The sequence below is a fragment of the Pecten maximus genome, chromosome 10 (genome assembly GCF_902652985.1).
Source record: "Pecten maximus chromosome 10, xPecMax1.1, whole genome shotgun sequence".
In the NCBI taxonomy this organism is placed as follows: Eukaryota; Metazoa; Mollusca; class Bivalvia; order Pectinida; family Pectinidae; genus Pecten; species Pecten maximus.
In genome coordinates this window covers 16,134,778-16,206,866 of record NC_047024.1, presented here as the reverse complement: position 1 = coordinate 16,206,866, position 72,089 = coordinate 16,134,778, and the positions used below count along the sequence as shown (strand labels likewise).

The window sequence follows — 72,089 nt, the reverse complement described above, 5'->3', positions numbered from 1 at the left end:
TTACAAAATATTATACAAATACTAATACACAACAAGTAATCTAGTTATAAAAATCAAAAAGTCGTACTACCGATGATAAAATCAATAAAACAAAAACAAAAACAAAAATCGCATAATGACGCAAATCATGCAACCAAAAAAAAAATTATATACCAACAACACATAGTAGGATGATAAAAACCTGATACCATGATAGTTTTGGTTTTGTTTTTTAATTAGAACACAAATAACAAACAACAAGCGAACAAAAAAAGCAAAAAACATAATACAAATCAAAACCAATAAAAAACAAAAACAGAAAAAAAATCCATCAAAAGAAAAAAAAGAAATACTACCAAATGTAGAATAATCTGAATAGGAAATTGCACTTCCAATAACAGAATTCTAAATAAACCATAGCATAATTTGTTTTAAAAAATCGGATTTCGTATCACCATCAAAAGGAGCTATGAATTTTTTTAGAAAAGATCATCACTTTTAACAGAGTTATAAATCCAATCTGGGACTTTAATCTATGGGGAGTAATGTTACTTGGTATGTTAAAGTCAATTTCTTTGCTACAGATTTACTCTTTATGAAACACGTAATTTTTACATAAATTGTAGTTATTCCAAACTTCAGTCATTAACGAATAATCTCAGATAGTTATTGATACTTACTCACTTTAACAAAATTAATTTGAAGTGGAGTCATTACAAAATTTTACAGATTTACAGTGATACAAATTACACTGTTAATATGATATCCTTAAAATACATCGAGACACATTAACACTGACTTGTGACTTTAATATCGCTTGTACCTTTGTAGTTTTTATTTATATTTCTGTGGGTTTTTTTTTTAATCATGTTAAATTTTGGTTTAGTTCATCAGTTTCCTGCACTTTATTATTTTGCGTTTTTTATTCTAATATTTGTTAGACAGACTGGGGTGTTTTTCTGTATGTCTACGGAGATCGTGAATAAGATATAAGAAAATTTATTTAGCCTAAACCAGATTTATTCTGATAACTTGATACGGTGTGGTATTTGTAATTTCAATATCAGATAAAGTACACGCACATTTAATCCTGCAGTATAATGGAATTCCGTCCTGAAATCATACTTTATTCTATAGAATGAGATAGTTGAACTCAAAGTTGTCTATATCACACTTGCTGTATTTGTGTTTAACATTCATTTAAATGTATTATATAAGTCACCTCCCGGAATGAAGTCTTTGATAAGGAATACTTAATGAACAACATGGGTTTAATGCAGAACCCAATCTTTCGTTTGCTAGATCAGAGACGTTGTTCCATGTAATGTTTAATTGACAATAACAAATAGGATTATTTGTTCATAATATACGTGTTCATTGCAAATGTGTACTAATTTTCTTCCGTCTCGACTCTTTGTAGTATTACATCACATCATAAGTTTCTCCAGCGTCCAAATTACATTAGTACATGTTATTGCTTTGCTTTGTAGCCAGTGCCTTACTTCTTACCAGTTTTCGTTAAACAGATTAAATAGTTCTTTCTATTTTAATGTGCGGGCATAATAACAGACTCGATTCAGGTATTGTTCCTGCGTGTGTTGTTATAGGCAGCACATGTATCTATTTATTGTAATTACGGTAACTTTAGCTTTAGTTGGCTTTGTGCACTAGTATCAAAGACCCGTTATGTTCTGTTTTCCTTTTAACTTTTCATTTGTAGTGATTGTACACAACTTGAGACGTATTTTATGTTCTTCTAAGAATCTGATCGTGCTACTTGGAGTTAGAGGAAATTACATGTTAAATTTTTGTTTATCATAGGATTAGTTAAATTTTCAGACAACTGCAATTTGTTCTATTTACGTTGAATATATTCATAATTATTCGCCGAATTTCACTTACATACAATTAGTATGGGACAACGGAGGAACATCCAACACACTCATAATAATAGAAAAGTACAAATTGTGCTTTTATCGGTAAAATCAAATTATAACTCCATAAAGCTTTAATTTGTTTCTTTTTTTAGTTTATTTTTTACAGAAATATTCTATTATTGATCATATACTGATTTTGGTGTTTTGAGATTCTGCAATCAATAAAGAAATATTCATAAATAAACACTCTTATAAGCTATCAATTACTAATTTATATATTAACTATATTTTTTAATTTCGCTACTCGATAGTAAAGGGTAACAATGTATTTACAGTTTTATCAATAATTACATGTAATAACTTCAATCTTGGTTTGATTGAACGTCTTTTGTAAGGCCATTCTTACATGCTTCATTTCAGAACATCCAAAGTTTTATCTTTGAAAATTTTGATATTGCAAACAAAACATTCAGATGATTGTCATATTTCTTTATTTAGAAATTTTACTGTCCATCCCATATCTAAAATAAATTTGACACAGCACTAAAAATCATGTCAGCAAAATTGTCCCAAGTTATCAAAAAAGCAACCAAAAAACGATGAGAAAAAGGGTTGTGGGATAGACAAAAGTGACAAAAAAGGAAAGTGGCGGGGAGGCTGACAAGGATATCTTTGTTACAATTAATTTAGCAGGGACATTAACCACGACATTGATTAGAAGAAACATGCCTTAACGATGTATCGTAAGAAATCATTGTTAAAACTGATAAGAAATACGGATGGTATTTACACTACGATTCACGATATGAGATCGATGAATTAATGACGATGGAATGACAGGAAAGTCACTTACAATCTGATAGTGAATTCGACTAACATTCGAAATAGAAAAAGAGAATATTCCTTTCAAATTTATGGCTATAAATAGTGCAACAATAGATTCAAAAAATAACAGACGATTAAAACAAAGAGCCTCATTGAGAAAAAATATCAACATGATGATTAAACAAACACCTCAGTAACAATAACAATGAGTGAGTCAGTGAAAACAAACCTTCTTAGATTGATAGGATAACTGGTTTAAAATGTATGACACATAAAAGCAGAAAACATTAAAAATAAAACAAGAGAATATTGCCATGGGAACAACACCGAAATTGTAGCTCAAAAGTGAAAGAAACGAGGTTAAAAAATACTCGTAAACCCTTAAAAGGAAAGTAAGGCAAGATACTCCAGAAAACTAAGCGTCTTCTGCCTCATCGATAATACCTGTTCCTCAGATATATGCCCGAATAATTTGTGTTCTCAAAAGGATAGACAGGGTGATTACAATGAATCCATTAGGCATAACGAGACAACACCAATACTTCTGAATGAAATAATGTCAGCTATCAAACAATATAAACATAGTGTTTAAACAAATACATTAATCATTACATTTTGTCAAGTTAAACATGTCTTTAATGAAATATTATTATTGGCATATTATCAACGTGATCTTGTTTTCATCTCTGTATAAAAAAAATCGTCTTTTGTTCCTGTATCGATTTTTTTCGTTTATTGTTCATATATCGTTTTGTTCGTCTTTTTTTCAATAAGAACTTTTTCCATCTTTTGTTCTTATACATTTCTTTCGTCTTTTGTTCCTACAGTATATCGATTTTCCATCTTTTGTTCCTACATCGTTTTTCTCGTATTTTGTTCTTAATAATTCAATAATTTTTGCCTTTTTTTCGTTTTGATATGTTTTTCCCTATCTTTTGTTCCTATTCCTTTTTTTTCCATCTTTTGTTCCTATTTCTTTTTTTCCGTCTTTTGTTCCTTTTTCTGTTTTTTCCGTCTTTTGTTCCTATTTCGTTTTTTTCTTCCTATTTCTTTTTTTTTCCGTCTTTTGTTCCTATTTCTTTTTTTTCAATCTTTTGTTCCTATTTCTTTTTTTCCATCTTTTGTTCCTATTTCGTTTTATTCCGTCTTTTGTTCCTATTTCTTTTTTTTCCATCTTTTGTTCCTATTTCTATTTTTCCGTCTTCTGTTCTTATTTCTTTTTTTCCGTCTTTTGTTCCTATTTCTTTTTTTCCCGTCTTTTGTTCCTATTTCGTTTTTTTCTTCCTATTTCTTTTTTTCCGTCTTTTGTTCCTATTTCTTTTTTTCCATCTTTTGTTCCTATTTCTTTTTTTCCGTCTTTTGTTCCTATTTCGTTTTTTTCGTCTTTTGTTCCTATTTCTTTCTTTCTGTCTTTTGTTCCTATTTCTTTTTTTTCCATCTTTAGTTCCTATTTCTATTTTTCTGTCTTTTGTTCCTATTTCATTTTTTCCGTCTTTTGTTCCTATTTCTTTTTTTTCCGTCTTTTGTTCCTATTTCGTTTTTTTCTTCCTATTTCTTTTTTCCGTCTTTTGTTCCTATTTCATTTTTCCATCTTTTGTTCCTATTTCTTTTTTTCTGTCTTTTGTTCCTATTTCGTTTTTTTCATCTTTTGTTCCTATTTCTTTTTTCCTTCTTTTGTTCCTATTTCTTTTTTCCCATCTTTTGTTCCTATTTCTTTTTTTCCGTCTTTTGTTCCTATTTCGCTTTTTTCCATCTTTTGTTCCTATTTCTATTTTTCCGTCTTTTGTTCCTATTTCTTTTTTTCCGTCTTTTATTCCAATTTCTTTTTTTCCATCTTTTGTTCCTTTTTCTTTTTTTCCGTCTTTTGTTCCTATTTCGTTTTTTTCCGTCTTTTGTTCCTATTTCTTTTTTTCCGTCTTTTATTCCCATTTTTTTCCCGTCTTTTGTTCCTATTTCGTTTTTTTCGTCTTTTGTTCCTATTTCTTTTTTTCTGTCTTTTGTTCCTATTTCGTTTTTTCTGTCTTTTGTTCCTAAATGTTTTTTTCCGTTTTTGCCTTGTTATGGATGTATTGTTTTGTTAAGATCCAATGATAAATACAACCATCTGAATGGCTGTCATCTTTTCTATAATTTGTCTATTTACTCGTCATTGCGTTCGACCCGGATCCGATCACGTTGTACAATCTTCATTTTACTACATAAAACACAAACTGAAATCTTATTTGTTTTTTAACTCTTTTTTTCCATCTTTAGTTCCTATTTCTGTTTTTCTGTCTTTTGTTCCTATTTCATTTTTTCCGTCTTTTGTTCCTATTTCGTTTTTTTCCGTCTTTTGTTCCTATTTCGTTTTTTTCCGTCTTTTGTTCCTATTTCGTTTTTTTGTTCCTATTTCTTTTTTCCGTCTTTTGTTCCTATTTCTTTTTTCCATCTTTTGTTCCTATTTCTTTTTTTCTGTCTTTTGTTCCTATTTCGTTTTTTTCATCTTTTGTTCCTATTTCTTTTTTCCGTCTTTTGTTCCTATTTCTTTTTTTCCGTCTTTTGTTCCTATTTCGTTTTTTCCATCTTTTGTTCCTATTTCTTTTTTTCCGTCCTTTGTTCCTATTTCTTTTTTTCCATCTTTTGTTCCTACATCGTTTTTCTCGTATTTTGTTCTTAATAATTCAATAATTTTTGCCTTTTTTTCGTTTTGATATGTTTTTCCCTATCTTTTGTTCCTATTCCTTTTTTTTCCATCTTTTGTTCCTATTTCTTTTTTTCCGTCTTTTGTTCCTTTTTCTGTTTTTTCCGTCTTTTGTTCCTATTTCGTTTTGTTCTTCCTATTTCTTTTTTTTCCGTCTTTTGTTCCTATTTCTTTTTTTTCAATCTTTTGTTCCTATTTCTTTTTTTCCGTCTTTTGTTCCTATTTCGTTTTATTCCGTCTTTTGTTCCTATTTCGCTTTTTTCCATCTTTTGTTCCTATTTCTATTTTTCCGTCTTTTGTTCCTATTTCTTTTTTTCCGTCTTTTATTCCAATTTCTTTTTTTCCATCTTTTGTTCCTATTTCTTTTTTTCCGTCTTTTGTTCCTATTTCGTTTTTTTCCGTCTTTTGTTCCTATTTCTTTTTTTCCGTCTTTTGTTCCTATTTCTTTTTTTCCATCTTTTGTTCCTATTTCGTTTTTTCCGTCTTTTATTCCCATTTTTTTCCCGTCTTTTGTTCCTATTTCGTTTTTTTCGTCTTTTGTTCCTATTTCTTTTTTTCTGTCTTTTGTTCCTATTTCGATTTTTCTGTCTTTTGTTCCTAAATAATTTTTTCCGTTTTTGCCTTGTTATGGATGTATTGTTTTGTTAAGATCCAATGATAAATACAACCATCTAAATGGCTGTCATCTTTTCTATAATTCGTCTATTTACTCGTCATTGCGTTCGACCCGGATCCGATCACGTTGTACAATCTTCATTTTACTACATAAAACACAAACTGAAATCTTATTTGTTTTTTAAACTCTTTTTTTCCATCTTTAGTTCCTATTTCTATTTTTCTGTCTTTTGTTCCTATTTCATTTTTTCCGTCTTTTGTTCCTATTTCGTTTTTTTTCCGTCTTTTGTTCCTATTTCGTTTTTTTGTTCCTATTTCTTTTTTCCGTCTTTTGTTCCTATTTCTTTTTTCCATCTTTTGTTCCTATTTCTTTTTTTCTGTCTTTTGTTCCTATTTCGTTTTTTTCATCTTTTGTTCCTATTTCATTTTTCCGTCTTTTGTTCCTATTTCTTTTTTTCCGTCTTTTGTTCCTATTTCGTTTTTTTCCATCTTTTGTTCCTATTTCTTTTTTTCCGTCCTTTGTTCCTATTTCTTTTTTTCCATCTTTTGTTCCTATTTCGTTTTTTCCGTCTTTTATTCCCATTTCTTTTTTTCCGTCTTTTGTTCCTATTTCTATTTTTCCGTCTTTTATTCCCATTTCTTTTTTTCCGTCTTTTGTTCCTATTTCCTTTTTTTTCGTCTTTTGTTCCTATTTCTTTTTTTTTCGTCTTTTGTTCCTATTTCTTTTTTCCGTCTTTTGTTCCTATTTCGTTTTTTTTTCCGTCTTTTGTTCCTATTTCTTTTTTTTCCGTCTTTTGTGCCTATTTCTTTTTTCCCATCTATTGTTCCTATTTCTTTTTTTCCGTCTTTTGTTCCTATTTCGTTTTTTTTTTTCGTCTTTTGTTCCTATTTCTTTTTTTCTGTCTTTTGTTCCTATTTCTTTTTTTCTGTCTTTTGTTCCTAAATATTTTTTTCCGTTTTTGTCTTGTTATGGATGTATTGTTTTGTTAAGATCCAATGATAAATACAACCATCTGAATGGCTGTCATCTTTTCTATAATTTGTCTATTTACTCGTCATTGCGTTCGACCCGGATCCGATCACGTTGTACAATCTTCATTTTACTACATAAAACACAAACTGAAATCTTATTTGTTTTTTAAACTCAACTGCCATATGTCATAATTATCTACTTTTGTGAAGTCTTTTTAATGTTGTTTTTATCATAATAATTTGATTTGCTATCTTTATTTATTTGTTAATTAAGGTTATGAGAAATCTGTGATAACACAGGTAAAATATAAACACCAATGGTTAATGTATAGTATGCAAGAACTTAAATGTACTGATTATATTTATCAAACCATCAATTATCTGTTATGTTTATTCAAACAGACCTTATAAACAGTTACTACCAGGTGTATATCATTGTATCCCTAATGTTTTGTAGTATGAATAAAGATATCAAATATCCGCTGTCCCATTGCAACATTATTTTGAAATTTATCATTTTGAACATGAATGAAAAAGGGGAAGTGCATAAACGGCATTACATTTACTAGAAATAAAGTCCTTTTACTAGATATGACAACATATTTACATTAGGATAGTTTGGTAGTGGGTTTACTTTTTTGACAATCTAAATGGCAGAAAAAGATACTTTCATATTGCAACATCCAACAATATCTAAAACTAACAAAATATGTGTATATCTTATTTTGTCTAAGTCAAGCATGTTTTTAAATGTCAAGAAAAAAAAGATTTCTTAGGGTATTTGTTCAGCAGGGTTACAAATGCATATTTATTAGTATATCATTTTACTTTGAAACGTACATACCGAAATTATGTTTCCCTTCACAATTAGCATAACAATTTAATGTATTACAGGACGCTATCCTCACAAAAGTCGCCCTGGGGCCGATTTACCTAATATCATTACCACACATCAATGAATATGCATCGCTAGTAATTCTTTTATCATGCACGATCGCTAAGTATGTGTACGTTATTAATATTCCTACTTACAATTTAATGCTAGGTTTTAGTTGCCAACACCCAAATTGTCAAAGGTATGTGTGTGATGACATTAGGATCCGCTTAATGAATGGCGTTGTTTGGGAAACGTTTGTAATTCGTATTTTGTTTATGTTCTTAGCGGTTTTCTTTCATCTCCAACATAATTTCCCCGGCATTGTTCTGATTTACCACCTAGGAAGACGAAACTAGTACAGACAGACAGTTACAGAGAGAAAACAATACGGCATTAGTACTAACAAAACCTTACGAGGAGAATATCGTATTCATATGAAATGATTACTTTACCAATGTCCTTGTAATACCACCCATTTTGTACTATTTACCTATCATTACCGTCAGTATAGGCGGTATACACATCTATCTTATCTGTACGTGTTAATCTGATGACGAGAAATACTTACAGCTTTAACAGTAGTTAAGTCAGTTGACAGAATTACTAAAGAGAATTAATATTAGTAATACGAACAAATGATAATGATTTAACTGGCTTTTTGTTGATGGGAAAATGTTTAAATGTGGAATAGAAAATAAAGCTTATTCAGAGTGGTTAGATTTTAGTACGCCTATCTAAAGTAAATGAGTATATTAATATATACAGGTAATAATGGAAATCAGAAGGATTGTGGGTAGATTTAGAATTGGTTTGTTTTACAAACTATTTGATTTGTTAGTATAGGATCGTTAAGTAAGTTAACCATAAAACCATTAAAATCACATACTAGATGTATATCTATTCTTAATTTGATTCTACATTATATTTATCATATCAACCCTTGCTGAACCAAGAGTGCCCATGACGATCTATACGTTTGTTTATATATTTTACACTCGTTAAATCGAGTTAAAATTGTATTTTCTTTTTATGTCCCTATTCCTTGTTGTCCTTGTAGCATAGAAAAAAAATGTGAAAAAATCTAACTTATTTCATATTACAAGGTGGTCAGTTTACAACCTAGAAACAGATCATACCACATTTTATTTACAGATCACACCACATTTTATATACAGATCACACCACATTTTATTTTAAAGATCCCGCTACATTTTATATACAGATCACACCACATTTTATATACAGATCACATCACATTTTATATACAGCTCACGCCACATTTTATATACAGATCACACCACATTTTATATACAGATCATACCAAATTTATATACAGATCACACCACATTTTTTTATATATATCACACCACATTTTATATACAGATCACACCACATTTTATATATATATATCACCACATTTTATATACAAATCACACCACATTTTATATAAAGATCACACCACATTTTATATACAGATCACGCCACATTTTATATACAGATCATACCAAATTTATATACAGATCATACCACATTTTATATACAGATCACACCACATTTTATATACAGATCACACCTTACTTTATATGCAGATCACACCACATTTTATATACAGATCACACCACATTTTATATACAGATCACACCACATTTTTTATATATATCACACCACATTTTATATACAAATCACACCACATTTTATATACAGATCATACCACATTTTATATACAGATCACACCACATTTTATATACAGATCACACCACATTTTTTATATATATCACACCACATTTTATATACAAATCATACCACATTTTATATACAGATCACACCACATTTTATATACAGATCATACCACATTTTATATACAGATCACACCTTACTTTATATACAGATCACACCACATTTTATATACAGATCACACCACATTTTATATACAGATCACACCACATTTTATATACAGATCACACCACATTTTATATACAGATCACACCACATTTTATATACAGATTATACCACATTTTATATACAGATCACACCACATTTTATATACAGATCACGCCACATTTTATATACAGATCACACCACATTTTATATACAGATCACGCCACATTTTATATACAGATCACACCACATTTTATATACAGATCACACCACATTTTATATACAGATCACACCTTACTTTATATGCAGATCACACCACATTTTATATACAGATCACACCACATTTTATATACAGATCACACCACATTTTTTATATATATCACACCACATTTTATATACAAATCACACCACATTTTATATACAGATCATACCACATTTTATATACAGATCACACCACATTTTATATACAGATCACACCACATTTTTTATATATATCACACCACATTTTATATACAAATCACACCTCATTTTATATACAGATCACACCACATTTTATATACAGATCATACCACATTTTATATACAGATCACACCTTACTTTATATACAGATCACGCCACATTTTATATACAGATCACACCACATTTTATATACAGATCACACCACATTTTATATACAGATCACACCACATTTTATATACAGATCACACCTTACTTTATATACAGATCACACCACATTTTATATACAGATCACACCACATTTTATATACAGATCATACTAATATATCCGGTATCGACGTTAGACTGCCACAGTTATTGCCTTCTAAAATAAAAAGTAAAAATAGTAACTCGAATGACAACATAAGGGATTTATCGGTCAAAATTTGTTGTATTAAAGCATGTTGTATACATTTTCTATAGAACTAATACATCACCCTAAAGTGCTGCGATAATTAGCAACGTTTTATTGGATTACGGTAAACAAAGCAGAGTTTCCTCTTTACGAGAAGCATACAGTATACACTTTTTTTGTATTTATATCTGGTTATTTCTTATCTATGTATACAAAGCTTTGTTTCTCTACTTTTTACGAAAACAAACGGAAAACACAAAGATAAAACTCATTATACCTCAACGTTTTACCGTTTTTTGGTTTACAAAGTGTGTTGTTTTGTTTTTTAATAAAGTGAGTAGATATATATAAACGCATTAAATATACATTGTATAACAGTGTATAACAGTATATAACAGCAAGATTGTACAGCTTATTTGTGTTATATACAAAATGACGTCGTGATATTATTTTATATCATAACATAACTTTACATTATAACAATTGATACCTTTGTTTTACTATACATTATAACAAATGATATCAAGGTTTACTTGAATATTATAACAATTGATATCGTGTTTTTACTGTATATTATAACAATTGATATCGTGGTTTTACTGTCTATTATAACAAATGATATCGTGGTTTTACTGTCTATTATAACAATTGATATCGTGGTTTTACTGTCTATCATAACAATTGGTATCGTGGTTTTACTGTATATTATAACAATTGATATCGGGGGTTTGCTGTATATTATGACAATTGATATCGTGGGTTTGCTGTATATTATAACAATTGATATTGTGGTTTTACTGTATATTATGACAATTGATATCGTGGGTTTGCTGTATATTATAACAATTGATATTGTGGTTTTACTGTATATTATAACAATTGATATCGTGGGTTTGCTGTATATTATAACAATTGATATCGTTGTTTATCTGTATAGTATAACAAATGATAATGTGGTTCATTTTGTTTTATAGCAAAATATATCCTGGTTTGATTGATTTGATAAGAAAAGATATCGCGTTTTATTTAATCTTATAACAAAGATACCCTGGTTTACAAATCGTGTACATCATTGTTTTGCTGTGTTTCGTAACAAATGACATCGTTCCACGATTATTAAGTTTTCTCTTTATGCCAGACAAACTCAAGGGTACCAGGGGACCTGAAGTCGAGAATGGTGACCTATACTCTCACTCTTTCGAGTCAGAATATCACAAAGAACTAACAACAGCAAATCACTCGATCCTAGAGGTAATAAGCAAATTTTTCCTACTAGCCGACGTATATGTCTTGTGGACCAAAGATTAAGGTGATGAGTAAACCACATGACATCGCATCGCCTTAAGTTCATCTGGTATAATGTCAGCGAAACCCATATCATACATGTAGTGAACAAAGTCACCACACAAATGACCCGGTTCCGCAGGGAACCTGCAGTTGCTTACAACCCCTAAGCATTCACACTGACAAACTTAGGGCTCGACAACCTCCGTATGGACCAGGAAAACATGCAATGGTTGTCTGCTGAACAATAGCAGAAAACATTGAAAGCAGAGTCCCTTTTCCTTCCCCATCAATATTGAACAAATCTTGTTCCAAATGGTAAAACCGCGGTAGACCTAAAGACGGCCACCGTAAGCATGGCTGAAAAGTCCTTTGTCACACCGTATCAACATTTATATTCACCATTTACACTAACTTGTACATGCTCCCATACATGGTTCGTTAAGGTGACGGTTTTTTTTATCTGATCTGCTCTCATCTTTCTAACAACGTCTTCCTTCCTAATGTCTCTCTCGACAATGCCTCATTTTTGGTCTTTAGATGAGCGTTTGTCCCTGTGAGGAAGGTTTCGGGTTCAGTCCCGTGGCCGAGACATACCTGATTCTATAAAATGGTAGCTGCTTCTCCTGCTTAACGCTCAGCATTTTGGGAGGAGGATGACTAGTTGGAACGTTGATATTATAATGTGATCACATGAGTTGTCCTGCTGGACGTCTTCAGCAGTAAGCTTATAACACTATAAAGTCCGTTTTAATTTCTTATCACAAGCAGAAAAACAGCAACATGCCGCATCCCCCCTACCCACATACCTACACTACACGCATGCATTTCGTACACAGAGGACCCGTCCTTAGCTGTTGATAGGGCGTTAAACAATACAAATCCAAACCTAATGTGAAAACGAGAATGTTTTCTAAACAACACTGTATTATAAATACTGCCAGAGCTATCACAAATACGTGCTGCTATAAATAGCTTTCACGCTGTGTATCGATATAAATACCATTTTATTGATAACACAAATGTTGTAAAAGGTGTCCGAATATACAACGCACTATAAAGCTAGGTATGATAGGCCGACAACAGCCAATGAAGTCAACGACCACACAGGAACAGGGCATAAACATGTTCGTATATATTTCATCTCATAATCTTGTATGTTTTGTCACCCTCTTGTGAGGGTGGCCTTATTCATTCAATAAAGTTGTTGAGTTTTTTCTTGTTAGTGTGTATATAGTCACGATCGGGTAGAACATCACCTTCGAGAAGAGCTGAAACATACCTTACTCGCTTGGAGAAGTCGGCTCGTCATGTACATCATATTCGTTTACCAAAAAATGCTCCGTGGGGAATTGACAATTTACAATTGACAGCTGACATTTAATATATCATCAAATGAACCATTGATAGGACAGATCTGTCCTGCCTTATAAATTATTGAGCTTTTATGTTGAAAACTGTGAATTCATAAAATGGAAATCGGTTTTCTGCAATTTTGTGTACATTTTAATATACAACATCAAAGCTATAGATTTTCCAAACCTGCTTTTAATTCCTTCCAACATTTTTACTAAGAATTTACTGATTTATTTAATGTTTGAAATGAAATATTAAAAATGTATTGCAAATATACTCTTGAAATCAAATTTATTGAATTATGGGGCGTGTGCATCTCCCCGTCCAAATTTTGGCCTTTCGTTTGATCTATCTAGATTTTTTTTAATTGCTTTCTATTATCAGCACTTTAGGTCCGTAGGCTCACCAACGGGAAAGAAAAATAAGTTGCATAATGCAGTGTACTTCATTTTATTCTATTGAACCAGCTCTCATTTTGTTTTTAAGGCTGCTAAAATCATATACTTAGGTCACAAGGTCGGTCGGTATCAAGTGTCAGTGTTAATTGTAAAGCATACTCTGATTCGTTGTTTGACGATCAGAAAAGTATTGGTAAAAAGTGCTTATTAATTTTCTACACTTCTCGTCATGTTTTTATCATTTTGTAACACGACACTGTTTTTGAATGCACAACTGTTGAATTATTTAGATTGAATTAACACTTACATGGAATTGAATCTGCCGTGCGGTATGGGGAAAGTTCCGGACATTTCACCGCGGAACATTGATGTGTAAACACACTATCGCACGAGGAAACAATTTGAGAAGGTACCAACTGGCGTATAGTCTTTAGGACAAGATCATATGTACCGCAGCTTCGATACACCACATTTAGGACAAGATCATATGCACCGCAGCTTCGATACACCACATTTAGGACAAGATCATATGTACGGCAGTTTCGATACACCAGCTTTAGGACAAGATCATATGTACCGCAGTTTCGATACACCAGCTTTAGGACAAGATCATATGTACCGCGGCTTCGATACACCACATTTAGGACAAGATCATATGTACCGCAGCTTCGATACACCAGCTTTAGGACAAGATCATATGTACGGCAGTTTCGATACACCAGCTTTAGGACAAGATCATATGTACCACAGCTTCGATACACTAGCTTTAGGACAAGATCATATGTACCGCAGCTTCGATACACCAGCTTTAGGACAAGATCATATGTACCGCAGCTTCGACACACCAGCTTTCAATGCATTATAATACATGATGAATTACCATTGGCAGGTGAATGTAACCTCCCCCTCAACTGAAATTCTAATAGAAGTAACGCTCTCAAATATCTTTTGACAAGGCCTTGATCATGGCGAACAGCCACACAACATCGGAACATAAGACCCGTCAAACGAACGAGAAGGCGCTTCCTTCTACAAACCCTAATCACCAGGCCTTTGACATGCTTCCTTTGCCTCTACCACTACAATTTTGAGTACACTTCTTCACGCCGATGTAAGTTACGTATGTCAGTTTCTAAGAACAAGAAAGCTCTGTGTTTAATGAACGTTGTTTTACTATCATCAACATCTAAAAAATTCATATTTTATCAGTTATAGCGATTTCCATCACATTTCCTTAGCTACTAACGGACTATCATCTTTAAGCCTGAAACATTCCCTTACCAAACAGTGTTATTATAATTATGCTCCCGTTTTGAAAACTAGAAAATGAATCGTAAGATAAACTAAAGTTTAAGATGTTCTAAAACATTTTCTTCCTTTTATAAATGGTTTCGTGTATTTAAGTTTATCTAACACAACATTGAGTAAGGCCTCGTTGTCATAACAACCAGGTACACATTCTGATTGATCCGCCATATCAGATTCCAGGATTATGGGATTTTTCTTTGAGCAGAAAGAGATTTTACGATATGATTAACAAACACACATAATCTTAGACGATAGAAAAACCACTTTCGGCCTAAAACGAATTAAAGATATCCGACAAGACTAATTATATTTAAACTCATAAGCCTATGAAACAAATTTCTCGTTAGCTTGTCTTGGCAAGATTATATAAAGTTTTTTTCCAGGCGTTTCAATGGTTCATCAATAAAGAAATCCAAATTGAAAGATGCATTTTAAACGTTGTTTACTTATTCATTTATTTTTTAAAATTTCGTCAATCAAGAGATCGTACGACTTTTTAATAGTTATAACAAAAAAACAGAGAAATGTCGTCGCTAATAAATTTGGCAGATTGAAGAAGAAATAGTCCTCTGTCAGAGCCGATGGCGACCTCTTCCTGGAGGCGAGTGTGCGTGATACAGTGGTACATACAAGTTTTGTTTTTGCTTCGTTTTGTTTTCATCTCCCTCTTTGCCAGACGCATTTTAACGGGGTTTTTTTTTTTTTTTTTTTTTTTTTGTTATTTTTTTTGTTTTTGTTTTGTATAGATTGATGCATTTCCAAACGGATAAGTATTATTCACAACACCTTTCCCTATTTTCGTTTTTGGGGAAAAGCGCCATTTTATCCAATAAAAGCAGCCTTTTCACTTGCTTTCCTCAAAAAAATTAATTAATTCAAATTACTTCAATAACGTTTTCTCCAAAAAGAGCAATTGTACACACAAAATTACAATAAACGGAGGGTTACCACTGTTGTCTATAAATATAGTGGGGAGGGTGTACCACTGTTGTATATATATCGTGGGGAGGGTGTACCACTGTTGTATATATATCGTGGGGAGGGTGTACCACTGTTGTATATATATCGTGGGGAGGGTGTACCACTGTTGTATATATATCGTGGGGAGGGTGAACCACTGTTGTATATATATCGTGGGGAGGGTGTACCATTGTTGTATATATATCGTGGGGAGGGTGTACCACTGTTGTGTATATATCGTGGGGAGGGTGTACCATTGTTGTATATATATCGTAGGGAGGGTGTACCACTGTTGTATATATATATATCGTGGGGAGGGTGTACCACTGTTGTATATATATCGTAGGGAGGGTGTACCACTGTTGTGTATATATATCGTGGGGAGGGTGTACCACTGTTGTATGTATATCATGGGGAGGGTGTACCACTGTTGTATATATAAATATCGTGGGGAGGGTGTACCACTGTTGTATATATATATATATCGTGGGGAGGGTGTACCACTGTTGTAATAGATACATAATGGGTACGAGTGATGTATCGGATATATCACACGAGTGCGTAGCACGAGTGTGATATATGCGATACGTCACGAGTACCCATTTTGTATCTGTTTTATCCAATGACAGCCGAGGTTTTGTCACCCACGTGCCTAGGGGTGGAGCTATAAAATTGATCAGAACCTGTCACTGTGATATGTTTCCCGCCAATTTCTGACACGTTTTGTTTTCTGTCACAGTAGCCCATTCATTTCTAGTGAGACTGTCAACCATGACGGATCAGGTACTGATCACTGATGTCGATGTGTTCACTGACCTCGACGATATAACATTATCACAGGCCGTAGATAAGTATGAGTATGAACTTGAAGATAGTGACACGGTAGCTACTGACATTGGAATAGTTGATACCAAGGAATTAGCTCAGCCAATTGTTGTAAATGAACTGAATGGTAATGTGAAAAACATGTGAAAGGCTGCAGGATTCGAGGGAAATTACATAAACCATTCCGGAAAGAGGACCTGCGCTACTTCCCTTTACCAAGCAGGTAAGTCTAAAATCATATCGTTTGAACAAATTGTGAAATGAAATATTTTTCGTAAATTTCGACGTTCACAATGTCACAAAATCCTTTCAAAATCCGTGAAATTGTTTAAAGAAATCAATGAATCGGTTAATCGGTATTTCTATCCACTCGTCTTGTTATCATTTTCATCACTATTTTGTTTATGATAGGATTTGTGTGCAACGAAAGTATATTGTTACATTTAGCGTATTATCTGTATAACCATTTTTTTTTAAATGACTGAAATTTTATATGTAATCATGTAATGTATGCTTTTTTTTACTGACCTGTTAAAATAGATTTTACTTAATAAAATATGAACAGGGTTTTATATTCTGTTTGGTCAGGTTTTGATGAACAACTCATTATGGACAGAACGGTACATCGCAGCAGGGCTGTACGTGCATACAAGGTGAAGAAAGAAGACGGAAAATTTCTAAACGGCACTCGTATTTCATTAAATTTTGTTTGAAATGCATTTCCTGTCTTTGTTCATTTGTCACGCCTACATTTGAAATTGGCCCCGCCTCAAGACTGAGGCATGGACCAATCAGAAATGCCATGTGATATTTCAGATATCACATATGTGATATTTGAAATATCACATAGTATGCAATATAACGCCAACAAAAGATCTAAGAAAAAAACGGGGCGTCATTGGATAAGTATATATATACTTGTTGTATATATATCGTGGGGAGGGTGTACCACTGTTGTATATATATCGTGGGGAGGGTGTACCACTGATGTATATATATCGTAGGGAGGGTGTACCACTGTTGTATATATATCGTGGGGAGGGTGTACCACTGATGTATATATATCGTAGGGAGGGTGTACCACAGTTGTGTATATATATCGTGGGGAGGGTGTACCACTGTTGTATATATATCGTGGGGAGGGTGTACCATTGTTGTATATTTACATTCTGTGTTGCATTTGCCTATATGTCGTTAGTAAACCAAATTGTATTCATGAGACTGTATACTACAATTTACAGTGATTCGGTCAGAGTAGGAATACAGCCCCAGGTGTTGCTGGTCAAAACAATGGCCGCCAGTTACTTTCGGCCTGGAGAGATTTCGAATGCTAGCATTTATTATCCACAGCGCAAAAAATAAAGCAACTTCACAAGTTATGAGAGTAATATTTTATGATTAAAACAAAATGTAATCAACACAAAATAGCTATAAGCGCCGTTCTTGATCTAAGAATGATCGAATTGTCAATGTCGTCACACTCACAGGGGCTCGTTTCCGAATTTTCAGAAATGTAGGACACGACAACATTAAAAGTCCAGTATTTATAAAATTAAAATAAAGTAAAAATCGGGAGCATCGACATGGTTTCCGGTTGTGTATGTATATTGGATTTTAGTTTTGTGGTTATTCACTTATGTTAAAGGCCTACCTTACAAAATCGAGCCCCTGTGAAGTTGAAAATCGTCTGCTAAGATGCGACTGGTTAGACTTGAATCTTTTTCGAACGAAATATCTTTGGAATCGTTTTCACCTACTGTCAAGACGACTTTCATTTAGAATTTAAGAACTGATATTCTTCTGAAAACAATGTAAATCCAGTCGATAGAAACTGAAGTATTTCCGAGGAATCGCGTCTGTCCTGTGCAATACCCGTTCAAAGCCGCATCACTTCTAAATGTTAACCGTGTAGCATTGCGCCGAAAAACGGCTTGGATTTTAAACAATCAGAAATTATGCAATTGTGAATAATTTGACGATATCTACAAACGTATATGAAATAGAAAATAAAGCCAAATTTGTGTAAAACCATTGTATGTGTTTTCCATCAATAACGACATGAGGGACTATATTAATCCTTCTGGCAGTTTCGGCTGTTCCGGTATTTGAACCTGATGACGTCAGTGATAGGGGAAGCGGCAAATTTAAACGCGTCTTAAGCTACAGTAAATAACAAAAATTATGAATGTAAATATAAGCATTGAACTGTTACCAAATGGTAGTATACAGTCGATATGAATACAAATTGGGTGACAGATCAATATAATGTCGCCCGTTATTAAGTATATATCGTGGGGAGGGTGTACCACTGTTGGATATATATCGTGGGGATGGTGTACCACTGTTGTATATATATCGTTGGGAGGGTGTACCACTGTTGTATATATATCGTGGGGAGGGTGTTCCACTGTTGTATATATATCGTGGGGAGGGTGTACACTGCTGTATATATATCGTGGGGAGGGTGTACCACTGTTGTATATCTATCGTGGGGAGGGTGTACCAATGTTGTGTATATATCGTGGGGAGGGTGTACCACTATTTTGTATATATATCGTGGGGAGGGTGTACCACTGTTGTATATATATCGTGGGGAGGGTGTGCCACTGTTGTATATATCGTGGGGAGGGTGTACCACTGTTGTATATATATCGTGGGGAGGGTGTACCACTGTTGTATATATATCGTGGGGAGGGTGTACCACTGTTGTATATATATCGTGGGGAGGGTGTACCACTGTTGTATATATCGTGGGGAGGGTGTACCACTGTTGTATATATCGTGGGGAGGGTGTACCACTGTTGTATATATATCGTGGGGAGGGTGTACCACTGTTGTATATATATCGTGGGGAGGGTGTACCACTGTTGTATATATATCGTGGGGAGGGTGTACCACTGTTGTATATATATCGTAGGGAGGGTGTACCACGGTTGTATATATATCGTGGGGAGGGTGTTCCACTGTTGTATGTATATATCGTGGAGAGGGTGTACCATTGTTGTATATATCGTGGGGATGGTGTACCACTGTTGTGTATATATCGTGGGGAGGGTGTACCACCGTTGTATATATATATCGTGGGGATGGTGTACCACTGTTGTATATATATCGTAGGGAGGGTGTACCACCGTTGTGTATATATCGTGGGGAGGGTGTACCACTGTTGTATATAAATCGTGGGGAGGGTGTACCACTGTTGTATATATATCGTGGAGAGGTTGTACCACTGTTGTATATATCGTGGGGAGGGTGTGCCACTGTTGTATATATATCGTGGGAAGGGTGTACCACTGTTGCATATATATCGTGGGGAGGGTGTACCACTGTTGTATATATCGTGGGGAGGGTGAACCACTGTTGTATGTATATCGTGGGGAGGGTGTACCACTGTTGTATATATATCGTGGGGAGGGTGTACCACTGTTGTATATATCGTGGGGAGGGTGTGCCACTGTTGTATATATATCGTGGGAAGGGTGTACCACTGTTGCATATATATCGTGGGGAGGGTGTACCACTGTTGTATATATCGTGGGGAGGGTGTACCACTGTTGTATGTATATATCGTGGGGAGGGTGTACCACTGTTGTATATATATCGTGGGGAGGGTGTACCACTGTTGTATATATATCGTGGGGAGGGTGTACCACTGTTGTATATATCGTGGGGAGGGTGTACCACTGTTGTATATATATCGTGGGGAGGGTGTACCACAGTTGTGTATATATATCGTGGGGAGGGTGTACCACTGTTGTATATATATCGTGGGGAGGGTGTACCACTGTTATATATATATCGTGGGGAGGGTGTACCACTGTTGTATATATATCGTGGGGAGGGTGTACCACTGTTGTATATATATCGTGGGGAGGGTGTACCACTGTTGTATATATCGTGGGGAGGGTGTACCACTGTTGTATATATCGTGGGGAGGGTGTACCACTGTTGTATGTATATATCGTGGGGAGGGTGTACCACTGTTGTATATATCGTGGGGAGGGTGTACCACTGTTGTATATATCGTGGGGAGGGTGTACCACTGTTGTATATATCGTGGGGAGGGTTTACCACTGTTGTATATATCGTGGGGAGGGTGTACCACTGTTGTATATATATCGTGGGGAGGGTGTACCACTGTTGTATATATCGTGGGGAGGGTGGGCCACTGTTGTATATATATCGTGGGGAGGGTGGGCCACTGTTGTATATATATCGTGGGGAGGGTGTACCACTGTTGTATATATATCGTGGGGAGGGTGTACCACTGTTGTATATATCGTGGGGAGGGTTTACCACTGTTGCATATATCGTGGGGAGGGTGTACCACTGTTGTATATATATCGTGGGGAGGGTGTACCACTGTTGTATATATCGTGGGGAGGGTGGGCCACTGTTGTATATATAACGTGGGGAGGGTGTACCACTGTTGTATATATCGTGGGGAGGGCGTACCACTGTTGTATATATCGTGGGGAGGGTGTGCCACTGTTGTATATATATCGTGGGAAGGGTGTGCCACTGTTGTATATATATCGTGGGGAGGGTGTACCACTGTTGTATATATCGTGGGGAGGGTGTACCACTGTTGTGTATATATACCGTGGGAAGGGTGTACCACTGTTGTGTATATATATCATGGGGAGGGTGTACCATTGTTGTATATATATCGTGGGGAGGGTGTACCACAGTTGTGTATATATCGTGGGGAGGGTGTACCACTGTTGTATGTATATATCGTGGGGAGGGTGTACCACTGTTGTATATATATCGTGGGGAGGGTGTACCACTGTTGTATATATCGTGGGGAGGGTTTACCACTGTTGTATATATCGTGGGGAGGGTGTACCACTGTTGAATGTATATCATGGGGAGGGTGTACCACTGTTGTATATATATATCGTGGGGAGGGTGTACCACTGTTGTAAATATATCGTGGTGAGGGTGTACCACTGTTGTATATATCGTGGGGAGGGTGTACCACTGTTGTATATATCGTGGGGAGGGTGTACCACTGTTGTATATATCGTGGGGAGGGTGTACCACTGTTGTGTATATATATACCGTGGGGAGGGTGTACCACCGTTGTGTATATATCGTGGGGAGGGTGTACCACTGTTGTGTATATATCGTGGGGAGGGTGTACCACTGTTGTGTATATATCGTGGGGAGGGTGTTCCACTGTTGTATATATATCGTGGGGAGGGTGTACCACTGTTGTATATATATCGTGGGGAGGGTGTACCACTGTTGTGTATATATATCGTGGGGAGGGTGTACCACTGTTGTGTATATATCGTGGGGAGGGTGTACCACTGTTGTATATATATCGTGGGGAGGGTGTACCACAGTTGTATATATATCGTGGGGAAGGTGTACCACTGTTGTGTATATATCGTGGGGAGGGTGTACCACTGTTGTATGTATATCATGGGGAGGGTGTACCACTGTTGTTTATATAAATATCGTGGGGAGGGTGTACCACTGTTGTATATATATATATCGTGGGGAGGGTGTACCACTGTTGTATATATATCGTGGGGAGGGTGTACACTGCTGTATATATATCGTGGGGAGGGTGTACCACTGTTGTTTATATATCGTGGGAAGGGTGTACCACTGTTGTATATATATATATCGTGGGGAGGGTGTACCACTGTTGTATATATATATATCGTGGGGAGGGTGTACCACTGTTGTATATATATCGTGGGGAGGGTGTACCACTGATGTATATATATCGTAGGGAGGGTGTACCACAGTTGTGTATATATATCGTGGGGAGGGTGTACCACTGTTGTATATATATCGTGGGGAGGGTGTACCATTGTTGTATATTTACATTCTGTGTTGCATTTGCCTATATGTCGTTAGTAAACCAAATTGTATTCATGAGACTGTATACTACAATTTACAGTGATTCGGTCAGAGTAGGAATACAGCCCCAGGTGTTGCTGGTCAAAACAATGGCCGCCAGTTACTTTCGGCCTGGAGAGATTTCGAATGCTAGCATTTATTATCCACAGCGCAAAAAATAAAGCAACTTCACAAGTTATGAGAGTAATATTTTATGATTAAAACAAAATGTAATCAACACAAAATAGCTATAAGCGCCGTTCTTGATCTAAGAATGATCGAATTGTCAATGTCGTCACACTCACAGGGGCTCGTTTCCGAATTTTCAGAAATGTAGGACACGACAACATTAAAAGTCCAGTATTTATAAAATTAAAATAAAGTAAAAATCGGGAGCATCGACATGGTTTCCGGTTGTGTATGTATATTGGATTTTAGTTTTGTGGTTATTCACTTATGTTAAAGGCCTACCTTACAAAATCGAGCCCCTGTGAAGTAGAAAATCGTCTGCTAAGATGCGACTGGTTAGACTTGAATCTTTTTCGAACGAAATATCTTTGGAATCGTTTTCACCTACTGTCAAGACGACTTTCATTTAGAATTTAAGAACTGATATTCTTCTGAAAACAATGTTAATCCAGTCGATAGAAACTGAAGTATTTCCGAGGAATCGCGTCTGTCCTGTGCAATACCCGTTCAAAGCCGCATCACTTCTAAATGTTAACCGTATAGCATTGCGCCGAAAAACGGCTTGGATTTTAAACAATCAGAAATTATGCAATTGTGAATAATTTGACGATATCTACAAACGTATATGAAATAGAAAATAAAGCCAAATTTGTGTAAAACCATTGTATGTGTTTTCCATTAATAACGACATGAGGGACTATATTAATCCTTCTGGCAGTTTCGGCTGTTCCGGTATTTGAACCTGATGACGTCAGTGATAGGGGAAGCGGCAAATTTAAACGCGTCTTAAGCTACAGTAAATAACAAAAATTATGAATGTAAATATAAGCATTGAACGGTTACCAAATGGTAGTATACAGTCGATATGAATACAAATTGGGTGACAGATCAATAGAATGTCGCCCGTTATTAAGTATATATCAGGGGGAGGGTGTACCACTGTTGGATATATATCGTGGGGATGGTGTACCACTGTTGTATATATATCGTTGGGAGGGTGTACCACTGTTGTATATATATCGTGGGGAGGGTGTACACTGCTGTATATATATCGTGGGGAGGGTGTACCACTGTTGTATATATATCGTGGGGAGGGTGTACCAATGTTGTATATATATCGTGGGGAGGGTGTTCCACTGTTGTATATATATCGTGGGGAGGGTGTACCACTGTTGTATATATCGTGGGGAGGGTGTACCACTGTTGTATATATATCGTGGGGAGGGTGTACCACTGTTGTATATATCGTGGGGAGGGTGTACCACTGTTGTGTATATATACCGTGGGGAGGGTGTACCACTGTTGTATATATATATCGTGGGGAGGGTGTACCACTGTTGTATGTATATCGTGGGGAGGGTGTACCACTGTTGTATGTATATATCGTGGGGAGGGTGTACCACTGTTGTATATATATCGTGGGGAGGGTGTTCCACTGTTGTATGTATATATCGTGGAGAGGGTGTACCACTGTTGTATGTATATATCGTGGGGAGGGTGTACCACTGTTGTATGTATATATATCGTGGGGAGGGTGTACCACTGTTGTATGTATATATCGTGGGGAGGGTGTACCACTGTTGTATATATCGTGGGGAGGGTGTACCACTGTTGTATATATATCGTGGGGAGGGTGTACCACTGTTGTATATATATCGTGGGGAGGGTGTACCATTGTTGTATATATATCGTGGGGAGGGTGTACCACTGTTGTATATATATCGTGGGGAGGGTGTACCACTGTTGTATATATCGTGGGGAGGGTGTACCACTGTTGTGTATATATACCGTGGGGAGGGTGTACCACTGTTGTATATATATATCGTGGGGAGGGTGTACCACTGTTGTATGTATATCGTGGGGAGGGTGTACCACTGTTGTATGTATATATCGTGGGGAGGGTGTACCACTGTTGTATATATATCGTGGGGAGGGTGTTCCACTGTTGTATGTATATATCGTGGAGAGGGTGTACCACTGTTGTATGTATATATCGTGGGGAGGGTGTACCACTGTTGTATGTATATATATCGTGGGGAGGGTGTACCACTGTTGTATGTATATATCGTGGGGAGGGTGTACCACTGTTGTATATATCGTGGGGAGGGTGTACCACTGTTGTATATATATCGTGGGGAGGGTGTACCACTGTTGTATATATATCGTGGGGAGGGTGTACCATTGTTGTATATATATCGTGGGGAGGGTGTACCACTGTTGTATATATCGTGGGGAGGGTGTACCACTGTTGTATATATATCGTGGGGAGGGTGTACCACTGTTGTGTATATATATCGTGGGGAGGGTGTACCACTGTTGTATATATCGTGGGGAGGGTGTACAAATGTTGTGTATATATACCGTGGGAAGGGTGTACCACTGTTGTGTATATATATCGTGGGGAGGGTGTACCACTGTTGTATATATATCGTGGGGAGGGTGTACCACTGTTGTATATATATCGTGGGGAGGGTGTACCACTGTTGTATATATATCGTGGGGAGGGTGTACCACTGTTGTATATATCGTGGGGAGGGTGTACCACTGTTGTGTATATATACCGTGGGGAGGGTGTACCACTGTTGTATGTATATATCGTGGGGAGGGTGTACCACTGTTGTATATATATCGTGGGGAGGGTGTTCCACTGTTGTATGTATATATCGTGGAGAGGGTGTACCACTGTTGTATGTATATATCGTGGGGAGGGTGTACCACTGTTGTATGTATATATATCGTGGGGAGGGTGTACCACTGTTGTATGTATATATCGTTGGGAGGGTGTACCACTGTTGTATATATCGTGGGGAGGGTGTACCACTGTTGTATATATATCGTGGGGAGGGTGTACCACTGTTGTATATATCGTGGGGAGGGTGTACCACTGTTGTGTATATATACCGTGGGGAGGGTGTACCACTGTTGTATATATATATCGTGGGGAGGGTGTACCACTGTTGTATGTATATCGTGGGGAGGGTGTACCACTGTTGTATGTATATATCGTGGGGAGGGTGTACCACTGTTGTATATATATCGTGGGGAGGGTGTTCCACTGTTGTATGTATATATCGTGGAGAGGGTGTACCACTGTTGTATGTATATATCGTGGGGAGGGTGTACCACTGTTGTATGTATATATATCGTGGGGAGGGTGTACCACTGTTGTATGTATATATCGTGGGGAGGGTGTACCACTGTTGTATATATCGTGGGGAGGGTGTACCACTGTTGTATATATATCGTGGGGAGGGTGTACCACTGTTGTATATATATCGTGGGGAGGGTGTACCATTGTTGTATATATATCGTGGGGAGGGTGTACCACTGTTGTATATATCGTGGGGAGGGTGTACCACTGTTGTATATATATCGTGGGGAGGGTGTACCACTGTTGTGTATATATATCGTGGGGAGGGTGTACCACTGTTGTATATATCGTGGGGAGGGTGTACAAATGTTGTGTATATATACCGTGGGAAGGGTGTACCACTGTTGTGTATATATATCGTGGGGAGGGTGTACCACTGTTGTATATATATCGTGGGGAGGGTGTACCACTGTTGTATATATATCGTGGGGAGGGTGTACCACTGTTGTATATATATCGTGGGGAGGGTGTACCACTGTTGTATATATCGTGGGGAGGGTGTACCACTGTTGTGTATATATACCGTGGGGAGGGTGTACCACTGTTGTATGTATATATCGTGGGGAGGGTGTACCACTGTTGTATATATATCGTGGGGAGGGTGTTCCACTGTTGTATGTATATATCGTGGAGAGGGTGTACCACTGTTGTATGTATATATCGTGGGGAGGGTGTACCACTGTTGTATGTATATATATCGTGGGGAGGGTGTACCACTGTTGTATGTATATATCGTTGGGAGGGTGTACCACTGTTGTATATATCGTGGGGAGGGTGTACCACTGTTGTATATATATCGTGGGGAGGGTGTACCACTGTTGTATATATATCGTGGGGAGGGTGTACCATTGTTGTATATATATCGTGGGGAGGGTGTACCACTGTTGTGTATATATATCGTGGGGAGGGTGTACCACTGTTGTATATATCGTGGGGAGGGTGTACAAATGTTGTGTATATATACCGTGGGAAGGGTGTACCACTGTTGTGTATATATATCGTGGGGAGGGTGTACCACTGTTGTATATATATCGTGGGGAGGGTGTACCACTGTTGTATATATCGTGGGGAGGGTGTACCACTGTTGTATATATATCGTGGGGAGGGTGTACCACTGTTGTATATATATCGTGGGGAGGGTGTACCACTGTTGTATATATCGTGGGGAGGGTGTACCACTGTTGTGTATATATACCGTGGGGAGGGTGTACCACTGTTGCGTATATATCCTGGGGAGGGTGTACCACTGTTGCGTATATATTGTGCTATATCTTCCAGTATTGTTTGAAGATAAGCAGAAGTAGAAATGCTTACCTCTCTGATTTACAGACCTCCATATACCTCCTGTCGTTCACGTCCTTAACCCTTCCGTGGTGTTGATGTGATAACCTTGATTTATGTTACACTTTTCACTCGATTAATAATGTACATCCTCTTCTAAGGGAAAGATGTTTCTAAGTGTAGTATATTTCAAAGTACAATCAAAGAAATATTGAAAACATCTATTTTTCAAATAACATTAAAATTTCTTTTCTTCAAATTGAAGCATTATGTCTGGAAAATATTTATTGTGAGCGTTGTGCTGTTTTTATTATCAATCACCAAACAATGGTTGTATTGTTTATTACAATTACTTTATACATTGATTTGTTATCAGGACAGTGAAGATCATTAATATTTTATTGCAGGGAAATGGACAATATAGATATCAGTATAATGAGACAGAGGTCGTTATCGCTTTGGTAGCCATATCGATATACAATTTCGCGAAGTAAGTCATGCATCAAGGAAGTATAGATATCTAAGGATACTTATGATTAAGATCCATATTAAGAACTTAAGCAAATAACAGTCATAGCAAACCTTGATTTACAAGGAATTTTACTAAAGGTGGACAAAAGGGCTTTGATGAAGAGTAGAAAACAATGTATTTTACGAGTTGAGGAAAACAAGGTATTTTACGAGGGGTAGAAACAAGGTATTTTACGAAGGGTGGAAAACGAAGTATTTTAAGAGCCGTAGAAAACAAGGTATTTTACGAGGGGTAGAAAGAAGGTTTTTTAAGGGGTAGAAAACAAGTTATTTTAGGAGGAGTAGAAAACAAGGTATTTTACGAGTGGTAAAAAACAGGGAATTTTTCGAGGGGTAGAGAAAGGTATTTTAAGGGGTAGAAAACAAGTTAGTTTAGGAGGGAGAGAAAACAATGTATTTTACGACGGGTAGACAACAAGGTATTTTACGAGGGGTAGAAAACAAGGTATTTTACGAGGGGTAGAATATAAGGTATTTTACGAGGGGTAGAAAACAAGGTATTTTACGATGGACAGACAAGAACGTATTTTACGAAGGGTAGAAAACAAGGTAGTTCACGAGAGGTAGAAAACAAGATATTTTTAGAGGGTTTGAAAACAAGGTATTTAAACGAGGTGTAGAAAACAAGGTATTTTACGAACGTCAAAAACCAAGGTATTTTTCGACGGGTAAAAAAACGAGCTACCTGCAAAATTTTGTTATTGGATAGTTTAAAAGGCATATAAGAGTACAAGGTATTCGAAAATACAATAACCCTATTTTCATTAGACGGGGGAACCCTAATCTGGGGAATTCCCGTCTTTTTTCAATGGTGTATTTTTGTTTTTTTTATATCTTAAGACATAACTCTTTATTCGCGTATATAGAAACAGAACTATTTCACATATTAATTACTCAAGAAAATAGCTACAAATCGGAGAAAGACAATTGTTAGAGACTTCTAGGTTCGGGTAAAATAGCAACAGTTACTGATTGGCTGAATTACTTGTGCGAGTCCTAAAGAGCACTTGCGGATCCACGAATTAGTTTTGGCTGCTTTAGAATATGGCAGGCTTGTAACAAAATGATCAATATAAAATAATGTGTGAGATTAATGTCTTTGATTTCCCCATGAATGATCTACCGTCCATCTATAAAAATTGGTAACCAGTGCCGAGTTATTCAAAAGATGATTAGAGTAATCACAGTTTAACTACTGTTTTCAAATAATGGTTAAATAATTTCTGGTTACATTAACTTGACAAAATTTATCGAAATTCTAGATATCTCTTCTCTTTCACTGTCATTTTATATAAGATGTACTCACAGGTTTTGCAAGAAATGAGAAACAAATTGTTCACTAATCAAGTGATTAAGCTAATAATGTTTAGAACAACTGAGCCCAGGAAGGTATTTTACCTTGCTTCTACTGTACTGTTAAACGTAAATTAATAATAAAAAACATAAGTTAAGAAAATGTTATGTTATTATTTTGGAGATTTGTTGTATTTTCGGAAAATACCATCATCATCGTGAGAGCTCTCGGGCTTCATTTTCCATCTGGTTTCGCAGACACCATTTAGAATCCTTCCTGAATTTTGAACGTCATCATATGGACATGATTATTTACATAAAACTCCCAAATGAAAGTTATTATTTTCATTTCCTATTTAACAGAGGATTAAATTATAATTGTACTATTATATCGCACCACTAATGCCAATGTCAAAAATACGAAACTGGTTTGAAATCATTTGATAGCATTAATTAGAAAAGGGCAACAATTCGATGGTGTAAATATATTTCAATAATTCAATGTAAATAGGCACTTGAAAGGAAATAATGTAATTGAAATCTGAAATTGTGCCCGAGAGAATTTCATATCTATTTGCAATATATCCGAAATACAATCAATTAATATGTACTACCTTTGATAATTAATATGTACTACCTTTGATAATTAATATGTACTACCTTTGATAACTAATATGTACTACCTTTGATAATTAATATGTACTACCTTTGATAATTAATATGTACTACCTTTGATAATTAATATGTACTACCTTTGATAATTAATATGTACTACCTTTGATAATTAATATGTACTACCTTTGATAATTAATATGTACTACCTTTGATAATTAATATGTACTACCTTTGAGACTGTCTGATGAAGTCATGTCAAATGGACATTGATAAGTTATTCGATGTTTTGAAATATATAAATTATATACCATATGTAAATCAACTTTTTTATTCGTATTTAACTAAACTGGAACATGTATGTCATATTTTGTGTAATTGTAAACGTCCTGTTTATAGTTACTTACATAACGGAGTATTTCGAAGTAATCCAGATTTATCCATAAATTATATAATAATATTTTGATCATTTACAGTCGACTGAAGAGGTAAGTTGTTTGAAGTAGCTATTTTCGTGCATGTTGTGTAATTGTTTCTTGTTTTTGTCTTGTCGATTGCGCCGATAGTCTTGAAAATTCCAAACATTTCTTTGTACGGCCTATAGTATTATAATACTTTTTTATACATCCATAAGATAGTCAGAACACATCTGTTTGTTTGGATCCAATTCAATATTGTTGGTTTTATAAATGAAACCTGTGTTTCCTTCATATTTTGTTATTTTATGAATACCTCGATATATTATATCATATAATTTTATATTATACTATATTATATTTTATTATACTATATGATATTATACTATATTATATTATGTTAAGTACGAACGTGTGTGTCACGAGGGAAAATATATCACAGTCACGTCGATTATATTATTGTATAGATAACACGCACATGACAACGTCAAGGAAACATTAATAAAACATTACAGTGTTTGTGGTTAAAACTGTATCACATAGATGTTTACCACTTATGGGATCACCACTCGTCACACAGATGTTGGTACTTTTAGGATATATCTACCATACCATTTCTGAACTATTTTTCGTAAATCTCATATTCGTTTGACCTTTTATGTTACAACATGCTTATTCTAATCAACTTGCTATTAAATCATGACCTCCTCTTGTCTCTGTGTTCGTCTTTTTTCTAACATGAAAATATCCCCAATATTTTATTGTTAAACTTGCATGTCAATATGGATTATATATCTATATTATTGTTATGAGGGAGAGGACAATTCTAAAACAGTATGTTAAAATCAAGTAGACGATGTAAAAGTTTTTATTAATTAATTCTGACAGAAACCATTAAACATATGATCATTACAACAATTAACCTAATGCAGTATTGATAAAAGAAATATGAAGGTGGTTTTAGTATAATTTAAACTAATTCGTTTATTATTAATGTTCTAAGGTTTTACTATCCGAAATGATTACATAAAGATATTTTGAAACTGCAATATGCTGCCGTGTTTTTATAGCTGAGATAATTGCCCAAGAAGAGGTATAGTTTAGCTGTCCTTTCCTAGCCCATTAAATGGATAACAGTCTCTCAATTTTCTCGCCATATTTCGGGTCCTCCAACATCTGATTACTAATTAATCTGTTCCCACTTCCTACTTTTTCCAATTTATTTACGATCATTAAGAAAGAATTGTAAGTCTTCCTTCCCATAATATGATTTTATCACGACTTAATTTTGCATGTTAACAGCTTACACGCAGTCCCGGGCCTGCTACTTATTACAAGTAATGGATAAACGTGTTTACATAATTTAAAATTGCAGATTTATTACGAGGGAAGGGTCAGAGTGTTAACAACCAGATGTAGTTTATATACTACGTTATACACTAAAAAATGTATAAAATCCTCTAGTACCCAAATATTAATTATAGAAACATCTCGGTAAGCATGTTATTGGAATGTAGATATTACATTATATAGTAAACTGCAGAGAGACTCCGAATGATGATTGCTTCATCCTGTAGATTTACATTTATTACGTAGGTAATTCACCTTTATTTGTTTACAAATATGCCTTTGTAATACATAAGTATTTAACAATATTATGACCAGAGACAATTATCCTCGGGCCCCTGTACCTTAGGCAGATTGTACTGGCATATTACTGTCCCGAGACCTCGAGAAATGCAATCTACGAGGTTTAATTTTTGTTCACATGTTCACCACCTACTGTCATAAACTAGAAACTCCCCCATGTGTTACGCTACTTCAAAGGAATAATGCAAATTATTGCCAGTTTTATAGGTTATCCATAATTCTATGAATGTCTTTAATACACATGAAATTCATATACGTACATTTTACAGTTGTATTCATTTACGCGGTCACGTTGCATAATTGACGGAAATACAAATATCTAGAATTATTAAAAAAATGCACAATTTGCTGTGTTTTTTCTGAAATTAATTTTATGTGAAACAAGAGTTATGGGAATATACATGCAATGCGAGTCTCATTCTTCGCACAAATTAAGCACGTGTCCATTCGCTCGTGCCCTTCATGTGTATATCGGGCTGTGTCGTAACTTACACCTCAGGTAGATGTGCTGTCATTATCATCACCTAGCACGTGAAGCATTCCCTCATGTAAACATGCGCGCGACACAATGCACGCGATGTTGATTTGGACGACTAGTTATTACGTTCATCACTAGGTATTAGCACGCTGGTATTCTCTCTATATAAACATCAGTAGAACGGTAATCCTCAGTAATTCTTTCTGTCACAATTCATATTATCTCCACACTATATATTTACACAGTTCCATTGCAGTCGTTTGCTTTAGTGTCCGTTTTACAGCTGTGGACGCCACATGTCGGCTAGCCCTTTCGACAATCTTGGGATATTCCCAGCCAGCAATCACTCGAAGCCAACGCATTCGAGATGACCAAATTACATTACTGGAAAATTATCGTGTTTGTTTACCCAGTAAAATAACATTGCCATGCCTTGTGGCGCTTTGTTTATTTTCCATATGCACTAAATATGCCCATAGCAACACTGTGTTCATGAGCTTTGAGTCGGAGGGAGGCTATACTACTCGTCCTCCGTTCACCATTCTCACACGGGTCTAGGGGAGGCGACTGGGCGCCGTGCAGGGCCAGGGTTGGAGGTTGGTGCGGGCCACCCGGATGTGATGCAAGATGTCCAGGATGTGCAAGACCCATGAAGTTGGGTACATTAGAATGCGTCACCATACACGTGGAGTTCTGCATGGTATACGGAATCTGGGGGTTTCCAGCCCATGGGTTGTGTTGAATCTGCAAACAAACGACAAAGATGATACCGATTAGCGTAATCTACATCTTTGGAAGAAAGATTGGTTATGATTGGTTCATAATTTGCCTTAATACGAATACAAATACCAGACAACTTCATCAACAAACTTCACATGAAGCCCAGCATAAAAATTACAATATTTGCATCAGAAAAAACGGGTCAGAAAATTAAATAAAAAATGTTGCTTAATCCTGATCCTGCATTCAGTATAACATTATGTTCACAATGATAGTTTTCATTTTATCACATGCATTGGTATTTGTGTAACATTATCTAACATTGGTTTTGGTGTTAAATTATGAACATTTGAAATTTCTCCTAAAAATAATCATGATGCGTGCAATTTTTGATCTTGAATGAAAACGTAATAGCAATACAACTCAATCTGAAATGATTTTTGTTTACATGTTTATTGAATTTATTCTTCGAATCAAATCGCCTGATTGCACCTCCCCATCAAGATGTTCACATTCCATAAACTTTATTTCGTCTTTTTATTACTAAATAATTGAAACAATTACGAGTAATTTATATTATAATGTAGACCTGATACCTTTCATCAAGCATATCAGAAAAAATTAATTGAACATGATAATCAAACGCTTTTCAAAGATAAAGTTCAAATAATTCTATTTATTTGAAGCATATCTTTGCAGTTTTGCTTGTTCCGGAATTTGTTATGTCCGTACCTGAGAGTAAGCGTCGTGTCTAGCTCCTAGGGGCATGTCATAAGGATTAGTCCCAGTCGTCATCGCCCTCATAGTCTGGATCTGACCATATCTCTCCCTCTTCCTCCATTTGGCTCGCCTGTTCTGGAACCACACCTGAAGATACATAAAAGATGAAATCATTATCGAAATAACACCAAGCATAGAAACGAATTGTTTGCCACCCTTGAACGTTGAAACGTGAGTGTAGTGTTTATTGTTATTCACCGCTATCAGTTACAAGTAACCAGGTACAATTATAATCTACAATAGTGAGTTTCCATTTACAAATGTTATCAACCAATACTTTTCCATTACTCTTTATTAATACTAGATAATATTTACTATTCCTTCATAGTATTTATTTTAATTACATATGATCTACTTTTACTACATAGTATTTACTTTTACAATATAGTATTTACTATAACTACATAGTATTTACTATTACTACATAGTATTTACTTTTACTACATAGTATTTACTTTTACTACATAGTATTTACTTTTACTACATAGTATTCAATAAAATTGCATAGTATTCAATAAAATTGCATAGTATTTACTATAACTACATAGTATTTACTATAACTATACTAAGTATACTATTTACTATAACTACATAGTATTTACGATTACAGCATTGTATTACTATAACTATAATATTTACGTTAACTACATAGTATCTACAATTACAATATAGTATTTACTTTTACTACATAGTATCTTATATAACTATATATTATTCATATTAAACTAATAATGAGTTTTACCATTGCCGTATATAATATATCCCATTATAAGTTATTTACATTTACTACATATTACTATATATTGCTATTTATTATTGCTTATATCTTATTATATATGAGTATAATACATATACCATTTACCGATACAATTTATAATTAACCATTCCTATTTGCTATGAATACCATTTTGATTCTGCCGCCCGATTGGATGATTAGAGAATACCGGAATGTTCTCAATTTTTAACATATCTCATTAGAATTCAGAAATATGCGGCACTAAAGCAGACTTGTAGGATACATACAATAGAGTGAACATTTCACAACTATACAAGCATTGTTGTGGTAGCCGCTGTTAAATAGCTTGACTATTTTTTGCGATATTATTTTAACGACAATTTGCTTTATGATTCATTCGGAATTTAAGTCTTCCGAAAAAGAAAAGAACAAAAAATGAATAAGTTAATGGAAAATTTAAATTAAACAAATCTTGTAATTGCGTAGGTCCTTAAGACGTGTTAAGATTAATTTATCTTTATTCAATTCATTTTTTAAGTCATCATCCAAAATTTACCAAGTTTAAATGCATAACTGGAGAGTTAAGAAGACTCTTAAAATAGTTACAAATTTTAAAGTTACTATCTTCTACACATTAAACAGTTATACTGAATTGAATGTTCCTATCTTCTGTGTTTCAACTCTGGGGTCCTGGGACCACCGACGAGTAAGTATAAGAGACATACAATTTTATAACCATTATTGGGCATATACTGTGTCTATTATTAAAACTCCATTTAATTTTATTGTCTTCTGTTTTTTTTTTAGATAAAATGATAAAATATGTAAGTGACAATTGACATGGAAACTTTTCAGTGCTGCAAGGTGATGTCAATGGAGAGGTTCATAGCATTTGAGACTAGAAACCTGAACATAATTTAACAATTGATTCGGAAATTGCAAGTAGCTTTGTGAAAAATAACCACAACAACAACAGGTTAGGATTTGGCAGGTAAGCGGTAATTACCATATTTTAAATACTATTTCTGATGTTGATAACTAATAAACTTTATTTCATTGCAAAACAATATACTGTTAACAGTGTACGATCGTTTGAACTTATTAAGTATATGTTAATGTTAGAAATAATTAAGCGTCAAATTAAAACGTGGGCTGAATGCCTTCACTACCACTGACATGTACACGTATTACTTATGTATTTACATACGATCTCCATTAGCTGCTGATTAAACACAAGAGTTTTATTTTCAACTGACACATTTTTCACACATGTTATATACACCACTGTCTACCACCACTCCCCATCTCTACCAGAGTTATAATGACTTAGATAGATACGTTGGATGCAGACGCACAGTCCACATATTTGATAAGTCTAGTTTGACCAACATAAACACCATGGCAGCCGAAACTGACGGCACTAGCGTTAACATGGCAATTCATGTGTACAAACAATGGGGCACTCCGTGGGATGAATTAGACTTTATTGAATTTGGCAGCTAACAGGGGTTTAATGACGGACGATAATTGATGCCAAATGGAAGGGCGATGGGCAATGGACTAAGGTGTCGATGACGAGCACCTGTCAGACGCCATAGAGGGCTTGGTATATGTTGCACACCTGATCTACTTTCGGTTTCCGTATATAAAACACCAGAGTGGTCAAACCATATGTTGTTACTCTTTGATCTATTCAACCTGAAAAAAAAATTTCGTTTTGTTTCACATATTTTATTACTTAGAACTGCTTGTGAAAGAAAGATGTACAGTATCAAATTCCGTAGATGCATATTTTCTGAGTGCAAACAATAAAAACCATGATTAATTGGTCATGATAATATGCCAGTGGCAATGTCGTAGCCACAAACAAAAACAACTGTTAGATTATTTTGTTTTTACGGGAAATATGATGTTTTTATGACATATTCCATATGACAGTAAAAGCGAACGATATTTAATAAGCATGTTTATAAAATCATACACAAAACGGTTTGCTAATCTTTAAAGTGATTCAAAATTCACACCGAAGAATAAGATATTCTTTTTAAAATACATACAGAATAACCAACAACAAAATTGAGGATTTGTGTAGTCCTGAATGGTTACCGTGACAACGGCAACTATGTATAAAAGTTACAATATAAAATAAAGAATTACCCGAGGTATCTTAAAATATAGTTTATATGAATGGTCTGATCAAATATGTTGTAATTAAGTTCTTAGACATAAAATTACTCAAAGTAACACATGAAAATAGAATTATATCCTAATTGTACTAAGGTGTAGCGAGTTAGAGAATAGACGCACCTTACATTAACATATATCATCAGTTTACTTACATACCGTGGGTTGTGTACCTATGTTTTACATATAACTTTGTTTCAGTTTAGATCATCATCGATAATATGTTCAATATTCACATCAGTAAATTCATATTGTTCTATCTAACTTCTTCCATTTAATATGATATAGAGGGTTTGGTTGTGCTGTGGATATCACAATTTTGTTTTCATTTAATATTTTTTATATCTTTGATTATATATTTTCTATATCTCCGAGTATTCTGATAATCATATATTGTCTATATCTCAGATATTTTATATACATCTGATAATGATATACTTTCGACATTTTTAATATATATCTGACAACCATATAATATTATTTTCCATATCTCTGATAACTATTTATCTATGTATATATGATAATTATATTTTCTATATCTCTGATAACTATTTATCTATGTATATATGATAACTATATTTTCTATATCTCTGATAACTATTTATCTATGTATATATGATAATTATATTTTTTATATCTCTGATAACTATTTAACTATGTATATACATGTATGATAATTATATTTTCTATATCTCTAATAACTATATATTTTTATGCATATATGATATCTGTATAATTTCTATATCTCTGATAACTATATCCATTTTCTGTGATAACTATATATTTTCTTTATGCCGAATAATAATATGATGTCTACATTTTGCATGACTATATATTTTTATATTTTGTTCTCAATTCACTTATGTCAATCACTAGTTCAAATAAGAAGTTATTAATCTAAATTACTGTGATACCAATAGTGTCCGACACAACAGACCTGTCCCGTAAAGAGAAAATCGACAATGTATTAAGAAACTGTGTCTGCTGGTAATAAATTCTGATCATGCTATGCGTTGTGTGGTTTCTAAATATATCATAGCAAATGACATTAATTATTTTGATTGAGTTTTGTTGTTTTACAGCCGACGTGTTCAAATGCGCCACATCAGTGTATAAATGGCGACTTAACATTCTTTGACAAAATCTGATAGAATCAGAATAGCGAATATGTCATAAACAGTTAAGGAATGTATTTGTGAAATCTGTAATAAATACAGAATCATTGAAGAAATATCTTCTCTTGCAGACTCGAGTCAACAAACACCCCCGACAAGGTTAAACACAAAGCGATGAATTCCACGTGTAATTTGCGAGAAGGTGCCGATAAAAGGCACAAGTGTAGCTCAAGTGGTGATAACGATCGCCTATTCTTACCACTTTCGCATGTGGTAGAGAAAATTAAAAAGTAAAGGGACTCTAACGACTTGGTGCTGTGGAGGGGATATGGAGGTAGCGCCAGCTCGCCACTTAGTCCCCCGCATACAACGTGTCCTGAGGAGGTGTTAATACTATTTAACTTTACAACCAGTATCATCTAAACTCATTTTACCGTGAGAACGTAATATTTTCATATTTACACAAGTGTAGATTCTAATCGGATATAAATTTGTATATCTTAATTATTTCGGCTATTTACAAACAATGTTAAAAGGATAAAACAACATATTATCTAATAGAAACGTATTAAGCATCCTTTACAAATTGAGCGCGTGTAAGTTGATAGGATATGGTAAGATTGTTTTAATCTAAATCCCACCAGGCATATTGACAATACTGTCTGAAGCTATAGCTTGGTGATTACTCGAAGGAAACGCTCTGTGGAGTCAACCCAGTAGTATCCATTTTAACAATACCCCGGACAGAAAACACAAACCAAACAAACTAGTACCCAAACTTTTCTTATATACGGCTGATTGTCATAAATTTCTTAGCAGGATATTGTTTTATATAGTTTCCTTTAGTTTCATTTCTTGTAGTAATATATTGATTGATCAATTGCCTCATTGAACGGCGCAGTAACAACAAAGGTCGTGTAGGATTCCATGACTTCGTATAAGTGAGAACTCTGTAGTTAATCAAAACGTATCACAGTTCTTCAACACGCATTACAGACAAATAGCAATGCGTGCTAAGGACAATAGTTCATAAAGTTCATAAAGTATATACATGTCACTAGGGAAAATGAAGTTATTCTTTGATATTCAACTATTCTAATATCTTTAACATCAGTTAGTGAAGTTCTTGGTTCAATGAGATACATGATGTCACAATAGTAGTCACGTGATCAAGCGGTGTTATGGTAAAATATGTTACATTATTTATGCATTGCAAGGGAAGGAGCGACACTCCAATAATCCAAATAGGAAAATGTCTTTAGATATGATTCTTGTATTGTTTTAATTATCATCACATATATCTGTCAGCAACATTAAAAATATTTCTAAAGTGAAGGACTTTAATAAGTAAGTTATTTCACATACATTTTGTGCATGTAATTTGTCGGGATTATTTTATACAAAGTGATACAATACATGCTATTGGCTAGAGTTGTAAATTATTCTACCTGGAACAAGCAATTTATATCGGCTTAAACGTTTATATTATCATTCAATTACATTAATGAGTCATTGTTTGTTTTGTTTTATTGACAAGTAAAGCAGCTTTATAATTTCGAGAAAGGATTCCATGAAATATAGGATTGTTGTTGATGTTTTTTTTGTTTTTTTTTTTTAGTGTTGTTGATCGATTTTGAAGCAAATTAACGAGATTAGACATACCAGCTTTCTCTAGAAAAGTGAAATTATAAATAAGATTGAGCTTTATAATTTTGGGTCTCTAGCATGTTTTATTTGAAGTTTTTGGGGTGGGGTGTATCTAGTATTAGATTTTAGCAGAATATAACAAGAACAATTCTTTACAAAATAAACCTTAAGGCTTTATGGCCAGTTTAGAACGAGTTAGTCATTGAGTCAAATAACAAATCGTGAAAACAAAGTCAAAGCTCACTTGTACCAGCGAAAACATTAAAATGTTTGCATATAAATTTTGAATTCTTATTTCCAATTCTTTAAGACATTAAATTGAATATAAAAACAGGATGATAGGGTACCTTTGCACGTTTATATATCAAGTTCAAAATGAGTTTGAAAATCAAATATCTTTATATGTACTGCACATGCATATTTGTTTCACGTCACTTTAAATCATCAACATTAACCGAAAAGTTCTGTGAACTACATTATGTTACTGATCGATTTATTAATAACGGAAAGTAACAATTCAATAAATTTAATATTTAAACGTTGGTAAATATCCTTGGGATGCGGCTTGGTTCGACTTTTCCCATGCATACATCTGATAAAACCAAGGCTGATTACAATTGCTGTTATCTCTGTTATATCTGTAGAGGTCCGCACATAGAAAATTGTCCCATAAACATTAAAACAGACACAATACCGACTGCATACTGTATTTGCGTCGGTGGGCGACTTTCTAAAGCTCGTGGATAATGGTGCTACTTAACAAACAGGAAATGGTTTACATCATATATCGTAATCCATAAAGATATCACACATCAAAAAAGGCATTACATCGCTAAAGGACTTATGAAATAGAATAAAAAAAATCAGAAACAACTCAAATCATAAAATCTCCATGGGACACTTTATCCCATTCTATATTACCAGCCCACAACCCCAGACAAAAGCCCTTCACCGCTTACCGGTCCAAAACATAAAGCAAAACCACCGCGTATTAAATAGGGCATTAAAATAGTTTAAAACTCAAGTGAGAAAAATTAAAGTACTTAAAATATTGACTTAACGGTGGATGCATAACACCAACATCAAATAGCAAATATGATTATGAATTAAATGTAACAAAGTGAGGGGTCTTGATATTGGTAAAAACTCTAGCTTGTATATGATGACGCTTTGCTGGCGACGCCACTAAGTCTAGAAACCACCCAAGCAGTCAATAGGAGAACGATGGAATCACGAGCCTAGACCATGGATACGACTATTAATTAGATTAAGAACCAGAAATCATTCCTTCTACCTTGAGAAGAAATATACATACAGGAATTGTATGAAGAAGCAAAAACATATTGTGTTGTAGAATGGGTTAAAGTACATGTGGAAAACGGTAGAACTACTGCGCAAAACTGAGATATGTATACCATGCCGATTAGGCTGATGGTGATATAGCGTGCTACAGCGAAACTGTCTACTGTGTATAGCTATGGGCGGGATTACGACTTCGGTAAGCGCTACAGACATCAAACGGCAGACTCGAAATGCGATATGATATTTCATAATTTGTAACGAGCTAAAGAAAAAAAGTTAATTAAATCTCAGCAGTGTCCTTACATCCAATGGGAGTAAATATGCTGGAGTTATCTCGGGTCCCCACGTGGTATCCCCAGGAACACGCCGGGGCTGGCGAATAGTTAACTACGTAACAAAATAATCTCCAAACAACATGAACTTACATAACTGTTTCACTTTTTAAAAAACAGAAGTATTTAATGTTCCCGGAACTATTTCACGGGAATGTTTCCTATATACTTCACAGCGGATGCTGGGGGATAGCATACGTAATCAGTGGAAATTAATTACAAGTTTATACAGATATCATCAACTACCAGCTTCCCGTATCATTATAGGTACATTTCTCAGACGTTTTCAGAAATGATGTCATACAACGACTAATAATAATGTCTGATTATCGTCAATTATGAGCACGTATGGATATTATCACATGTTTTTAATTAACATACAATGCAGTAATTATTTTTGCAGTTACAGAAGATAACTGAACACAAACATCAACAATATGTTTTGTCTGCAAAAAAACATATCATATATACATGTTATTTTAAGGTTTGAACAAATACCGTATTTATTTCCATTTCATTTTTAATCTTTTTTGAGGAATCATGTCTATTCATTATTTACAAGCTACATAAATATCAACTACAATGAAGACATATTAAATCGTCAAAGAGCATTGAAGGCTTGGTGAGAAACTTATAATTATCTTATCTCTCACAACGAGTTGTGTGAATGAAAATTTTAGAATGTGTTTATAATTATCTAACTCAATGATTCCCTGACTATTTAACCCTAGGACGTTAACTAGTTGATGTTATTTTGTGTTGACAAAATGATTGACGTTCTACGATATCACGTGCAGTCTTAGTAGGACACAATTTATTTACCGCGAATAGGTCTACGGGCGTCACATTGTCGTGTGAGGGATTTCAAAACTTGAAGTCCATGAATTGTCACATGATACTGAGGTGTATTAGCGAATTAGTTTATTTTTAGTCCTGGGTTTCACTGTCCTCACACGGTGAAGATCACGTGGTGACGGTGTCCACTATCGGTGTGGCCATTCAGTGGTCAATTGACAGTCGCCTTACCACTAGAATTTTATTTCCATTTATGATTTCAATTTTTTTCAATGGAATATAACTTGATAAACAATCGATAAATAAAAGAACTGTTCTATGTAATTGTTTTAAAATGTGTAGATTGCGAAAACAAATGTGGGTATAATTACGTCAATTACATTTCCTGTTGTACAAGCTTTGAATCTACCTGATGAAAAAAATATTATTAAAACACATTCTTTCGTTAGAAAATACTGACACCAGTTAACAACGTTTAACATATTTTGATTAATATATTAATAAAGCAGCAGATAAATATCTTTGAATCACTGTATAAAAAGGTTCCAGTGTAAAACAATAATGCTGAATATTTTCAATCATGTGGCATACACTGCGCTTCATGTGAATAGACATGTATCAACAAGAGAACGCTAAGATGTACTCAGTCATTCAGAATTCGAAAGCTATCGACAAGCATACACATTAATGTTCTTAGGAAAACGCCAGAAATCTGTATCACTTAACAAATACAATTACACTCACATTACCGGTTTTTGAAATACATGTTTATGCTTCATCTAAATAGCATATCTTGTTGAAATTGGCGCACAGCGTTAAATCCTGAAGATAGTGACATCTGAGATGGATGTAGCCCTTCAGTAAAACTATCGGTACCTTGTTGAAACTCGGACCTACCTCCTGGCGACTGGTGGATTCAATACATCGAGGGCGACGGCCCTTAGAATCATGAGGCCACACAACTCGGGCGTCACAGTGCAAAATTATCGTAAAAGTGCACACTAATGATATCTAGTCTTAATTGTAGGCAATTAACAATACTTGAGGTAGTGTTTACGGGGCTCCATAACCATCTTAGGTATTCAGTTAATGTTTTACGTTAAACGAGACACTCTATTTAAAATGAGAAATATAGACATACATCAGATAAAAACTGATATTGAACGCCCAATCAACTAATTCCTCCCTAATTAGGAATGGTACAGAAATGGGCTCACGCATAATCCCCGAAATTTCCCTGTGTTATCTTAACTTCGGCAAAAATTACATGTACGTGAAATATATCTCCACTCGTGGTACACCATGGTAAAGAGTATTCGTCACACACATCAGTTTAATATTTGCTTTAAGAAATCCCATTATCCCTCCATACACAATCATTTGTCCAATTGTATTTATAACCTACGAAGTCTGCCTCCATGTTCGGATTAACTACAATGACAACTTCTTTCTAGAAAAAGTCTAATAAACTCACAAAGTATCCTTACTCTACATAATTCGTAAAGATACTAACACTTGCCCTACAAAGATTTCCTTTGAACAGCGGTCGATGTTTCTGATAAACGCTTCTGACCACTCAAGCCCTCAGAATACAAGCAACATTTAAAGGCTATCGATTAAAAAAATAATATCCATTGCAAATCTATCAAATTCAGTAAACTGAGAAAGATATTAATCTTTCCGAAGTAATACTTTATTACCAGGACGGTTTTTACAGACTGGAGTGTTTTGTTAAACTGAATATTTACTCGAGAACATCGTATATATTGATTTCGTTTAACGATGTTGTCGTCAGTAACTGTTTCGGTACACTATTTAATATTCTAATAAGACAAATGCACTTCTTTCCAAAAACCTGACATTACCTCTCAATACCAGAAGAAAAAACAACCTAACAATGTGGCTAAAAGTTAAAAAAAAGAACTTTCACTTGTTGACGATGATGTGCAAAAACTAATCAAATTGTGACCTAAACAAATAGTAAACATTGCAAATGTGAAGACAAAATCCGCAATACATCTCATCAGTATTATTGAGAGGTATTGACAGGCAGTCAATACATAAGTTGGTAATATGCAAATAACAGCTGTTTAACTTTAATGTTTCCGCTATAATATTTTGGAATCTACAGATTGACCAACACCATTTAATTACCCTCTAAGTGGTTGATCAGCGGTATAACTATATATTATTTCGGTTTTGACTAAGCTTATCTATGCTCTCCATTTTCATTTTTTACATTAAGGTTATTTATTGTACAACATTATTATATAACTGGCCGTTAGTTTAGTATTTTACTGGACACAGCGATAGAATATGAAACCAAACCACCTGGTATATCTTGTTTCTTATTGCGTCATACAGCATTCAGTAAACAACAACATTGGGTTTGCAAGCGGTACAACAACTTGCACGAGAAGTGAGATTTTGAAGAAATGGTGAAGACATTAGCATGTTTATTTATTACTTGTGACTGTTAATGTGAAATCTTTATATTACCTGAATTCATTTATATTTATTTATTGATATTTATTTATAAATGAAAGGGTGTTCGTACAACACGTCAACAGGCTGAAATTTTACATGTGGATTTTCAAGTCTGCATAAACACCATTACGGTCCCGCTGTGTTCACAGTGAGCAACGAAAACTACGGAATCGCTGTGAATTAATATCGAGGACTTAGGAAACTTAATGAAGTTCTTCAACTAAAGAGCTGTATCAAAGCCTTATCGTGGTCCGCACTCGAGTTGTAAGTGCCGACAGTTAGCCCAATAGGGACATCCCCGGCCCAGACATGTAATCACCCAGGGGCACAGCCACAACAGGCCCGTGCTAATGCGCGAGAATCACGTGTTAATAGCATTAAATAGCCTTACATAATTATGCCTGGGAAATTATGACGGATAAAATCATCGAAGAAGTACATAAAAATGTTCCCGGTATGTAACTCGACACGACATGCCTAGCAAGTGGGATATATGTGGAATGGAAAACGCTCTCAATTTTACATCATTGAATCCGCTTCAAATGTGACTAGTTAGGTCATTGGGCTCGAAGAAACAGACTACAGTTTTCCTGCTGTATCCGTTGTCCACCGTCCACAAGCTTTTTGTTGTGAATAAAACAAATCAGGAAGCATGCCATGAATTTATCGTAGATAATTTTAGCACTGATTCAATTTTCAAATTAATAGTAATTTCTTTGATATAAAACTTTAAAAGGAGGTTATCGAGGAGCTGGATATCATTTTATTACTTTTAAAATATGTTACTTCCGATTTCTAGCGTGAAGTGATATGTTATCTGAAGTTAAACAGAAAGACACTATATATTACACCACAGTTCGGCATTATGGCGTTATATCACTACACCACAGTTCGGTTTTATATCACTACACCACAGTTCGGTGTTATATCACTACTATGATGTATCAATGTCTCTTTTGACGGAGATAAATCGTGGAAAGTCATTGACCCAGGGTGAAACAGTTTTAAAGATTCTGTAACAGTAGTTATCTCAAACGTATTTTACCAATCTAGACTAAATGTATGACGATGCAAAGCTTCACTCGATAAAGGTAATTAAAGTATTTTCTCCGGTACGAGATCTGTGCAGATTTGACATAAATCGTAATAGAGGGAGCGATATCCGCGGAGATGTCCCTCTCACCAGTTGTTTTATAGAGCTACAGGCACCAGCGCTGTTCTCTCCTCCATATTTCCAATTATAAAGATTAACATCAGTCAATTGGTAAGTTCTATGTTAACAACTTTATCAATCGGCATATCAGGAATATTTAAACAATGTTTATGTTCTCTCGGTTTTCCGGTAGACGGCATGTTCCTACCGTTAACACAAAGAAACCATTTTTGCGAGAGAAATTTAATTCCCAGTTTAACAATTATCTCGCTATAAATATCTTATATGATATCGACTGTCAGGATGGTGGTACTCAGTGCTCCTAAAGCCAAGTATATCAAAAACCGACATGCTTAGTTCCTGATGGAAAAACTCTATATCACACGGGTGAGGAGCATGTTTTATATATTTCGTAGGTGAAGAATATAGATTCAACCTAAGTAATTAATCAAATATACTTATTCATCAGTAATCAATAGCTTTATGTACATTACATTCCTTTATAGAAACAATAATTCCGTTTCTGTATTGCGATGTGAGTATCATGAACTGCTATTTGGCGTAACAATAAACTTATTATTTGCCATTTGTCAAACAATACCATGCTAGTCTGGTTGGCCTGTCTAGTGAAACACTTTCTCTTCAACCAGAAACAAATAGTTTAACTATAATCTACATCCCACCATTAAACATAAATAATTTTATATAAGGTTTTTTTAAATTCCAATGCATCAAACAACGACACAGCAGTGTCAGTAATATACCCAGTATAATGTTACACGCCAATTCAAACATTTTCTATTCATAAGACAATCACTACTCTACCATCTTATAGACTCACTTTCGAAAGTACAATTGAATATCTTACCATTGTTGATTAGGTTAGAGAGAATCTGCTGGCTTGTGAAGACATCGCCGCAAGAGCCGACTAATTTGAGGTAGATTTATTTCAGGGGTAAATGTTTGGGAGTTATTGAAGGAAACCAAAATTGATATTACATTCTACCTATTATCCTAAGGAACTTGAGGTAGGATTATTTGAGGGGTAAATGTCCTCCGTTTGGGAGTTAAAATTGATATTACGCTCTAGCTACTTCCCTAAGGAACTCTATTTCCTGCCCCACCAACCCCGCCTTTTCTTGTTTTGTCTCACTGAACTTCCGTCTCCGTAACAATGATAACTTTAAAGTGTTGTTAACATTTAGTACCAGATCCATGTTAAAGGGAGCGTTAATACGTATATTTATATTTGTATAATAACCTTTAGTGATAACGTAGTGTCATATAACTACGGATATTTCGTTATGGTTAATGGTGACGTTATTCCTGGAAAAGCCTAACTTCATCTAAACGTTTTATCGTCACGATGGTCTCACATTATATGACGAGGCCGGAGAATAGGCAGCATGACCTTCATCATATTGTGCCCCCTGACTACAAGATTTGATGGCAGTCTTTTTTCACGCGGAGTAGCAGAGCAAAAATACCAATTTAAAGAATGAATCATGGTCAGTTTCGTAAAACATGAATAGAGGAAAAGTTCACGTTGAGGTTATTTTCAAACGAACTCAATTCATCACCCTTAATGAGATTTCATAAAGACGACATTCGACATTTATATTACAATTAAATTATTCCGTTAGAATCAATCCATGTTAGAGTATGGCTATTATTCTCTAGACAAAGCTGTATGATGCAGTTTGATTTATTTTGATTCTACTATATCTAACTCAGTTTGTTTCGATAGCTGCTAATATCTTTTGTCTTAACTCAAAACCGTATTAGAAGTTATGATATCTTAGCAATCTGCTTAATTCAACATATACATGAAAAAGTGATGCTTTTACTGTAGGTGGGGATTCACACCAGCTAAACAATGAGACAAAAATTCAAACGCACAGGAAATGCTATTCTGTTTAGATTAGTTTTACTAATGAAACATCCATTGGTAGTTCCGTTTGAATAAGAATTGGAAATTTTGGATCTATGCATACAACTTCTTTTCGTCGCTGTATTCCAGTGCTTCGGTATATACTTAAACAATTAGTGATTTTATAAAATGCTATGTCCCTAACATCACTGACGGGTCCTAGAAGGACGAAATAGTTGTATGATGTTCATAACATCACTTAGGAGTCCTAGAAGGATGAAAAAGCTGTTCGATGTCCCTAACATCACTGACGGGTCCTAGAAGGACGAAATAGTTGTATGATATTCATAACATCACTTAGGAGTCCTAGAAGGATGAAATATACTTTGAATAGTTTATATTAGTTTGTCAGTTATAACAATGCGTTTTAAAGTACCATAACACAATTTTCTAAAACGTTCTTGACTTATATTTTTATTTCAATACTATAAAAGGTATGGTTTTTTTTGGTTTTTTTTTTTTTTTGCGTTTTTCCTTCCCTAGCTCCTGCTTATAAAGTCTTGGAACCCTTCAGTAAGTACTACATTTGTATCGTAGTGTTGATTAGACAGGTATTGAATTCTCAAAGCATTGTTGTGGGAGAATTGTGATCATGTAGACTTATTAGCGACGTGAGAAACTTCACCTGGAACTTAATAAAAATCTTACTATGTATTTAATCAAAACACTAAAATCATTTACATCAATTTTCAGTATGAACGAACATTGTAGAATTAATACTTTATATAGATATAAGAAAACGAACATTTTTAGAATTAATATTTAATACAGATAAAAGAAAAACATACTTTGAAATTTCAACTTTGACGTGAAATTTTGCGACATTCGACATTTATATTACAATTAAACTATTCCGTTAGAATCAATCCATGTTAGAGTATGGCTATTATTCTCTAGACAAAGCTGTATGATGCAGTTTGATTTATTTTGATTCTACTATATCTAACTCAGTTTGTTTCGATAGCTGCTAATATCTTTTGTCTTAACTCAAAACCGTATTAGAAGTTATGATATCTTAGCAATCTGCTTAATTCAACATATACATGAAAAAGTGATGCTTTTACTGTAGGTGGGGATTCACACCAGCTAAACAATGAGACAAAAAATCAAACGCACAGGAAATGCTATTCTGTTAAGATTAGTTTTACTAATGAAACATCCATTGGTAGTTCCGTTTGAATAAGAAGGGGAAATTTTGGATCTATGCATACAACTTCTTTTCGTCGCTGTATTCCAGTGCTTCGGTATATACTTAAACAATTAGTGATTTTATAAAATGCTATGTCCCTAACATCACTGACGGGTCCTAGAAGGACGAAATAGTTGTATGATGTTCATAACATCACTTAGGAGTCCTAGAAGGATGAAAAAGCTGTTCGATGTCCCTAACATCACTGACGGGTCCTAGAAGGACGAAATAGTTGTATGATATTCATAACATCACTTAGGAGTCCTAGAAGGATGAAATATACTTTGAATAGTTTATATTAGTTTGTCAGTTATAACAATGCGTTTTAAAGTACCATAACACAATTTTCTAAAACGTTCTTGACTTATATTTTTATTTCAATACTATAAAAGTTATGTTTTTTTTTTTTTTTTTTTTTTTGCCTTTTTCCTTCCCTAGCTCCTGCTTATAAAGTCTTGGAACCCTTCAGTAAGTACTACATTTGTATCGTAGTGTTGATTAGACAGGTATTGAATTCTCAAAGCATTGTTGTGGGAGAATTGTGATCATGTAGACTTATTAGCGACGTGAGAAACTTCACCTGGAACTTAATAAAAATCTTACTATGTATTTAATCAAAACACTAAAATCATTTACATCAATTTTCAGTATGAACGAACATTGTAGAATTAATACTTTATATAGATATAAGAAAACGAACATTTTTAGAATTAATATTTAATACAGATAAAAGAAAAACATACTTTGAAATTTCAACTTTGACGTGAAATTTTGCGGAATGTCACAAAGATAATCTGGTTGTTGTCGTGTTTATAAAAGGTCTTGAGGAACACAGGGCCATTTACATAATCCCCCGTCTGAACCACGGGGGTGTATAAACGTGGCTAGCGTGGAACAAAGCGCTGCTCTAACGATTGGTGAGCGGGGTACACGATGTAGGCGATCGATAGATGTCTTCAACAGTCCTGGGCCTTATTTGTTGTCTTGTGATGTGTGTTGTGGAGGGACGGAATAAAGGGAGGCAATCCTTTGGCTGTAAAGCTCTCTTAATCCCTCTAAGGTCTGTAGGGGCAAATATGCAAATGAGGTCGTGGTTGAAGCATCAGCGAATACCGTAATTACCCAAATACCATACAATAAATACCGAACTCGGAATTGGCATAATTTTCATACTATAAATAGTATTCATTATGGGTACAAATGTTAATGAGTACAATAGGCTAGCTTATCCTATTCGATGTTTTATTATAGATATATCAATGTATGTATATCCTCCAGTCCAGTCCCCATTGTGTAAATGGGGTGTCAGCCGATACCAATTCAAACCATTCTTCCCCAATTTTATCAGGCGATTGGTTCAGACAGTAAAATAGGGAGACACGACTGCATCAACATACAAAATAAACGAGGACATTCGTTTAATGAAGAAACTGCTTAAATATAACGGACTTCGTAATAGAAGACACTACATCCAAAGTACGTGGCACACAACAGGGGCTGGAACAAATGTTGATAGTAGAAAACACTGAGACCAAGGAATTAGTGGCGACCATAGTTTATAAAGTTCATTGTGTTCGTTATTAGATTTTCTTTGTATTTATTTTGCATCAGATTTTGCTATAAAATATGTTAAAAAATGGATTGAAAAAAGCTTTTGACGTGATTGGTTGTTTTTTTGTTCTTGTTTTCATCATTTCTTTTACTTTTATTTATATATTACCATTATTTTTCTTAAATAAAATATTTGCCGCGCCAATTAATACATATAAAACAAAACAAAACAAAAAAATATATATAAAATATAAATAAAAATATACCATTGTTTTACGTTATTCAAAGAATTGTATGTATTTTATCGGAAACGTCTTCAGTTCCAAAAACGAGAAAATGATATTTTTATACTAAAAATAATTAATATGAAAATAGTGAATAAACTATGTCTTTATGATCTAACGTAGCTGTTTATTTCTACATAAATAAAATGACATGTAAACATATCACTGTAAGACTTAACACTCAAAATGTTCACTTCGCGGTCTGAAATCTTTACTCGTCTTTACTATACAGTTCTTGTAAACTAAAATGTCTCTAAAACATAATTCTAACCATAATCTTCATAAAAAACTATTTAGACATCATTTTTTATGTCTCTTTTAGGTCATTATTTGATAACATTTAATACAAAGATTGTAGACGAGACATTATTTATGAAACAATCCGAAAATTATCGCAAAATATATTTTAAATTATCTTGTTTCCTCTGATGGAAATGGCTTCTAGTGGCGAATGACCTCCGCGAACACGGTTTTTTATTTACATATTTTATGAACATCAATTTCATAACTTGGTATGATATATTTCCGCTGGAGATAAACACAGTACAATCGTGAGTTTCGATAGACCTACGGGAATATTAACCAGGTTCTGATATACCACTAGTACGTATAATTTAACGTTAAAGATGTCCTTCTTCTTCTCCTAAGAAATAACACCCAAGTAAAAAAAAACTTATGTAATTCTCTTTCTCAACTGATGAATAAAATGATCCTGTATTTCAAAGTGCGGTTTTTATCAGATAAGACGGCCGATTTACCTACAGTAAACTACGTCGGTCTGATAGGGCGATACTGTTAATCTACCGACGGGGATGTTGAGTAGAACGCTCCAACGTACGACTCGTGTGTCATCAAAAAACTAAACCATGGCATCGAGAATTAAATGTATATAGCGATATAGATAGTGTAAAAACAATACAGAAAATGCTGTTTAATTCTCAGGGTGGAAGACCATTAACCCATAATGACATTATGATGGCCGTGCTAAAAAAATAGATTTCATCGTACGCTACTGGAGGGATCCCAGAGAGTTCGCCATTTTTGAGGAATTTTAGGTGATATGAGATAAAAGAAAATTTTACATTTACCTACCTGTGTTGTGCACGTGCCCGGTGCATTAGATGTACTTTTAGCTATTGATTAAAGTTAGAACGAGAAAAAAAAAAGTTATATTCATAACTCGACGGGTCACTGATCCGGGTTTACGCTCTCCGGAGCCGGGCCAGTGTTTACTATCCACTTCGCGTGCGCCATTCTACAAACTCTTGTATCTTATTTATTACACGCTCCCCGGCCGACAACACCGCCGTAATTGATCTGCCAATTTTCATATTAAAATAATTGAATTAGCATAACTGGATAAGTATCTGAGGTATTTAATCGTGAAAGTCGCTTGTTAACATGTGTTTTTTTCTAAGATAAAGAACGACAAATGATGGGAAACGGGAATATCCGACGATAACCTGAATTTACTGCCATCACCCCCACTCAATCGAAAGTGAAAATGATCATGATTATTTAAAACTTTAAATGGCGGGAATCAAAGATGGCGACTAAGATAAGCATGCCAGGATTAATTACTAAGTGGCAGTGTTCAAGGAATTAATGACGGGGCTTTAACTGGTGGTATACGGTACAAGTCAGGTCTCAATCATATTTTACCAAATTGCTGATAAATTATAATTCTTTCGTTTAAACATATTTTGCTTTAAAGGGTTGGACACAATGTTTACCAATTATTGGGCCTACTTCCGGCAATATGTGAACAGTTTAAACATATGCTACTCAATATCAGAAAGGAAAAGATTTGAGAGATGGAAAGGACACGGAAAGATATTTATTTATCTATTTATTTATTTTAGTTATTTATTATCTATTTATTTATTATTTATTTATTTATTTATTTATCTATTAATTAATACATTTATTTGTCTATTAATTTATTTATTTATTCATTTATTTATTACATAAAAACTATTTGGATTGGAATGCCTGTATCTCTCTATAGATGGACACTGATGTTTGGCTGACTACCAATGTTCAAAAGAATATTTAATATTCTATCTTGTGAGATTTTACATGTGGAGACAATGAAAGGGTCGTCATTTATTAACCAGACGACAACAGTTGTAAAGGAAACAACGTGAGAAATGTCAAAACAAATCAGATACCAGCATTACTCGGCATGATACTTGGTCAAACCTAACAAACAGCGATTGTATTGAGATGTGTCGGCCATTGAGGATGTGATGCATGCTGTCAGTATCATTTCGATTCACATTCATACAAATTTGTTCGTGTATGTATGTTTGAGCTTTGGTTGATTTTTATCATTTCTGCTTTTGGAAAAAAATCGAACTTGAAATGAAACGATAATATATAGGACTATCTCCACTTCACGACAATTGAAAAGTCGACTCATAAGAAATAAAAAATAAATGTTCCTTGTAACTTCGGGTATAGTGAAGGAAAAATAATAGATTAAATGTATAAATAACACTTTGTTCAGAGTAATCACCTCGTTTAAATTACGCTTAATTTAATTGTGAGACGGTCTTTGTAAATAATGTATTTATCTTTTTCATTGTGAGATGGACTTTGTAAACAATTGTATTTCTTTCTTTATTGTGAGACGGTCTTTGTAAAGAATTGTTTTTCTTTTTTTTTTAATTGTGAGACGGTCTTTGTAAACAATTCTACTTTCTTTTTTATTGTATGACGATCTTTGTAAATATTTGTATTTCTGCTTTCCCCTTGGTTTGTTTGTTAAATTACTTGTTTCGGGTTTGTTTCGTTTATTGTCGCCAGTTTCTTATTTGTTTATCATTTATTTTTTCTTTCTTTCTTTTTATATTTGTTTTCTACTTATTTTTTTTCATGTATTGCTCCCGGTAATATATCACTGCCTCCAATGTTTTTGCCATTTTTTTCAAATAAAAACAGTTTAGAGTTATTCATAAAAATATAAATGTATTTGCTGACGTCAGAGCTGTTATCCCTGTGCATCAGTTCAAACTAACCCATTTGCACTAACGATTCCGGATTTAAATAACGACAATTATTTCCGTACATAGATATCCGGTATCAGTTTTGGTAACTAGTTACGTACGAATGGGCGTGTTCCATTAATACCTCGTTCATTTTAAATAAAACATTTTCTAGTCAACACAAAGGAGGAATTCGACACATTTTTTCGCGCGTACCCCAACACGTGGTGTGAAGCGAGCGGCGAATTAAAAAAGAATGTTCCGAGTAATTACCACAATATGCCAGCTGACACTGTGGCGTTATAGTAAGAAATAAAGATGATATTCAAATTCATAAGAAAGGGGTGTGTATGTTACTTGACAATAAAATACTATATCTATCTAAATATAACAAAGGAATTGGAGTATACATGTACAGTTTATATAGGATTAACCGGAATTGTTTTTTCGCCTTTGAAGACTGTATTGCGTAGAACATAGAATGTTTTCCTTTTTTAGAACGTTAGAAAAATAATTAATGAAATAAAATATTGCACATCAGTAGACAAATTTCGATAATCAGATATGAACTTTGTGAAATACCCTATATGATTTAATGTAGACTTCAACTTAGAAGTTATTTTGTGGCGAAATAATGACAGTTATTTAAACGAAACACAAATATTGTCAAACATGTACAAATGATTTTATATTTGTTTATATTTACATGTACAACAATGGGTATCGATACTACCTGAACGAACCCTATTGTATTCGGTACCGAATCTGTATCTACCTCTCATCCTGTCTCTCACCTATTTTCTCCATAAATCGTGATTTTATATATTCCATGTTATTATTTTAGTGAACGTATTTCTGTGCGGTACACTAATTACGCATGTCACGTGATGTAAATGTAATTTACATGTTGTATCAGAGATGGTCGCTCATCCATTTGTCATTTTCGGACAATAAAACATGTTTAAATCAGAAACTGTTTCTAACATCATAACAGAAACACCACAAATGGTTCCCAAGCCAAGATGAGTATTCCATAAAAAAATATCAAAAGACTGAAAAAAATTACTACTTATTTGAAGACAGTTGCTTTATCTACATGTAGTTATTCATTTGATTTTATCAAACAAATTATTGGGAAAGAATTATCTATGTGATGCAAAACAGACACACAAATTAAATATCTAAGTAATTATCTATCTGTTTTTAAAATGTATCTTTTATTCTGATAACAACTTGAAAATTTTAATATATAAGAATCGATCATTTTGACATCTCCGATTAATTCTAAAACCAATTTAGGGCCTATCAATATACAAACAGCCTCACGAGGCCGGAAACATGGCGCTCTGAATTTTCTGGTGTTATGTAAAACGTATACGCCCTCGAGCGGGGCATTACAACAGCAATACTTACGTGACTTTGATAAACAAGGTTTCATTGCAATGGGGCGTGATATTTTTAAAAAGCTTAGGGGCAATTTAAATATAAAATACGTATAAATTCTTATCGATATACTGAACACCAGACAAAAGAAATACACGAATAATAATTCTATTTTAATACTATATTTTCGAGAAAAAATCCCAATCGCAAAACACTCAGCGATCGAAGCAAATACCGAACTTAAAAGCATTTAAATATTTATTCCAAATTGAGTGAGGTATTCCAGGAGTCTTTGGCGAACTTAGTGACAGCTACGTTTGTACGAGATTTGAACGATAACGCCAGCTCGAACGAGATCTGTAAATGTTTTGAGAGTTTTTAGAAGCACGAGAGGAAAACATTCCAAGCATTTTGCTGATATAGGTTTGACGAACTAATCAGATAGCAAGCTCGTACCCGGTTCTCTAGTAATAAAAACATCGCTTATATACATCAAATTTAATTTTCAGATTTCCATATCTTCAAAATCAAAGTCGAGGGTTCCCGCCATTTGTATGTATAGAGTGGTTATGAGACGAGGTTATACGGGAGACAAAGTTTCGGAGACACTCGATCGTTTTTATATGTTTGTACCAGGTGACTCTAAGTACACTCTAAACTCCGGCAGCAGTAGCGGACCGTAAACTTTACAAGAGTAAACATAGGGGGTCTGTTAATTGCTTGGTCCGAGCGCCCGGTATATAATCCGTATCAGCTGGAAAGAGACATATGTATCTATGTACGCCGGCGCTAACTCGTGTCGACAACTTCTACACATGGGCTTTATAACAGCCCCGATTTCAGCTCTCCCTTAAAACAACGGAGCATTTCAAGGGTCACGAAGGAAGCGGAAGGGAAACTCAATCCCCATTATAGAGACCCTTGCCGTCAAACTAAGGGGAACATCGGCACGTGTTGGGGAGGTGAAGTAAAAAAGAAGTACTTGTGTCAATATCATGGACACTTGAATATGTGTACATTGTGCGCATGCTCTGCCCCTTGTACATAATTAAGCGGGGTTAAACGGTGAGCACTTATATATTGTATCATCCATTGAAAATAACCTTTAAGCGGCGATGAATTAAATTCTCCAAATACTTTCTAATACTTAAAGAATTATGTTAACACTGGTACCAATATATCCTTGGAAGATAACTCGTTGTTTTACACGATTGTGGTGTAACACGACAGCTTAAATATTCAGATGTAAACAGTAGCGGTAAAAACACTACTCCTAAAAACAATGCATCTATTTCACAAACACGATTTCTCTTTGCACTCTTTGCTAATACATTACAAAAACTCGCCACTGAACATTACAATCGTCAGAATCACTTTAGAATAATAATTTGCATCGCGCACATACATACCGGGCCGGGTTTGTTAACATGTAAACTGGTCCTTAATTTTAGTTAAAGGACATATGCTATTTTAAATCATACGCATATTATTTGTGCTTGAGTTATCGCCCTTGATAAGAGAAAACAAAAAACTTGCGATTTGTCCTTAGTGATGACAATGAAAGACCTCGTGTGTACGTTACAGACACAAATCCTTATTGGTTAAAGGACATATGATAGGTTTTTCATCGCGGAACTCTTTTGTAAACGAAGGTGCATGACACAATAATGTAGCATATAGCCTTAAGGCACTATTTATTCTGTCTTTCTCAAGAGAGACTTCGTATTTGTAATAATGTTAGGGTAATCAAAAGACATCTAAGAAACGGGTAATCGGCAAAATACAAACCCTGCAACTCTATCACATAGTATGCACGAGCATCGCTATCATAGTACCACTGTGCGCATGCGCATCATAATTGACAGTACCGTAATTTGTGTATATCAACAGTATTCACTTTTGTGTCGATGCCAGGTACATTGTAACACACAAAGTAGTGTCATTATGTAGTATACAACTCTTGTTCCGGATCGTGTTATTAGTGTAGTAAAATTGTCATGACTTACGCGTACAGTATGATCTACTCAAAAAGGCATCACTGCCTGATATTGATTCTGTTTTCCATTTCCTTTACTAATAACATACAGAACTCCGTTTGCCAACTTCTTACATTAGCTTTCTTACATAAGATACAATTTAGATAACAAATCACGATTTTTCATATGAATTCAAAATATCTATTTTGTCAATATTCAAAACAGTAATAAAATATAAAAGAAATATAGACAAGCCGTTTTGTTAAGTTGAATGTGAAAGAGTCGTTTTTGAAGAAAACAAATTACGGTAAAATGCTATTAAACCTCGTGACGATTTAATCACGTGGGTTGTGAGTATTGATTTGACATGCAATCAATGACGTCATTTACCTGCACTCTTGCCTCCGTCAGGTTACATCTAAGCGCGAGTTGTTCACGTGCGTAGACATCGGGGTAGTGGGTTTTTTGAAACACACGTTCCATTTCCTCTAATTGGAAGCTGGTAAAAGTTGTTCTATTTCGCCTCTTTTTCCCTTTTTGATCGCCACTTTCACTGGAATCGTCTTTTTTATCGTCGCCGTCATCGTTAATATCGGGGGACTCTTGTTTACATTTGACTTTGTTGTCCTCCGGAGATTTATTACAGTTCGTTTGTCCGTTCGGCTCTGATTTTACTCTCTCTTCGGAACTCCTCATTACTTTATTATCCATCATATCTTGATCCATATCTGTGTTTTAAAAATTGAACATAATATCAGAAATCGAAAAAAAAATAAACAAAACATTTATAAAACATATCTATTATTAAAAACTTGTCAACATCCGAAATGCTTTCAGTTCGTAATACAATGTTTACAGTTGTAGTAATAGTAGAAAAATAAACTTACAAATGTACATGTTTAATGTAAAATATTATCACTCACTTTTATCAATGAACAAATATTTATGCATCAATTTCACCACCTCGACAAAGATTTCCGTACCTATATCCTTGATACAATAAACACCAGTATGTGTTTGATGACACCACTTAACACAATAAAAAATGTACCAAATATGTCAACACACATCCCTCCAAGAAACTATTGTCAAAACTCGAAGACAGACTCCATATCAAAACCTACAGTTAAACAAAAATATCATGTCGCTAAGTTTATCACGTGAAAACTGCTTTTATCTGACTTATATAATTAGGATATTATCTGTGTATATTCCAAACCTACCGTCGGCACGCGAGCCTAGAGTTTCCAACCTCATGTCGGTGCACGCCTCTCGGATAGTACGGGAGAGCAGAGCTTTGCAGGAGTTCATTAACATAAGTAAAGTACCAATAAAAACTAAACGCCACGAGAATTCGTTCGGAACTACCCCCTACTTCTTCATTAGCGTACTAGGTGTGCACCAGATACACTAAACTGTACTTCACATCCCCTATATACGATTGCGTTTGTACAAGTTTATAAGAATTGAACTTATAATGAAGCTTTGCCTGTTTGTCAATGGTGGGAACTCTGGGATTGGTGAGTGAGGGATGGCTGTTATCTGATAAGACATGTTTATTTGCAGTTAAAATGTCCACGGGTTTCCAGTTCCGCCTGAGCCAGTACATGTATATAAATAATGCTGTGTATAAAATATAAGGTTCCTCTTCGAATAATAACTACTTTTATATCAAGTTCTATGCAATGGCTTAAATATCATAAGTTGCAAAATTCGGCAACTCATAACCGGAATACAAATACTTAGAATTGATACACAGCAACTCAGAATGGGTACAACTCAGAATGGGTTACAACAACTAAGAATTCGAGCACAACAACTTATTATTGATACACAACAACTCAGAATGGGTTACAACAACTCAGAATTCGAGCACAACAACTTATTATTGATACACAACAACTCAGAATGGGTTACAACAACTCAGAATTCGAGCACAACAACTTATTATTGATACACAACTCAAAATTCGAGCACAACGCATTATTGATGCATAACAACTCGGAATTCTTAACAATTTAAAATTGGCACAAAGCAACTCTGAAAGGGTACAATCAACTCAAGAATATTAAACCAATCAGAATCTCCAGTCAGCTCGGAATCGGAATGATTAATCAACATAAAGGAGTTCCAGGCCTTGAATTGGTAAATAAAATATCATACTTATATACAAATATATATAGATTTGGTATACACAAACACAGAATTATGAAACAGCAGCTAATCAATGACAGACAAATTCCACAACCGACAGACATATCTGAATCTAGAGACAACCCACGAATTGAAATTGAATGATTAAATCATGTCAGACGATTGTAAAACTTCACGATACATTTTTGTGTGACTGGCTACCACGTCTGAAATTTATTTCTAGGATAAATCTTTGTGACTGGCTACCACATAAGAAATTTATTTCTAAGAAAAATATCGTTTTATATTTAAACAATATAAATTTTCAGATCTTCTACTCTAAGATGAAAAATAAAACCTTATTTATTACAGAATTCTATTTCATTATAAACAATAGCACAACTATAGACATATAGACTGTTAAAGTGTACATACTTAAAATTGAAATGAGGTTATGGAAATTTAAAATAAATATATACCAAAAAAATCTTTATACCCTAACATGGAAGCCTGTGTTTTGACAAAGAAGAAACAAGTATGACACATTTCAAGAAAACGTTTTCCCCAATTTCTGTGTCGTGGTCGTTTTTAAGTGGTTCTTTCAGCTACTATTGACATTAGTCTGGGTGTCAGTTTCATATGGATTCTCGTATTGGTAACTTACAATTCGACAAGTTTGATTCTGAAATTGACATTTATAAACAAAATTAACATTTCGCGTTATAAAGAGACGTCAGAACTGGCTTTTATAATTTGTGATACAACACAAATCATTTATTTCAAAAGCATGATTGATTTTGTGTTAAATTATTAATTAATTCCAGCATTTTTAATGTGTTCTTATAAATAACTAAAATCCAGACATTTACAATACCCGTGTGTATTTCAGCAAGTCTTTGCCAGCGAAAAAATATCATCCATATTAAATAGCACAAAAAAATCTTCACTAACAAATTAAAACGTCGCGTGCAATTAGAAGTATGTTCCGTGCTATTTGACCAGTCCCGTTTTATCTTTTCCGCGTCCCCGAAAAAATAATTTATGAACATGTGTATCCACTTAAAGTTAACTCAGCTATAATCAGAAACATACATACCGGTTTTATTTATTTTTTTCAGCTATAAAGATAAACCCAAGACACTTGACCAGTCTAAATAAAAAGATTGAGATCCACTCAGATGATTTAAACATTCTTAAATAAACGTCGTTACAGATTAAACAATACATGATTATCTAAATTGTTTTAAAGACAGAGGATTATTAGAAAAGACCTTTTTCAAATGTTACCTGATTGTATCACTTTACAGAGATTGTGAGAGTACAGGGGATAGGAATTTCTATCTATTGTTTTCCGAAATGTTGAACATAGATTAAAAAGCAAATAGTCAATCTTACTAAAGATTTGAATTCTGTCTGTTGAAGTACCAACTCAAAATAAAATGTTTACACTTTCTAATACTTCGCTTGACATATACTTCTAGGGAAGCAAAGAATGTCGTAGTGGAATTAATTATCTGTCCATATTGAGAGGTAATACAAAATTTATGTAAAATTATCAGCGATGGAAACATATTAATGAAACTGATATTTATTTATTTTCTTAATTTCTTAATTTTTTATTTTTCTATTTGTTTGTCTATTTATTCATTTATTGTGTGTATGTTGATGATAAGTTTATTGCTGACGAACAGCTGTTTTAAAATGCAAAAACATTCATTCGTTTCCACATTTGTTTATCCATTGTAGAGATGTAGTTGCCTATTATTATGAGATTCTTATTTTATATAATTACTTATATCGTATAATCCCCTATACTATATAACAATGAGAAATGTTACTAATTTATTCTACAGTTTTCCCATAATTGATTAATAAATACAATTAAAAGTCCACAATTTTTTTTCAAAGCTAAATCAAACATAATTTAAAGAACCAGCGATGTAGATAGGAATCAGTCCATCAAAGTACATTTAATTAAATTAAACCCGTCTGAGTCCGTGACGTCACCTATATATCACGAAAAGATATTGATGATATTGATTGAGCGACTGAATTTAATTAAGAATTTATCACCAACAGATTTTGAAATTAAAACAGTTTGGCGACAAGTATCGGTATTAACTATAAATGATTTGTGATGTACTTTGGAGTTTTCGGTGTCTTTGCCTACCTTCCAGCCGCTGTAACAGAGGGTCCCCTCCGCGGCCTTTACCAGCCAGTATACCCTCGATGGAGTGGTGATTTAATAATTCGGGTTTACTCTGCTGATTAAAGTCCGCATTTGTCCGAGGATTATGACCATTGTCCACATAAGGTCCGTTGTCCAGAACGGACGCCCGTAAAGAGTCCGGGATACGTCCATAAGCACCGTACATTTTCTCCAGTTTCACTTCGTAGTCGCGTGAATCCATTCCAAATCAAGACTTGTCAAGAAAGATACAAATGATGCTGATGGATAACGCCCGAGAGGAACTGGTCAGATTCAGTGGTCAGAAGTTACTGTTTGACCATGGTGGATGACCACAGCAGCATTCATGTGGCGATGTGTTAAGAGGTACTAATTAGCTAAAGTATACCTAGTTACGAAACCCTACACACACATATAAATGGATCAGTACGCCGGTACTTCAAATACACAAGTACCTATGATCAGAAATCACTTTTTCTCTGAGAGTAATGGGTTGTGGAGCGTCCGATGGATGTCGGGCGAAGTGAGCTGGTAGTATCAGTACCGAATTTATATTGCAACATGGTATAATACCTCGCCACCGGATACAGACGCGGAGCCCCGCAGGGAGGAGGGACCATGTGTGCTGCAGCTTCCTCTCGTGTCACGGTCTGGGCGCGGCTACCCGGTACACACACCCCGAACTGACCGCCGCATCTGGTCAAACCTCGGCCGGACACTGACCACAGGAAACTGAGGTCCAACATACAAAGGATTAACAGTGCACATGTTTAGGATTAACTCGGGTATAGGTGTTCCAGTCGACAAGAGAGAGGAAATATATGTCGTTTGTCATTAGGGTAAATATCAATCTATTTATTGATGGATAAATCCCTGTCAAAAGCGTAGATATATTTAAATATAAAAAAAACTCGGGCCGACGATAGTTGATACCTAGATATCGAGTATTTTGTCGTTTGTCATTAGGGTAAATATCAATCTATATAATGATGGATTAAAATCTCTGTCAAAACCGTAGATATATATATTTTTAATCCGGCCCGACGAGAGTTGATAAGTGTACTAGATATCGGGTATTTTGACTAGAAGAGTTAAGTTCACATGTGACGTCATTGAAATGATTTCTGTTAAGATGAATACATCTGTAAATTATACGTCATCCGAGAAATGTTTAGTGAAGTACCAGCGGCGATATTTAAATGTTTAGTGAAGTACCAGCGACGATATTTATTTACAGTTTAAGGTTTCTGGGACACCAAATTATATATTTTATATAACTGATATTACTATTCTCAGGAAACAGTGAATTCTTCCTGTCATTAAAAACTTTTAGATGAAAATTGTCACCTGTTTTTGTGTTGGATAATAATACAAAGAGGCAATACACATCCGTTGGGATATTATTTTTTTCAATATTGTAATTCTAACTTTTAATTTTAAATTTTGAAAACAGTCCTTTGATAACAGGGATATATTGTACGTGAAGGTGAAAAAAAACAAAGTGTCGATTCTTCAATAAGTCAATAATTATTGAAATTCAACTGATCATTTTGTGATAAAATTCTCAAAAGTGTCAATTTTTCATGAAAACAAATCGCCAAGAATAGGTTTATCATAAACCAAATTATTAATAATTGGTCTGTAAAATAAATAAATAAATAAATAGATAAATAAAAAAATAAAAAAATAAAAATAAATACCAGTTGTCGATTTGATAACAAAAATGAATCGTCGTGAAAACGACAAGAGACCTCTTGAAATCACCGAGAACTTATTCATTATGAAATTCCCAGGAGAACATATTAATTATGAAGTTTACTCGGAACATATTAATTATGAAGTTTACTCAGAATATATTAGTTATGAAGTTTCAGTGAGAACATAATTTATGCATTATAACATTTAACTGAGAATTAGTTTATTGTAAAATTTTGCTAAGATAATGTCGAAATAAAAGTATGTGAAAGTGGTTGGTGGTCGGGTGGCTCAGTGGATAGCGTCCTCGTCTTTCACCAGCAAGGTGTTGCATTTCCTCAATTCGATGTGAATCGGTTTGACATCACCTTTCTGACCAAGGTGATTTTCTCCGGGGACTCGGGTATCCTCCCAAACGAAGACGCTTGGCGCAATATAAGTTGGTGAATCGTTTTTATAACTGTCGTAAAAGGAATAGTTGTTATCAAAATTCTATCATACACACACACACACACAAAACAAAAAATAGACATCTACTTGTCGTATCTTTACAATCTTCTGCCAATTCAAAGTGGGGTTTTTTGTTTGCTTTTTGTTTTAATCCGAAGTTTTAAATTATAAGAATACGTTTATACGAAGCGAAAGTGCTTAATGCTAAGCAATGTGTTGTTTGTGGGTTAATTTAATACCCGTATAAATGAGAAACATTGAGCGTTTATTTCATCAATGCATGTTATTTTATTCAATATAGGTTGTTGCTGTATAATAATGATCATCATTAACTGGGCGACCTCAGCTTAACTTAGCTGTTTATAATGACCAAGAAACGTGATAAATATGCTAATAGGATGTTAATATCCGCTGTGTATAAAATAATATAGCTTGAATTAATTACAGACTGTGAACTCTGTTCGGAATATCTCGGTAGGATAGTTAACAATGTACAGAATTAATTATAGATTTAACACAATCGTAACTACTCGGCCATTTCCGTGAACGAAAGGCCGAGCGTGTTCCGAATGAGATTTAACAATCTCGTAATTTATGACGCCGATCTCTACTCGGAATATCTCGATAGGGTAGTTAACAAGATACAGAATCAATTATAGATTTATCATTCACGTGAATAAGGATGGCGAACACTACTCGGAATATCTCGGTAGGATAGTTAACCATGTCCATTACCCAGTACTTGATAAACACCAAATACCAAATTCTTCATTAATTAAGTTTCCTCGAATATATTCGTTTGGTACATTTACCAATTTAAATAAAAATATTTTTGGATCTTGAAACCTGTTGCTTTCTATTAAATAATTATTTTTATGTCTGTATTAAATAATATTCGTTAAATTAATTTTAATGAAATATTTTAAGTTCGGGCGCGCGAGTTCAAATTGGTATACATTAATATTTCACAACGTTGCAGCAGACATAGATCAAATTACATATGCACGTGCATGCCTAATATCGTAGTTCCATCTAAACGATTTATTTCGCATGTTCCACAAATTATCATTAAAAAATAAAACAATCTCAAATATATACATTTTACATATCTATGTTTATATATAGAATAAATCACAGCAATTTGTCTCAATTAATTATCAAATTACTTAAAAGAATAAAAATTACTATATCTAAAGACATATAAACACAAATCTTACAGTAAATAGCCATGATGGCAACGGAACGGGTGTACATTGTAGTTATACCCCCCCCCCCCCCCCGTGTCCGGGAGGGTGACTATGACCCGGATAGTCACCTGTGACCGGGATGGTGACCTATGACCTGAATAGTTACCTATGACCCGGATTGAATGTGATCGTCATAAGAGGTGTTTCACTGATCAGTAGCCCGCTTTCAGATTCAGATTATTTTATTTCCTTGTGTTACAAGACACAATGGAGAGTAGGCACAATCATACAATAGTACAGATAGTGATGGACAATCATACCATTATATCAATCAACAATTTATATATATCTCTTTATACAGAAGAACACATTACATCATTAAATAATAGCACAATGCAATACATTTACTTAAATGATGTCATTCATATTAAATGATAATCACACTGTTTATGCACTGGTATTTTAACATCCTCCTGGTCCCGACTAAAACTCTCTGATTATACAATCTAATGATTTGATAATGAAAACTGACTTGTGTGTGACAAGAGTTCACATTTATACAACATAACCGGTATTACCAGAGTCTAGAACCTTTTATTTAGTCGTAAATTCGTATTGCTTTCTTCTTGTATTTTTTTAAAGAAAAATATATATTGTTGAATAAAAAAATAGCATAGTCTGTATTCTCCGATTTTACCGTTAAAACATGACAAATATGACGCGGACTCGTAAAAGTTATTTTCTGAGAATTTGTTTTCCCCCAATACCGCTATATACCATGGTGGAACTATTTAAAATTAGTTTGCGGACTTTTCGTGGATTTAAACGAGTTTGACATCGTCTGCCGTCTGACGTATCAACACAGTTAATACACCACAAATATAACATGTTATTGTTTTGTTTTATCACAGATCTCCATTATAACGATATATATATCTCGCTGTTGGAGGCGTGATAACGCCGCGGGCGAGAGTTCACGGGATGTCGGGATTAGCTGAATTCGTTATTGACTCTGTAAGCGAGAAGCAGTGTGAGACTAGCGTCAATATTGACTCTCACCCTACCCTCGTATCAAGTTTTACTTATAGTCTATGTATTTCCTGTATAACACAAACACATATTTATCAATTTAAGAATAAAAGTTAATTCTAAATCCTGTTAATTTAATATCTACATTAGGTCAGTATAATATACCGTAAATGGACATGCGAGTGTAAAAGGGCCGATGGGGCTTGTACATAGTGTTCAATTCATGCTTCTTTGGCCCAGGAGGTAGAGCCGTAGTTATCACGCCGGACACCCGGGTTCGACTCCTGTCGGGGCACTTGACAAGAATGAGTTTCTTTCTCTCTCTATCTCTCTCTCTCCCTCCCTCCCTCCCTCCCTCCCAGTCCTGGTAGCCGAACAGTCACCACAGAGTTTAAATTAAACAGATTAAACTAATCTGATTTTTAAAACAAAAATTACAAATAAATTGATCCTATCGTGTAATATCCTGTTGGTAAATATTTTCTTAAGATCCTTCTCGATAAACCACGAAAGCAGCGGAACAAATCCGGGTGGATAATCCCGCGAGATTCTCGCGTAATCTTACGCCCGAATGACGGACTAGTAAAATATTATCAAGTTATCTTGGAAACTAAATTACATGTGATTTGTATTCATCACAGCTAAATCCTGTGTTAGCAGCTTTGAAGATGTTACAGCAAATAAAGTCTCGTGTGATCTCTCTGCACCGACGAGATTTGTAAATATTGCACAAAATGTTGAACATGTTGATATTGTCTCGTCAACATCGACTGCTACCAGTCCAAAATGGCACGGAATCTAGGTAGTCATTGGTTGTAAAGTTTCAAACTATGATAGGAGGGTGTACCTCATAGCTGGTCAGGAAAACCGGCGTCCGAACGGACACGAATGAGGAAGATAGATTGATATGTAAATGTTGTGATATTTATCCTTAATAGTGACATTTCGTTGACCACACGTGCTGTGTCCGGTAGGGTAGCCGTTTCCTGTGACATGCCACAAGTCCAATCTCACAGTTGGTGTCACCCGAGGAAACACCGTGTCACCGGAAATACAGGTAACCCCGATGGCGACACGTGGCCAATACTGCAAATAGCGTTACTTTCGCGAGTGCTCCATTTTCGAGGTATTCACATACCTGCAACGTCGTTTTTGGCACAGCAACAAAGGACTGTGTTGTACGAACATTTTTATCTGTCAAGTAGAAACTGAAAAAATAAATAAATAAATAAATAATTTTCAAAATCGTTTTCCAATACAGATTCCCCAGGGTTCTATCCTTAGTCCTTATTTGTTTTAATTGTCATTATATATCTAAATTTTAACGACCAGTAATTGCTGCTTTTGTTTACTACTGTACTTGTTTATTTCATAGTAATTCGTCAAAGTAGAAAACTTTATTTCTATATAAGACGAAAAACGTTAGAACAAAGCTGACGCGAAATAACGAAGAAAACAAAGTGCCTGTTTATTGACCTGACATAATTCACCAAAGTGATCATCTTAAAAACGTATTTTGCTGCTGCAGGTTAACACAGGTTGCAGAAAGATGTATCGATATCATGTACCCCAGAACGAAAATCCCCATTGTAAAACAATGAAATCAAGGATAAGGGGGCGAAATATGTCGGATAAAAACATGGGCTTCCATTCTTTTTCCTTTTTTTTAAAGTTAATTCGCGATTTTTTTTTATAAATGTACTAGTATCTCTCGTTTCAAAAAGCGAAATGACGAAGCGGTACCTACCGAACGGCCAGTACTCAAAATTAAGTAAATCTCTCTTGTTTATGACAACACGTGATTTTGTGTTATTTGTTTGTGTTGTTTGTTTGTGTTGTTTTTTGTGTTGTTTGTTTGTGTTGTTTTTTGTGTAGTTTTTTGTGAAGTTTCTATATTGTTCAGTTATTCCCTGTGATTTATTTTGATTTAAACATAGTTTTATTGTTAAATATAACAACAGGAATAGGACACAAGTTATCGCAACTTAAAACGCCTTCTTCCAATAATCATTATGTACATAATATGAATTTACAATATAATACAGTATATAAAATTTGTATATGATGTAAGAAAAGACAGAGATGAGGGACAGAATGAAAAGTAAATATGTTAATGCCAATTAATTTAAAGAGAGAGAGAGAGAGAGAGAGAGAGAGAGAGAGAGAGAGAGAGAGAGAGAGAGAGAGAGAGAGAGAGAGAGAGAGAGAGAGAGAGAGATGACCTAAAATCGATTACTGGATTTAATAAAATTTTGAACATATTGAAAAATATAGCCATTTTGTTCATCAGATAGTTTAGGAGAACCCCAGAGAATAACATTAAGAGTCACATTACAATAGCGGGAGAGATTATCAAATAAAGTTTCACGCTCTCTTCTGTACAATATACAATCAAAAAAATAATGATACACGTTTTCACACTCATTACCACATGCACAGGTTGTATCATTAATTATATTTACTCTATACAAATCATAGTTTAAGCTACTACAAACATGTCTTAACCTTGTGTGTAAAACATTTAATTTTCTATTTCCAGTTAGATAATAAATAGGTAATATATCACGATTGTTTTCTATTTTGGATTTAAATCTACTGTATCCCTGTATCTATAGAAACACGGGGTGTTTTTTTAGTCCTACAATGACAATGACAATTGTTTATTCTCGTAAAGAGTACAGTGCAGAGAATATGAACATTAACAAATGGATAACAATGATACATGGTAAAACAGGATGGACATCAGTATTATGAATTAAATTATCTCGTTTATCATTTTGATTTACGTTATTGAATTATGTATGGAATTTAAATGTATTTGGTTTTTCATATTAATATCTAGACATATATTTCCGTCTGTTATTGAGCATAAGTTGTTGATCATAGTTAAATAAATGATGAAATTGGTCGCCTATTTCTCCCAAATTACATAAAGTGCAACTTCTATTTTCACGTGGTATATTAGACCATCTACCAATTCCGATTGGTATTTTGGTATTACCTACTCTAAATTTACAGTACGCTTTGGCTAATTTGGGAGAGAGTTCTAGTAAATAATTCTCTAAACAGAGTTCAGTCTTGTAGATTCTATAATTGATTGCTGTAGAGGAAGTGAAAATTTCATTTCTCAAGTTGGCTAAAAAAATACCTTTAGTATAGAAAATGTTGTACTCTTCAGCCAATTTATACTTGAAAAATCTTGACTATCAAATATATCTAATAAGCTACATTTTCAAATATATGTTTCACATCTTCCAACATCTTTCAACCAAGACGAGTTATAATATGACACACTTGTTAATAGTGTATTGCTTAGCTTATCCTGATTATTTTTCGCCAATTTAACCCAAAATCTAATAATTCTGATTTTAACATTGATATCAAGTGGGAACCGACCAAGTTCTCCATATATCATAAAATTGGGCGTAGACGTTTTAACATTAAGAATATGTTTACAAATGTTAGGTGAAATCGTTGAATAAGTCTATAGTGAAAAAAAAAAAAAAAAAAAAAAAACCCACTTCACATCCATATAAAACAGGTTTGACAGCTTTATCAATTATGTAAAGTTGACAATCTATAGACAAGTTATGATCTCTACATTCAGTAATAGCACCATACATTGCTTTAACACCTTTTTATATAGCTGTTTGATATTAAATTTTATCAAAACAGATATTTCAATTCTTTGGTTATCTATATAAGATTATTTTCACCGTGTGTAAAATACAAATCATTAGGATTTTTTTTCCCTTCCAAAAATTATTATTTTGGTTTTGCTGGTATTTACTTTGAGATGCCAAAGGTTATAATATTTCAAAAATGTATTTAGCTGCTTTTGCAAATCATCTGCAGTTTCTGATAGTAAAATAGTGTCATCAGCATATAACATTACTTACAATTTCAAATATATATTTAATTCTTGTGTTAATTTGTCACTTGTATAAAACAAACCTTTACAGTCATGTGACTTATAAAAATCTTCTAAATCGTTAAGAAAAAGTGAAAATAAAACCGGAGATAGATTATCGCCTTGTCGGAGCCCTAGTAGCTGTCGTTAACCTAATTACGGTGCCACCTAATTAAGTTACCCACTTAATGAGTACTTAGTGCCGGAACAAGTGTTTACACCGACTGCTACACTTAATAAAATAGTAAATAAACAAACCGGGGACGGACTCTCGTATCTCCGGATTTTCTGAATGACGACTCCACGACCGCTGTATCTGACACTGTAACCAATCTATCCGTCAGAGTTTTTAATTGAGAGATAATTAATTTCTTCTGGGGTTAAGAATTTTGTATTCATTTTAATCTCGCTTATAAAAACATGCCAATAAAATTTGTCATTAAGTCTTTACTGCCAATCGACGTAAGCATGAGATATTGGAATATCCTTCCGATGACAAGTATGGAATCTGGACTGTTCTCGTGAGAAACAGTGAAATGTTCATCGGCAAGTTTCGGTATTAGTCGCATGTTTTCGTGATAATTAATGCTGGACTGTACAAATCGGTTTACGCCGTAGATTTACTAAGGGAAACACTGATGGTCGGTAAAACTCGGTATTATTCGTATCCTTACGTGAGAAATACTAATATTAGTTGTTTACTTACAAACGCTGATTCCGCAATACAAGGTAGTTGTCTAAATCTGTCAAAACAATATATATCCGGAAATAGTTTATATTAATTACTTTAAATTTATTGTGGCCGTATAATTGACTGAGGTGAAGAAATCAGGTGGACAAACCTTTAAGGATACACATTGATTTCAAAAACTATTTTCAATTTAAAGCAGCGTAGAAGCATTGTTAATACGCCGTTTTCTAGATCCTGATACATTACATTGATTATATGGTATATATGTATTAACTGCACAAATTGATACGCTTTTAAATTATTGACCTGTACAGCAACATTCTTTTGAGAAGCATCAGATTTAAGATTATGAATAAAAAGCATTCCTAGATAATTAGCTTTGTCCGTAATTTGTAGTTCAGTATCATTATAATACAAATTTTCTTTGTCTCTAATACTACCTCCATCCCTGAAGACCACTCGTTTCGTCTCGTCTCGCCTCGTCTCGGCTCCTCTCCTCTCCTCTCCTCTCCTCTCGTCTGTATTCGAGTCTATGTTTATCGTCATGAGACGTAATTATATTATCTTATTTATAAGAACGTCTAATACTTATGTAAGTTTTTCGGTGTCTCTGCAAATTACACAAAATCATCAGCATACATTAAAATTGATGGATAACATTTATTGATGATTTTGATTAAATTTTATATACATTTAAAAGAACAAATGATTACATACCATACCTTAAAAGAAACATACCGATTGAATTAAGTTCATTTGATGGACAACATTTACTGATGAAATGGATTTCACACTTTACAAATAAGGAATGCGTTATTAGTATATCGCCTTAAAAAAGCTGCTTGTGTCAGAAAACTACTCAGAATAATTGTCATAATGTTTCCCACATAACTTAACTGACCTATATAGTGATTGGATGATCCGTGACATTTCCCCCTCGCGCACCATATCTTATAAGTTTACATCAGAATCGAGATATCTACAAAAAGTTTCTTGTAGTCAACAAAGCAGCAGTATAGCCTTCCGTCCTTATCACTTAACTACTTGGTTGTTAAAATTTGAAGTACAAATATCGCATCAACAGTAGAATAACCAGATCTGAAACAAAATTGTGTGTAATCTGTTATAACATTAAATTTGCTACGGTATTCCACTCTGTTAATCGCTCATTCAGTATGTATATACACAACTTACCCAATAATGACGTAGGTGTATAAACAACTTAACCAAATAATGACGTAGGTGAAACAGAAGACGCCTCCCCGTCCGGACCGCCTGGTCGTATCCTCCTTGTAAATCATCAAGTCTCTCTATATCGTTTGTTCGTTTCTTCCTTCGTTTTATCGATGTTGAGTTAGAACTACGACTTCGTTATAATGTCGGTATTCTTCGTCGTTTTTGTAGATACTGTACCTTTTAATTACAACAAATTTTAAATGCTCTGTTTGGATTTAACAAGCAAACCAAGATCGGAAAAAAAAGAAATAACAATTTTCATATTTTAGAACTTTTTTCTTTTCTATATCAAATAAGATAATTCATTTATTATACATGTATGAACTTTTTATATTTCAGATTTGTATTGATCACTCAGACACACACACGTGTGTTACAAGAGGTCAAATATATTTAACAGCAAATTTTATACATGGCGGAACACAACAAATCTCATACGCTCTTTATATAATTTTTTCCTTTCAACAAACTTACTTACTTTTGAGAGCACACGAACATTACATAGAGAAACTAAACCTTTCATTTTTGTCAGACTAAGGTACGTGCAATACTAATTTGGTATATATACATTTCTTACTTGGCATACTAATTAATGTTTACAGATAAATAAATAATGATACTCATCACCAACACTATTGGAGCACAAAGGACAAATTCGATCATTACGAGGTATACCAGCCCATCGCCCCGTTTCTATGGGCAAATATAAATTCGATGTACGGAATTTTAAAATATTTTTTCGCTCTCTTACATTATATTTAGTAAAATAATCTTCAGTTTGAAATTTAGACCTAAACATGGAGTACAGAGACAAAAGTTTGGATCTGACTAATTCATTTACATTATATTAGGTCCGCTGACCGAGACATGCTAATCCT

General features: G+C 34.4%; 1 protein-coding gene and 2 long non-coding RNA genes across 4 annotated transcripts; 2 read left to right on the top strand and 1 right to left on the bottom strand.

Annotated features, from left to right (window-relative positions):
* Positions 1–16,596: 16,596 nt before the first annotated feature.
* On the top strand, positions 16,597–17,403 carry LOC117336852. Its single transcript, XR_004534669.1, has 2 exons — positions 16,597–16,907; positions 17,273–17,403. It is a non-coding gene; the product is annotated as an uncharacterized LOC117336852 (long non-coding RNA).
* A 14,456-nt stretch (positions 17,404–31,859) lies between these two features.
* On the bottom strand, positions 31,860–61,641 carry LOC117336192 (homeobox protein aristaless-like 4). 2 transcript variants are annotated; one of them, XM_033896644.1, is made up of 4 exons: positions 60,996–61,641; positions 57,083–57,420; positions 33,594–33,728; positions 31,860–32,885 (listed from the first exon to the last, which is right to left on the bottom strand). In XM_033896644.1, the coding sequence occupies exons 1-4, from the start codon at positions 61,234–61,236 to the stop codon at positions 32,589–32,591; spliced, it is 1,011 nt and encodes a 336-aa protein (XP_033752535.1). In that variant the 5' UTR covers positions 61,237–61,641; the 3' UTR covers positions 31,860–32,588. The 2 variants fall into 2 exon arrangements, with proteins under 2 accessions (XP_033752535.1, XP_033752536.1); XM_033896645.1 differs by lacking the exon at positions 60,996–61,641 and adding an exon at positions 57,916–58,024.
* A 5,659-nt stretch (positions 61,642–67,300) lies between these two features.
* Positions 67,301–67,939, top strand: LOC117336330. Its single transcript, XR_004534581.1, has 2 exons — positions 67,301–67,475; positions 67,506–67,939. It is a non-coding gene; the product is annotated as an uncharacterized LOC117336330 (long non-coding RNA).
* Positions 67,940–72,089: the final 4,150 nt, after the last annotated feature.

Coding starts and splice junctions, on each gene's coding strand:
- LOC117336192 (XM_033896644.1), bottom strand. CDS start 61,236: ATGGATTCACGCGACTACGAAGTGAAACTGGAGAAAATGTACGGTGCT. Junction 57,421..60,995: donor TCTGTTACAGCGGCTGGAAG/GTAGGCAAAGAC, acceptor TTTAAAACACAG/ATATGGATCAAGATATGATG. Junction 32,886..33,593: donor GACACGACGCTTACTCTCAG/GTACGGACATAA, acceptor GTTTGTTTGCAG/ATTCAACACAACCCATGGGC.